Below are 64,722 nucleotides of genomic sequence, written 5' to 3' on the forward strand. Positions count from 1 at the left end.
TCACATTAAACAGATAGACATCTCATAATTTGAAATTTAAAAGTGAATTGCATTTAGATATTGGGTTTTAACCAATAAATCTGCTACCTTTTAAATAAAGAGGGTTCATATTTTAGTTCTTTTGCAGCTCACTAAGTCTTTACCTTCACTTCTATGTATGCCCAAAGAACTAAAACATAGCCTCAAATGTCAAATTCTTCTTGAAAGTGTGGCAACAGGCATGGGAGTCAGATTGTTGAACTGTATGTCCAGTTTCAGAGTAAGCACTGAAGTTTGTATAATATGAACACAAACGAAGCACTGGACTCTCTGCAGACTCCAGAAGCTTAAAAAGTACCAGGCCCAGTGGCAGTGGACAGGGAGCAAACAGATAATCTGGTAAGTGTCCAAGGGACAGACTGACCTGGTTTGTGGCAGAATGAACTCCTGTGTTGCATTGTGTCTCATTTGGTCATGACAGGTGAGCCTGCAGTTTGTTCCACATTTCTAAATCTTTATAAAGGTTATGTCTATATATGGCCTTTGAAATCCACAGTTTAGTATGTATTCACTTATGAGTTAGTTTCCACAAAGGACTCTGCTAATGTTCAACAGAATGTCTAACAGTAATTAGAGAAATCTTATAAGATTTATTTATTGTGGTAAGTAATTTATCATATTAAGATTATTACCCAGTTGGCTTTAATTATATAAAATACAGTCATGCAGGAAAAAGGGTAATTCAACAGTGTGTTTTTGTTCTCTAGAAAACTGTGCTGCAGGACAATTTTTCAAGATGTTATAGGAGAATGAAAAAAAAAACTCACAGTAATTTAAAAAAACAAAGAAAACATTTGAATAGGAAGAATATTTAAATAAGAAGCAAAATAGAAGAAGTTAAATAAGTAGAAAACAAAAAAAGATTTGAATTTGTAAAGCAAGGTGTACCTCTGGCAGAATCATATCTGTATTCATATCCAAATTTTCCTTTATACAAAGCCTGCCATCTTGTTAGTCTGTGAATAAAAACAGATTATCAATATTAAATTACTTAAAATACAGGCATTCATATACAGTCCTCCTTTCAAGAAAATTGTTCTTCCTGAGCTAATTTTAGAGCCAAACATCAGTTCTTCATAAACATCATCTCAACACTTCCAGTGTTTACATATTCACTGATGATTAAATACCATAGTTGTTTTGGCTAGGAAAAATGGTTATAGCGAGGCTTAGCTTGCCACATGTAAATATCATCTATATATCTCAACTGGCAGTTAATAGAGTGTTACCTAAATTCAGTCTACTGTACAGAGTGGCAGAAACATGAGGATTAGTTGGTTAGGTTCCAAGCCAAAAAGCTTCTATGTAGAGTTTTGATTTCAATAACTTACCTGAATAATTACACCTTGAGATAAGGCAGCTTTAAAACCTTTCTCTGTAGGAAATGGTCAGCAGAGCAGAGTGAAGAGCATGATCTTACTAGAACAAGGTGGAGTATTGACACAGGATTTTTTTTTTATGCATATTTCAACAAACTTTTTTTTTTTTTTTTTTTTTTTTTTTTTTTTTTTTTTTTTTTTTTTTTTTTTGGTTGAGTTGTCAGGGAGGAAGGTTTGAAGAATTTTGCCTTGGAAAGGTAACCTGCAATGATCAAAGGATCATGACAGGAAATACACATTTCTTGTTTATGTTACAGATTATGATTTCAATCTCCTCCAATTAACCAAAAATATAGCTCAGACAGAGATGAAAATCCTTCTAACTGAATCATTTTAATTTTGCTTAATAAGCTTTTCTTTATCCTCTAGAGCATCTTTACTGCTTTATTAAAATTCTTTTATCTAAGAATAGTATCTTCCCAGTAAATTCATTACACTTAGTTTTAACTCACATTGATTTTAGTTGCTTAGCTTGGTAAAGTTCTTACTTCATCCAGAACATGATTTCAAAGCTGGATACCTGCTGTGGGAGAGGCTCCATTTGTTCCTTAGCATTTGTGCTTAGTCCCTTTATTCTGCTTAAACTGACCTGTCCCATAAAATTAATTCATTTCTTGCTGATACTCAATTTTCACCTTGCCTAATGTGCCGGTAACCATCTCTATTCACTGCATTCTAAATATTTGTCCATACATACAGCTTTTCAATAGAGTTAGAGTGACCAGTCCCCATTGTCAGGAGACAGTATTTACCAGCAGAAGTTCTTGTTTCTGAGTCTGCTTTACATACTGGCTGCTCTGTCCCGATTTTTTTTTTTCTGTTTTGAATTGGTAGAGCTAAAAATGAATGAGGGAGCCTTTGTGGAACCTGTCATTACAGCACTCAGTGAAAATTACACTAGATGAAAGCCTAAAGCAACTATTATGGGAAACCACATGAGAACTACTCTGTGTATATTTACACAGCAGCCTATAAAATTTTATTCAGATCTGAAATATGACTTCATAATCTTCCTGTATAATTTGAAAGCATAGAAGTACAGTTTAATGTCTCTTTCTACCTCAGAGAACACATTCTTCTGAGAGAATTTTTAGGTTTCTTGGGAAATTTACCAAAGTTACAACTAAGAAGGTACGGGTTAACCTGTCAAAAGCAGAAGAGAAAAAGCAAAGATAAGCAACTTACACACCTGTCTTTAAACAATCCCTGTGTCTGTGTATATCAGGGAAGTGTGGAACCTGAACTTTGCATTAAACCAAACTATAAAACCAGTCATTTCTTTTTACAGACCCTGTGTCATGAGAGGGCTCAAACCACAAGGCTGGCTGACAAATCTTTCGTAAAGAAGAATAATTTGTTCAACATGTAGAACACAAACTTCTCACAGACTTTCCGCTGCACTTTAAACAATGCAAGCTTTTCAGGTTATTTACTCTGAAAAATGCAGTTGAGCTCCAGCAGACGGTTTTTCATGGCCTCACACTATGTAAGATTCATAGCTACAGAACAAGAAGAACAAGCATCTTGTACCAAGATGACACAGTGATGTATCTTCTGACTGAAGTAAAACATGAGATCAACAGTCTCCATTCAATGTAACTCATACCTCCAGAATCCAGCACGGATTCTTCCAGAATCCATGCTCCTCAGAGTCTATACAGTTTGGCAGATTGGGAAAATGTCCTTTACTCCCCACTTCAGCCTCACCCTTTCCATCTAAGACTATAATTTTCAGGCCACTGGCTTGAAAGGCTCTTTTGTAGACCTAACATTTATAGCAACTCGCGTGATATATCTATACAAGCCAGTCCTCTCTTCAGAATCTGTAATCTCTCACTTTGTATTTGAAGGCCTTGATTCACTGTGATTTAAAATGAAACTTTGAAGCAAGCTGCATTCTTTGGCAATGAGGAAACCCAGGCTTCGGGCCCAGTTAATCCATCTGTTTGGTGCCTAGCAAAGCAGAGGCCTTCTTTCTCCCATCTTAATAGCTATGTCCCTGAAATAGCAGACACGGTACACACTGACCTCCTATTTACATTTCAGGACATTAACCTAAGAAACCAACCATCAGGAGGCATGGTGTTCAAAGATGCAGAATAAGCTACTGCATGTCCTTGAATACCACTGCTGAAAAAGGAAGGCATTAGGCCAGGACAGCTTTCTTTTCATATTCTCTGGCTTCGGGGGAGACAGCTCCAGATCTGTGGCTAAGGCTTTGTACCAACACTGTTAACAGAGTAAGACAGACTAATATACAAGAGAGTCAGAACCTAGGAGAAAATATTGAGGCCTTTCATATTACCAGATAATGGTCAAAATTTAAACACATGATTTTTAGAAATTCTAACTTGACGTGCTTTCTTTACTAAGCAAAAGTCAAATTTCTCTGGAGTCATCACTGGGAATGTTAAGTGGCATCATTTACAGTAGGTATCACAAAGAAAAATCCAGTTCTCTATGCAAGGACCAGAAGTTCAGATTCCTTCTTGAAAATTTTGCAGTTCTTCTTTTTTAATTCCTTTCTACAGCATAAGGCAAACAATGAAATTATTGTTTCATCCTACAATAGCATGTTTATATAAGTTTGAGATATACATTGTAAGAATCTAAAGGAAAAGTTTTACATTAAAATAAAAGATATCAGGATGGCAGTTTTAGATGTCTGAGCTCTGCAGTGCTCTGTCAACACAGAAAAATTTAATTTTAAATATCTACTATGGAGTAAGATTTGTACCATATGCACTAGAGCTGATGAGAATACCCTAAGCTTCATTTTCACTTGTGCTCTTTGGAAATTCCAACAAGATTCTCCAGAATGCTGGTCAGTCAGAACACTGCACATCTTTCCTGTTTTGGTGTAGATACAGGAAAAAATATCATGTGCTAATTATAAAAATATATTTAAACACGTTAAGATAATATAAACTACTTTAAAAACATATTACTTTTTAAGAACATAGCATATGATAGTGAAGAATGATTCAGACCAAACTGATTAGTAATTGTTACAGTAAATCACAGCGACTTCTAGTAACAAAGACTAGGAAAACCAGGCATTTCAGCAATTAACTTAAGTGAGATACAGTTACAGTGAGGCTCCTCCTATTCCCTAGTTTAGATACAACCCCTGCGAATTTGCTGACCATTAAGCACACAGCCAAATGTGCTTAATGTTGTTCTTTCAGGCACCCCAGTTCTGCTCCTAATAGCACATTACTCTTTATAAAGCTTATTTTTGTAATGACAAACTTTTTAAAAAGTCTGTTCCTTTGCCTGAAATGGTGAACTAAACAGCAGAAGCTTATCTAAGTGAATGAGGCACATATTGCATGATATTACTAAAGATTAGCAAATGGAATATGGAAGAGGAGAGGAAGGAACTAAACAAACTACAACCCTATTAAGAGGACTTTAATATTATGAAAGGTTTAAAAACAAACAGCATGAAAAAGAACATTTAACATATCCACATAAGTAGAAACTTGAAACAGTGAAGGATAAAAAATAATTTTATGTCAAACAGACTAAGAGAAATCTACCTAGAGGCCTTCTACCAGATAAAAACAATTCCTTTTTTTTTCCAGTTTACCTTATTAAACCATTTATACATTAGCCCATCAACAATTAGCCCACAATGGGAATGAGAAAGGCTTCACTGTGAGAGAAAATAATAATTTAGAGGAAGGACATGAACTGAAATCAGATCAAAATTACAAAGAAAACCACAAATTCCTCAGCGTTGGACTGACTCTACTATCTTCACAAATACAAATATTGCATTGAAAGTGTATGTTTGGAGGAAAGTTACCAGCAGAATTTTCTAGGATTAGCTTGGAGACTAAAAATAGCAGATAGTATCATGGCTAATTTTGGTACAGTAAGTGTGTGCTTATGACATTTACCGATGACAAAGTCTGGAGGCAGTGTTAAACTGGAAAAGGCTTGGAATATCATACAGGTCACTGAACTTCAGTTACTGAAAGGAGAAGAGGTTAGAGTGTACAAAGTGCATGGTTGCAGACTTCGAATTAATAACAGGAATTTTCTATTACCAGATGATAGTTCATAGTTTAGAAAAGATAATTAGGTAAAAAAACTAGTACATACTTCTGTTACAGCAAAACTACATACTAAAAGGGAGGTGAAGCTACAAAACCCTCCCCTAAAAAGGATTTATCTTATTTACTTTATTACCATTTCATTTGGCTTGTTACCTTCATTTCATTAGGCTATTTAAAGAAAATCTGTGAAAATGTTTATTATTTCTCTCCAGTTATTCTGGGGATAAAGGAGGGTAAGAGAAACACTTAAAGGAAAGATACTTGAAGCAGAACTTTGCCACAGCATGATACCATCTGATAATATTGCCATGAAAATTCATCAGAGAGATTCAAAAAGTTTCCAATTGTTGGGGACATAAAGTGCTGCAACAGCTTCTCAATATAGGAGTATGGGGGAAAAATCCCAAACCTGTTTTGAGATGAAACCTTGGTAAATTTACAAATGGGGTTATATGAGCAGTTTAACTGCTGCAGGGAAGGAACTAGACTCCATGGACCATGAAATATTTTCTGATCCTGTGTTCTGTTTAGAAATAAAGCAGATGAGAAGGCCTAAGCAACAGAGGAAGCACAAGACAAAATTGGACATTTCAGCCCAAACATAAAGGAACAGAATTTGAATAAAATGTAGCTGTGATCTGATCACCTAGGCCTAGGTTAGGTGGCAAAAAGGCAAACTCTCTTACTTAGAATTTTGGAAAATATTCCTATTCTGTTTCTTTCACAGAATACTCTGCTGCTCTTCCAACTACAGTTCTGGGATGTTTCCAAAGCTGCTAAAGAAGATAAATTTTGTCTCCCGTTAGCAGTTCTACTTTTGTTTCAGTTATAGCGAATGAGGGCCTGTTTTCACTATACTGGCAGTCCAGAGCCAAAACCTCTCCCGGTAAGTCTCCTGTATTTCTTGAACTCCCCCACTTTGCTCCCCAGGGACATTCTCTATGTAGCAACAGTTTTCAAGTCCTAGACCAAGCGTGTTTAGCAGCACAGAGAGGAGATCCTCTAATTTATGTACCCATGACACCTTTCCACAGCTGCACAAGTCTGAAGGTTTTGTTTGCCCCAAAGCTTAGCTGTTTTTGCCAAGAAGTGCAGTTAGTCCAATAAAAAGCAATTCTCTTCATAAACCTTGCCTTGAGCATTGAGAAAACAACAGGGCAAAGTCAAGACCTAAAAGCAGCTCTCAAATAGCTTTTTTTTATAACAACAGAAGCCATTTTCAGGTAACTCCTGGCCAAATTTTCACCCTCGGCCTTGGGCTGTGCATTTTGATGCCCTTATTTGCCTGGGCGCTGGCTCTCGCCAGTTGCGCTGCATTCATCCCCTCGCAACATCCATGTCCTCACAGGAGTGACTTCCCCTGGAAGTCTTCCCAGTGCAAGATACACAGAACTCCTTTGGCTCGGGGCCGGGCTGGGGCAGCGGCTCAGAGGGAGCAGCTCCCTGGCCGAGCTCGGGGCGCGGCGGCCTCGCCTGGCTCCTCTGCGGGCCCCACCCCACTGCCCCCGGCCCCACCCCGCTGCTCCCGGCCCGACCTCGCTGCCCCCGGCCCCACCCCGCTGCCCCCGGCCCCATCCCACTGCTCCCGGCCCGACCCCACTGCCCCCGGCCCGACACCGCTGCCCCCGGCCCCACCCCGCTGCTCCCGGCCCGACTCCACTGCCCCCGGCCCGCCTCTGGCGGCCCGCGGCAGCTGCTGAGGCAGGGCCGGGCAGAGGGGCCGGGGCACCGCCGGGGCTGCAGCCTGCGGCCAGCCCAGCCCGGGACACGAACGGGGCCGCAGCCTGTGCCCGGCCCGGGACACGAGCGGGGCCGCAGCCTGTGCCCGGCCCGGGACACGAGCGGGGCCGCAGCCTGTGCCCGGCCCGGGACACGAGCGGGGCCGCAGCCTGTGCCCGGCCCGGGACACGAGCGGGGCCGCAGCCTGTGCCCGGCCCGGGACACGAGCGGGGCCGCAGCCTGTGCCCGGCCCGGGACACGAACGGGGCCGCAGCCTGTGCCCGGCCCGGGACACGAACGGGGCCGCAGCCTGTGCCCGGCCCGGTCCGGTGCGGCCTGCGCTGCTGAACGAGAGTGAGTGGCGATCCCAGCGCCTCTGGAATGAGAACCTCACTCCTTCCCTCTTATCGCTAGTTAAACTCTCCAACTCAAAGCCGAGTTACTCGTTCTCCCCTCGAAAAATCGTTTAGTTTATCCATGACTCCTCTCTGTGTGTTCCTGCAGTTTGTGCTTTTGCACAAAGCTATTTCACTGCACGGTCACGGCTTGTAAGCTCTTCGGGTGGTCTCCTCAGGCAGCCAAATGTGCAGGCTGCACATTTATTTTAAGGAGAAATGGGAAAAGCATTTGATTACAAAGTATGCTCAAGCTGGCCTCTTTAATTTTGATTCCTTCCCACTTGAAGCTATAAATACAGCTGAAGATTACAAAGGGTTGTAAAGTAAATAGCAAAAGACAACATTTACAATTTTCCACACAGCTACACCCTAAACCCATAATATAAGGAAATCTGTCCAAAACTTTGAAGTGCTATTATAGTTTGTTATATGACAAAACACTGGGATTTCTATGTATTTATTTAGCCACCTGCCACTCCCTCACCAAGTTTTCAAATCCATCTGTTTGCTATATAGCTGAACAGTACTAAGAGTAATTTATTTTCAAGTTATTTGGATTACAAAAACACTAACACTAAAAGCAAATGAGTATTTTTGATGTGTACTCACATGATAAAATCAAAATATGCTCTAAATTTTTTTTTTTTTTATCTGATACACCCATTCTCTTCTTTTTTCTTCACACTGAATGTTGTTCCTATGACTAGCAAAAAAACTTTTTTAAAAGTAATTTTGACCTCAGGTGCCATTAAATAAACAAATCAAAACACAAAAAAGACAGACTAGTAGTACTTCTGCTCATTTGGGAGCACACTGAAGGCAGCAGTAGATACAGATGATCTAATTTAACCAAATTATATAATAAAGTAAAACTGAGGATTAGAAAGATTTCCTTTCCGTGTTTAAATTCGCTATGACCCAGACTGTAGCATGTCATGGCTTTCAAAACCAGATTCTAATATTGCAGCTGATAGAATTATATTTGCAGACCAGATTTCTGTTGTTGCTGTGTTAGGAAATTGTCAGGTTGCCTACTTTGTATTCTAATCTGTTTTTTTCCACATTTGCAGTTCTCTGTGATGTTCCCAACCTAAGCAGAGTTGCACTCATGGTTAAGATAAACATCCTATATTGTGATTTCACTTTAGAACATTATCAGCATATTTACCTCAATATGAGGCAAATCTCAGAGCTCTTCCAGTATACTTTGGTATAGTTTATGGAAACACCGTAATTAATATGAATTATCTCAGCAAGGTGCTGGCTGAAGGATGCTTATTTCTCATACAAATGGTAAAGTTTTCCAGCAGGAAAGGACTTGATATTTACTGTGTCACACAACTTTTCTTCTTTGCTACACTTATAAGAAAGGTTTTTGGTTTAATATGGAAAGCTTGAGTAGAATCCACTGAAGTAATGTGTAGCTTGGCTGTTAAGGATTTGAGCAAAGCTAAAAGAAAACGTTTGGCTTAAACACTGAATTGCAGTGGTGTGTTCTTGGAACAAGAACAAAAATATTTTGCTAATAAATGAAAATATTTTTAAATACAGAAGAAACGACACTGAGTTTGGGATGCCTGTTTGAAGCCTTGTGTCTACAGAAATGCACTAACAAATGTTTCCAACAGAAGGTTACTATGGGTGGAAAGTAATTCTTAGTGCAAATAACTCTATTGTATAATATGAATTCTTCCTAATATTAGTAGAAGCTATGTTGCTGCATTTCAAGCAGTTCTGACAATTGCTCTCTTGTCTCTACAGGTAAAATTTGTACTATGAATATAAAAATTACTAAAATCTTGGTGCAATGTGCATAGGTACGTGGCAGCATTGGTAGATGTCTTGCAGACAGATATTCCCATGTATCATGAAATTTTTTAAAAAGGAGGTATTTATAGGCAAGCTAACCTGAAATTTAGTGTTTCTGCAATGAAAGGTTGCAGCTAGCAAAGAGCACACAAATTGTCTCTTCTACAGTTTTAAAAAAGAAGGGAGTAATACTAAACCAGTTTAAACCACTAAAGCAACTGCAATTGCTCAAATAATTTACTGAGATTATTCAGGAGCATAAGTGTAGATGCTTGTGAATGTGCCCTAGGATTTATCATACCCATCAAGAGTTCTCAGCTCTCTGTTGCCAAGGAAGAGAGTAAAATTTTCCAATAGTATAGCTCTCCCTATACCGTGCATATATGAAACTCAACACTGAATTAATGGAATTGTGGCATGCTACTAATACTGCATATCAGATCACCATCTAAAATCATTGAGAAAATTTGAACTTTAATAAATGTACCTATGAAGATGAAACAAAGATGATCCTCCATGGAGCTCAAAGAAAATTTCAGGAACAATACTGTCCTTATGTTTTTCAATGTTCCTTATTAGATGCCTGAAGAAGGTATTTTTTGGAATGTGATACTCCTCCAAATACTCATCTCGCCTAAAAATTTCTCAACTTGGTAATGGGTGCAGCCAAAACATTATTTATTTGCATGCTGAACCACTTTAAAAACAGTCAAGAGAAATGTTTCGTGTTAAAGAACACTGCTGACAGCAATTTGGATCGTAAGAGTCCCCTCTCAATACCAAAAATTGAGTGCATGCTACAGACTGTGAGGAACAAATAAAGCTGAATTCAAAATGAGAGACTGTTTGCTACTGTTCACAAATTTCAGTGCCAGATTATTTTAATTTAAAGCTGTACCTCATTGCCTCTTTCAGGACAAGGAAAATAAACTACTTTTGACATGTTCTTCAGAAAACCCAGATCTGTCTGATAGGGTAAGTTTCATCTCATTTGGCTTTGGTTGGGAATATATCAGAACTAAGCTAGTTGCCTGCTCTTCTGATATTGTTATAAGAATAAGAAAATAAATTATTTATATGAGCTGCTTTTGAATGGCATGTGTTAATTTCAGTCTTTTTACATTGGATAGAGAAAGCCTTACAGTAAATACCAATGTTTTCAAAAGCCAGGCCAGACAAGATGAATTTCATAGTCTGCAACTTGGCTGCATCTCTTTCATATGAAGAGTAACAATTTTGGAACACAGTTTTAACCCTTCAAGAGTTAGCTTCATGAATGTCTCTCTGTGTATATATATAAATATTTAAGAATAAATAACAAATATTTCATATATAAGTATTTAGGAATTTATAGTGAAGAGTATGTAGAACCAGGCAATCCAAGGGAAGTTTGCAATAGGGCATTTAAGTCAAATTATAAACCATAATAATTTGAACAAGATTGATCTATTTTTATCTTTATAAATGTGATCTGTCTAAAGGCAAGTTACATAGGATTTTATGAAGTAACTGAAAAAATAGGGTGCTTTGTTTTATATGTAGTAATTAACATAAATTTTATTGGTCTCTTCTCTCCTTGCAGGTCTTTCCAGACATGCTTCACTAAAATGGAGGGTGAGTAAAAACAGCTGAGTTTGGTACATAGTAGTGAATGGAAATCAAGCACTCTACATCCAGCATCTAATCTATTCACCAGTTCAACAGTGCAGCTTTAATGATAGTAACATGAATTGTTTTATGTTAAAGCAGTAGAGAGGGTTATGTTAGATCTGGAACAATACATAACGGGAAAGTAAAAACAAAAAACAAAAACCAAAACACCAACAAAACAGAACAGTACAGAGTATACTTGCAAATTCTAAACACTAAGAGACTCTCCGTAGCACAAATTGAAATCCTGAGATGTTAATAGTGTTAAGACATCTTGAGAAACACCTTCAAATTCAGCTGGTTTTACAACTTTTATCATGTAATTCCTTTACCATTGTCACAGAGTAATAGTGTTTTATATGTAAGATTTTGTGATATATTTAACTTAATCCTAATTCAATGTTTTACATTCTGTAGAAAGTAAACAGAAAAAAAGTGCATATTGGTAACTAAAGTCAGAAACCTTGTAGAGAGAGATCTGGAGAGATACCCGCAGAGTTTTAAAGAGAAACTCAAACTAGATTCAAATGAAGTAGCTCAGCTACTGGAAACAGTGTAGCCATGGCAGCAAGCAGTTCATGTCAGCTGTAAAAGCTGCCTGTAAAGGTAGGTAAATATTTGGACAACTTACTGGCACAGAGTTCTTGTGCTACAACAGCTACTCTACTTCAGCTATTTTATGTGCCACTCAAGATGACCTCAGCCTAAGGAGGCAGAATAGTTAGACCTGCTGGCAGCTCAATGCCTTGCACAATAGTCTTGGAAGCACTCATGAAAAGAAAAACAAATTTAAAACTCTACCAGTTCTTTATGAGTATCTGTGTAGCAATCTCTTGGTCAAGAGAGACTAACACATGCTTATTCTTAGTCTTGAGTGTCAGTGCCTTTTCCCTCCCCAGTACTCAAGTATCTGCCATTATAGAGTAAGGGATAATAATTATCAGTGTATTCAAATAATATTACCCATTATTGTATGTATATGTTTCCAAGAAACAATTAGTTTTACATATTCATCATTCAGATGAGCACTTCATAAACTTTTTGTTCCTGCTCTGTTAAACTGAGGAGCCCAAGAAGACTGTTGACTTTGGCCAGTACTGTTTCAGAGTGCCCATTGAAAACCTGATTACATTTCTTTAAAAAATTGAAAACCTGAATTATTTCATTAAGTTGTTTTATAGTGCAGCCCCTATTCAGGGGAAGAGACATGCTAAGACTCTCTTCAATGTATTTAAGAATGTTAATCTCAAGGCTCTAGGACTGGTCTTTTATTATCCATAGGGTTTTGTTTCCTGCTCTGAAAGAAAATAACAGGATAGTACCTCTGAGACAAAGGGATAGACCATTAAGGTGCCTTCTGAAGCCTGTTGCCTAAACTTAATTGGCACCACTGCTTTTATCTTCAGTGTCTGAGGGTGGTTTTTACATGGTGACTGAGATATTACTAGCAACCAAATGATTGTTAGAAGTCACTATAGCTAAGCCAGCTGACGTCACATTTCTACTGCGCTTAAAATAGATTTCGCTAAAGGTATTTTTTTAGAATCTAATTTGATTTAGACATTAATAATTTAAAGTATCCTTTTGCAAGACACCACAAAAGATCAATATAGATATAAACATGCCCACTGCTGTATATGCCAGCTACTGCAAAATGCCATAGTCTTCCTTTTGCAGAACAAATTCCAAACATATGCACCATTCAATATAGATTATTTTCTTTGAATCATATAAGCTATCCATTAATTAAATAGTTAATAGTGAATTCTTCTAATTACAAATTTAGATACAAGAAGAACAGAAAAAGTTGCTTTTCAGTAGTCTTCTTAGGGAACAATAATGGCTATTAATTTTTCAGTGTTTATTTCTATTTTAAGTCTCTGTAAATATGCTAATAGTTAAAACTTGTATTTTCCTAATGAGGCTACCAAGATGTTTGATATATACTTTGTCATATTTATGCTTTTATGTACTTACACACAAAAGAAAATGGAACATGAGGAGATGTGGTTATTTAGACAGCCTACACTTATTTGGCTCAAATTGTTTATTTGGTTACAAATAGGCAGCAAAATGCATAGAAAGGCCTTTGTCTGTGAATATTCAGGTTCTACAAAGTACATAGATTAGTCTTTATACTGTTAGGATTAGACTTCAAAGATTAATATTGATATGAAAGATGATAGATGGCTCTGTCTAGAATTATTTGGATCTGAAGTTCTACATATGAGATTTAATTTTTATAACTGAAGCAACTCACCCAAACAGAATCCAGGAGAATCTAGAAAACAGTGATGCCCGACTATTTAACCTTAAAATTTAATTGACATTAATATCTAAGTGGAATCTAACTGATTGATCTTAAAAAATGGGCAGAAACCAGTATAAGTGGTTAGTTGTTAGTAACAGCAATAACTTAAGATAGAATACATTTATCATGAACATTCATGTTTTTTACTCTGAAACCTCACAACTTTTTTCTAGAACATGTATATGCAGTTTACCACCCATTACTACAAAATAATATCATAGTAGCCTTGTTCAAAAAATAGCATGAAATATATATATTTTTTAAAATGTTTTAAAGTTCAGAGAAAATAAATATTTCACTAGGCCAGCTCTGACAATGGGTTGAATTGTATGACCTCCAGAGATGCCTTCTAACCTCTGCTACGATTTAAAGAGAACTCTGTGGCCTAAATTACCTAATGTTTCAATTACAGGGAAAGATGGAAACACCTTAGACCAGAAAATTTATAAGACAAAATGGATACTCCATATAAATTTATGTTTTTGTTTCCATGTGTACTATTTTAAAGCCTGGTTTCCAGACTGACTTGTTTAAAATATATTCTATGGTAGAGCTGCTCTGTATTAATTCTAAAAAAAGAATTTCTCATGGAAAGCTTGACCCAGAGTTAATTTTAGAGGTGCTAGCAAATGCTGCTGTTATAAAGCCTCTTTTCCTGTTTATGGTAAGAATGATCTCCTCTTTTTCTCGTACTTATTATCTTGCCAAAACCAGAGGTCATTAGCAAGGTGAATCTCTGTTTTTTTCAGTGCTGCTGTCAATGTAATTTTAGGAAATATCCACGATCCTTTACAATACAAGTTTTCAGATGGAAAGAAGCATTATATAAATCCACGTTTTTTTTCATTGCTGTTATTGATGTTTGTACTTTTTATAAGGGATGTCAAAGTGCTTTTTTAATTATTATGTATTTATTTACAAACCATACAGAAGATATTGTTGAGATATAGAGGTCCCTGCAGTTTCCCTTATAGAGTTAATTTCTGGGTTTTCTGAAATCTATAATGATTGTGACTAATACAAGTGTCTATCCATTAGGTCTTAGGATGTTATGGCCCATGCCTTTGCTGAGCTAAGATTAGCAGTACTTACAATACAAGCAATATACTTGTATATTAAAAATACAACCAACCTCTTTAGTATATACCTATGAAACAGCCTGGGAAGTAAAAAAAATATAAACTTTATCCTCCTAGTTAGAAATACAAGTACAGGCATACAGTCAGTTTTTCAGATCTTCACTTTTAGGTGAGCATCTCAAAAGTATTTTAAAAAATGGACAGATCAAAGGGAAGAAAAATTAGGGGGCAGGTCCCATCCCCCCGCCCAAAAAATACATATAAACTTATTTGAGAATTTCAACATACAGTCCATCAAAACCTTTGATAGAGGAGGCTGGTCACAGGTCCCTGGTAACTGGGCTGTCAAAAAGCTAGTGAAAATATAAAAGCAACTTGCCTAACATTGCAAAGCAGTCCTAGAAATAGAATTCCAGTCTTATATTTAAAAATTCTAAGACAAATACTCGATTTGCAGTGTTCCCTATCTTCTGTGAAATTTGGGATTTTATTTTTTTGGCAGGCTAAAAAAGTTGAGCATAACACTATGGGCTTCTGTGGCCTTCTTACTCTCTGTAATGTTCTTGTAATAATATTATAATATAGTCATGTTAAAAAGATTACTCCAGCACTTTGTGATTCTGAAGTTTCTTCTCATACTCTAAATACCAGAGGCATGATCTGTCTCACATCTCTGCAAGCACACACACAGACACTGTCCCTATCCCAATGTTTTCATTCTGAGCTTATTTCAAATTTCCAAGATTTATTTATTTTAGATGCACTAGATTTCCCACCGTTAAAAAATAGTGTGATGTTTGCTTGTGGCATATAGATGAATGAGCTGAAGTCGAAAAACCTCATCCTCTTTCTGATATGCAGCTGAACATTGGAGAATTTAATACTGTACAATCCCATTTTTATCTAGTAACTGGGAAAATCATACATACTTTCCTTTCTACAAAATCCTGGATGTCTAAAGATAAAAAACCTGAATATTTTATTGCTAATAATAAATTATTAGAAAAATCAACTTAATATCCATTACATATAAATATTTAAAGAAAGATTGAAAACATTAAATTTATGTAAAACTTAGGTTAACACTTAAAGAAGACACCCTTACAATATGTAAAAATAACTAGATCTTCATTTTCTTACTGACTTAAGTGTATAAGTTATTCAACAAAATCTTAACGTTTTGTCACTTAGAGAGTTGTATAAAGAAAAGAAGACAGGTCATTCAAACCTTGAATGAAAGCGAGAATATACACAAAGCACCTCAGCCATTCAAAAATCTTCAGAGCACAGGGAAGGAATAGCAGAGGAGGATGATGAAATAATTATGAACAGGGAAAATTGTAGTAAATTTAGGCGGAGGAGAAGCAGTCACAATGTATATCCCTCAAGACTTTGAGCTTGCACATTAATGACTGCCTTGGATTCTACCATCAGTAAGAATTAAGGTTTTTTTATAACTGAATAGTCAGTGTAAAAATTAAGTATTTGTAACTATTATTCTCATACTACAGCTTCTATTCTTGATTAAGAAAAATTAAGTAGTAATTTTAAATCCTACAGGAGAGAAATTGTTGTTCTCAACCTTTTTCACATTATCCCAAAATACAGAAATAGAGATATGGGGCTTTCTTCCATTTTATTTTGGAAACCCCCTCCTAGATCAACAAAAAGCTGGTGATTATGACCCACCACCTACTTGGTTGCTAAGGACTCAAATAAAATATGGTTTTGTATTTCTCTTTAAAATGTTGGATTTCTCCTAAAATTGGTCAGAAAAGAAGTCCTAGTGAAGGCCTAGAGCAGCCTTCCAGTGTTGCTGCAGGGAAGGTTTCCCTTAGTGACAACTTCATCGCTTGACCAGGACAGAGCATGGCTATATAATAACGATAAACAGGATGGGTACGATGGTGTATGATGGTGGGAGAAATCCTTTAATCCATCCGTGACCATGCAGTCCGAGAGGCAGCATCCAAAGCCCAGGGGGAGCTGCCAGGTTAACAATACATAGGGATACCTGAGGTATCCCTCAGGTCCAGTCTCAAACGAGATCTAGGAACATCTCTGGCCATGCCCTTACTTGTCCCCACAGGTGCCACGATTTTAGGCTCAAACCTCTGCATCGGCAGGGCAGGGGCCTGACTTCTTGTCTAAGGCCTTGCTTTTTAACAGCCTGTGTCCCAGGGTCTTAGATTTAGGCCCTCTGTATAGGGAACCTGGGCTTAGTCCTGGTCCATCTTAGCCAATTCAACCGCCACGTTCCAGCTCAGGAGAAAGTTACCAACCAAAAGTGTGATGCCAGGCTCTACAGAGGGACAAGAAAACAGAATGAGAACCATCAATCAGAAATCGAGGAAGGGAGTTCCAGCTAGATACAAAGAAAATGTATTGGAGCAGGCTTCCCAGAGAGACTATGAGGCCTCAGAGGTTTTCAGGACCCAGCTGGAAAGGCTCTGAGCAGTCTGGTCTGAACTGGGTGTTGATTCGACTTTGAGGAGGAGGTCAAAAGGACACAAAGTGAGATGTAACTCTGATAGTCTCGAGGAAAATTTAGCTAAGTAGAACAAATGTATTTCCTTTAAGCTTCATTGGGCAGTCACAGTCAGCAGTATTTGCATTCATCCCATTTGTACCCTAGCCTGCTTCGCATTTTTAAGGGACAGACAGTGGCACAAAACCTTCGCCGTCTGAGAAAGTTATTGCCACAAATCCATTATAAGACATAAAATGTAGTTGTACAAATGACTAGTAAATAATGCAAGTGTTTTAAGACGAAAATACAGGAAACAAAAATTATCCCAGGAGCTGATGTCTGCATAAAAGACTGCATGGCCATAAACCTGTTAGCATCAGCATGTGGACTGTTGTGATGTATAGGAGAAGAGTAGAATGGAAGTGATTGGCACTGGCCGCTGGTGGGCTCCAGTTTTTCTGTTCCCAGGATGCCTAGTGTAAGTTAGATCATGACCTCTTAGCCAAGAGCTCTCTGGTTCAAAGGCTGCTAATCTCCAGATGATTACAGAGATATAAGTAATATAAGACACTTCTATTCCACCTTGCATCTGAGATTTAATGTTTTTTGCTGCTGAAGGTATCCCATGCATGATCTAAAAATCTGTTTTCCCTCTCTGTCTGCAACAGGAGTCAGAATCACAAACATACACATATATATAAGGGACTGTTTCTAGTTTGTCCTTCTACTTGTCTCTATATCATAGTAAAATAACAACTCCTTAAGATGTAAAGTAAGGTATTTCAAATTAAGTAGCAATAGGTTTTAAATAGAGAATGAAAAAGAAATCTCAGTACCTTTAAGTACAATGTTTAATCAACTTGTATAATCACTTCAGCATGAAATCTTCAGCAATCATTACACAGACTCCACTTGCAACTCTTGGGTGATGTGAAAATACTTTTCCAGTGCTGCGGATTGTGCCATTCCCAGCCAACGTTTTCCAGGCCCCAGAAGAAAGGTTAAGAAAGAAGCTCTAAAATTAACTGTGGTCCCAGTGACCACAGTACTGTGTTTAGCCATGACTGCCTACTGTGGCATGGTTCTCTGTTGCAATATTTTTCTGGTATTCTCATTAGCCATTCCCTCAACATTTTTGTGAAGAAATTAACTAAGTTATAAAATAATATTTAGAAAATATAAGTATCATGCAGAGTAGAAATAAGATATTTGAGTGAGAGTGCATACTGGATATTTGCAGAGGGTTTTTTTTATTGGCTTTGGTTTGTTGGGGTTTTTTTTTGCCTTAGAAGAGACCACAGGTACTGCAGGTTTTCCAGATGGGTTAGAAAAATGCTTGCCTGGAGTTATCTGTATGAGATGATTGACAAAGACTGCTTTTGGTTCAGGCAAACATGTCAAAAAGTTTCTTCTTTTCATTAATTATGTTTGGTCATTAACCTTCTAGGTATGTTATTGTCAGGACAGTGGCTGCCACCATTTTCTCACTGTTATTTGATCAGAAGGAAATACTACTCTCCAGTCAGAGTATAATACATGCTTTGCTTTTCTTCATACTCTGAAAGGAAGCTAAAGATCCTCATATTTCTGGTTGCAGTATAGTTCCTTCTTCAAAGCCTATTACACTGTGGGTTTTTTTAATGCTTTCATACTTTTTATGCCTATCCCTGAACTGGCACAATGCTAAATCAGCTTGGTGCATAATTAATCAGTATCAATTATATTCATGCTAGATACAAGATTCCCATCAACATTGGATGGCTGTATATACTTCCATTTCCATCTTGCTTTCTATTGCCTTTCCTAGTGTGTGCAAACTTGGAGACATCTATATTTACAACTCCTTGTAATTTATTTATAAGAGCAGAACAAGAATCTAGACTCTTAACAATAAAGACATCTCAGAGGTCTGCCTCTGTATAAACTTGTAGCACCTAAAATCAAGACTGTGCTATTGTGTCTTCATTGAGATATTTCATGGAAAACTATCAGCCCCATGGGTTCTGAGATCTGCCCCTCTTCTGAAGCTAGACACTTGAGAAGATGCTTCATCCTTTTTCTTTTCAGATAGGAAGAACTCTTCTCACTGTATTATAACTTCCTCTTCCTCCATCCTCCTCCAAATCAATTTAAAAACATGGATCAAAGGAAAAGACACTTTAGAACATGTTTTTATGACAGTGAATGTACATTTGGCAGGACATAACTATACCTGGAGCCCTTGGCTTCATCCTGTCAGAGGCCATCTAATCCTATCTGTGTGATGATACATAGAAACTGGCAGAAAGACTTACGCCTTTCAGTCTAAAATATCATCCATTAAACAACATTTTCTTGACCTTTGTGCTAAATCTCTTGGCCATGACTTAATAAGTGACACCAGGGCATTTTGCTTCCAGGTAAGAATAAGCACCAAATTACTCCTGAATACATTTCAAATACAGTAGAACAAAAGTCTACATGTGTCTTTTTACCAAACTCATTTATCTTTTGGGTCCTGTGAAAAAGAAGACATGTTAAAGCCCTGCTAATACACAGTATATCAAAGAAGCATATCATATTTGAAATTCAGAATTGACTTACGAGTCAGTTCTGTCTTTTGCTTCTTTACCTTTGAGGTTCATGACTCATTCACTTACTTGAAGGATATCTGTCAGAATGTCTTAAGCCACTATTTCACAGTCAGACTTTATTCTATGGTCTTGCACAAAATAATAGCAAAATTTATTTTGAGACTATTTTGTACACCTTTGGTATTTTTCCTCCAACTTTTTTAAATCCTTAGAGAAATAGGCATGTGATTGTATTAAGGTTTTACATAATTGAGGAGCATCACAACTTATCCACAAGAAAAAATGCACCAAAAGCAGCAATCTTTTGGTGTTAAGTGCATAACTTCATTAAAATTTACTTGTTGGTTCCTGGCCTTTTTATTTAAAAGGAAAAAATGCATCTCCTGTTATGCTAGGCAGAAAGAATACAAAATGAAATGTCCTCAAGTTGCACTAGAGGAGGTTTAGCTTAGATATTAGAAAAAAAATCATGGAAAGGGTTGTAAACCGTTGGAATAGACTTCCCAGGAAAGTGGTGGAGGCACCATCCCTGGAAATGTTCCAAAAATGTGTGTATGTGGTGTTTGAGGACATGGTTTAATGGTGAACATGGTGGTGGTGCTAGGTGGACTGTTGGACTTGATGGTCTTGGAGGTCTTTTCCAACTTTAATGATTCTATTCTTCTTCTTCGGAAGCGTAAGTAGATAAGCAGCTGGGACAGAAGGATGCTTTGCCCCTTTTTGTCCTTTTCTCAGCTTTTACTGATACTGACCCCATTTCTCTCTTGAAGCTTCTTGCATTGCTTGCTATCAGAGCCAGGGCAGAAGATTAGACAGGAGGTTACCCTAGTACATTAGAGCTTTCCATGTGTTTCATACTGAATTTACATTCAGATGATAACAGCAGCCACTTTTTTTTTTAAAGTAGGCCACCTGTCCCTCATGCAATTGTGTCAGCTGCTTAGGTTTAAAAATAATTTTTGCTAAAAAAAAATCCTCATACTAATAGAATCCTCAAATGTAAGATAATGATACAAAAATTATATTGCTCCTAAGATTCAGTGGGAAGGGGGTAAGTCTTAGCAGTTTTGTATTGCTCATTCATGTTCCGGTCTTACTTCCTTTTCCCTCTATTTTTTTCTCCTTTTCCAGCTGAATCAGATACAATTCTCCATCATAGAAAAAGCACACACAGAGAGACAAATAGAGATCATCTATTGATTTGTTCAGTAACTGTTCAGTTTGTATTAAAATTTATGATTTCTGTTTTGCATTACTGGGCAAAAGCCCTATGAACTTTTTGTTGAAGAGGATGTTGTCTAGTATTTAGAGGTTTAGCCCAGCTATTCTGTTTCAGAATATGGGCCTGCTGCAAAAAAAACCCAAGGGTGAGAAATTAAAAGAAAATTACATGGGAAAGATGGGATCAGAGGAGTTGGAGAGGAAAGCTATTCAGAAGCATGAAGACAAGATACAGTAGAAAAGGCTGAATAGCAAAGAAAATGGGCTAATTCACCTGTCAGTTGACTTTGTGACAATTGTTACAGTACAGCAGTCTTGTCTTACTTTTCATGCATTTAATATCATATCTAGAAATCCTTATGATGTTACAGAAAAGCTTTAATAAGCCTTTTTATCTGCCTAGCATCATTCTTCTGATCTTCTAGTTGTTTCCAAAAGTGTTACCTCTTTTCTGAAGGAGACTAAGAATGTTTCCCATACTTCTGCTTTATGCAGCTGCATAGAATCATAGAATGGTTTGGCTCGGAAGGGGATCTTGAAGATCTGTGTGTGCAGGGACACTTTCAATTAGACCAGGTTGCTCAGAGCCCCATCCAGCCTGCCCTTGAACACCTCCAGGGATGGGGAATCCACAGCTCCCCTGGGCAACCTGTTCCAGTGCCTCACCACCCTCACCACCCTCACAGTAAAGTTTTTTTCCCTAATATCTCAACTAAACGTATTCTGTTTCAATTTAAACCCATTCACCCTCTTCCTTTCACTACATGCACTTGTGAATACTCTTGCCTCATCTTTTCTGTAAGTTTCTTTCTGGTACTGGAAGGCAACAATTAGGTCATCCTGAAGCCTTCTCTTTTCCAGGCTGAAGAATCCCAGCTCTCTCAGCCTTTCCTCATTGGATATGAGCTCCATTTGTCTGATGACTTGGTGGCCTTCTCTGGACTTGCTTCAACTTGCTTGTGCTGGGAACTCCAGAGCTGGATGCAGCCCTGCAGGTGGGGTCTCACCAGAGCAGAGCAGAGGGACAGAATCTCCTCCCTCTCCCTGCTGCCCACGCTGCTTTGGATGCAGCCCAGGACAGGTTTGGCTCTCTGGGCTAGAAGTGCCCATGGCTGGATCATGTCCAACCTCTCACCCACCAGCACCCCAAGTCCTTCTCAGCAGGGCTGCTCTCGGTCTGCTCATCTCCAGCCTGTGTTAGTACCAGGATTGCCCTTACCCAGGTGCAGCACCTTGCCCTTGGCTTTGTTAAACCTCATGAGACTCCCATGGGCCACTTCTAGAGGCTGTCTAGGTCCCTCTGGTTGGTATCCTTCCTTCTGGTGTGTCAGCAGCATCACTCAGCTTGGTGTCATCTGCGTCTAGTTTCCTAGAATTACTTTGTATGCATATAGAGATGATAAATTAGAATTTTTTTCCATTGTTCCGTGATCTTCCATTTCCTCCCTACAGCCTCTGTCAAGTAAGTACCTGCACTCTTCCTATTTCTGCCAAAGTCTTGCTTCATATAAGAAAAGCATTTCTTGAAATGCCACTGTTGTGTATAGAAAGCTCTCTGAAGCTGGAGATACTGATTTTGGATGTGCATATTTTTAGATAGAAAATCAATTTTTGGCTTCAGTTTTTAAGGAAGCTGGTTGAAAGGAACCGAACCAAGATCTCTTATTTCACAGCTTGTAAAGCATATCTGATTTCATATAGTTTGGATACTTAAAGAATTACCAAAATCAAACAAGAAAACAGACACTCCCCCCACTCTCCAACCTTTCCCTGCTCTGTTCCATTCCTAATTATAATCAGAAAAAAATTCTTCCCAGTGAGGGTGGTAAAGCACTGGAACAGGTTGCCCAGGGAAGTTGTGGATGCCCCATCCCTGGATGGGGCTTTGAGCAACCTGCTCTAGTGGAAGGTGTTCCTGCCCACAGCAGGGGTGTTGGACCTTGATATTTAAGGTCCCCTTCCAACCCAAAACATTCTATGATTTTATGACTCTGTGATCCCACAATATATCTAAGGGAAAAAAATAGGATAACTTTGAGGTATAGCCTTTTCTACTTATGAAAGTGAAATAGTGAGTGGAAAATAAAAAGTTTGTTTTAATTTACTGTTTTGTTAAAAGAACAATCTGTAGTCTAAATCCGGGTTTTTTCGTCGTGAGCTTTAACAGGGAGTATAATTCCACAAAGCTTCATTTTTTTCCCCCCTGAAACTAAACATTCTCAGTAACACATAAGCCCTTGAAAAAATAGTTTAAAAGACTTAATATCTCTGCCCAGCTGTAGGTTATGAAAACAGCTAATATAGCAATTTTTGAGGAATGTAAACTGTGTGCAGCACCAAGGTTAGGCAAAGAGGAGACAACAATCACGGATTTTAAGTCTAGAGGAGTGGAAGGAGAGTGGCCGGAGGAAGCATGTGCTGTCTCCGGGGGTGCCTGCAAGCCGCTGTGAGCGGAGCCGGAGGCGGCGCGGCCGCTCGGTCCGAGCCCGCCGGCACCTGCGGGGCGGGCGGGCTCCCGCTGCCATTGGCCTGGCGCCGCTTCCCGCCTCCTTTGAAAGCTGGGCAAGGGCGGGCGGCGCCGTGCCTCGGCAGTCGGGCAGCAGGGCGGGCCGGGCCGGCACGGGAGCGCTGGGCCAGCGCAGGAGGCCGCAGGTAACCCCGGCTTTTCCCCGTGGGGCCTGGGGCGGGCTCCGCTGACTTGAGTGAGCCCCGCTGAGGTTTCTGTGCTCGCGGCTTCTTCATGCAAGGTGGTAGCGCTAAAGCGACGTTTGTGAGCTTAGTATGGCAGTGCTGGGCTTGGCAGCTTAGTAGTAAGTGGTAGCCTACCTGTTAAGCAGCTGGACTTGTGCTTGATCCAGCTGTGATGATGTAGAAGTGTGTTTCTTAATGCCCCAGCCTCTCCAGTAGGTGTACTGTGTATGTTGGAACTGGTGCTTATGAAGGAGTGATGGAAAAGCTTGTCTTGTGATTTCTATTGTGGTTTATCTTTTCATCCACTTGCTCATTTGGCAAAAAATAGTGTCACTAATGGTGAACTTACCTTGTAAGCTTTCTCCTTGTTCTAAAAAAAGCCCTTGATGATTAAAAAGAACTAGTGAATGCATCAAAAATAATAATCTGGAGACCTAGAATTCATGTCATTGCTGAAATGCATCTAATTCAGAAACTGTGGAACTTACTTTTCTTAAGGGATGTTTAAGGATTTAGCAAGTGTGTACTGATGAAGAATCTCCTCATGGTATAATCTACTTACATTGGGCTTTAGTGTATTTTACTCTTTCATAATTGCATGGGAATAATAAGTCATTCTGGAGTTGCTCTGTCTGCTTTATGGTAGAAGTATCAACTAGCACCTTCAGATATAATAGGGCTGCCATGAATACCAGGGTACAGAATATAACGTTAGACCTGAATAGAAACAATTTGCAGGATTACCCTGATTTATATGGTACTTGAAAAAAAAAAATGTAAGGAAGAATTATAAGTGACTATCATTATGGGAGCGTATGGCACACTTCAATAGAAAATATCTAAGTTTTCATCTGCCCTTAACACAGCTGCAATAAAGGCTGCAAATATATGTGTGCTCCTTAGAACATGTATACTTATACAGTTGATTAGTTCTGAAACTACTTAGGCTGAGCACAAGTACTTAGGTTTTTTTTAGTTTTTGCCTATCAAGTTTCTGCACAGAATTCTCCTATAGCTTGGCTCCATTAAAAAAAAAAAAAAGCTTTTGGTGGGGGAAGGGTTTTTTTGTGGTTTTTTTTTTTTTTTTTTTTTTTTTTTTTTGTGTGTAGTTTTTTATTTTTGGTTGGTTGGGTTTTTTTGTTGTTGTTTTGTTTTGGGTAGTGTTTTTTTTTTCCTGGTGGTAGTAGTACAGTTTATTCTGTCTATAAACTACAAAGTTAGCTTGACCTAGAAATTTCTGTATGGTTCTTGGTTTCCTCTGCCACAAACCCAATCTTGTCGTTTCAGTTCTCCCATGGTAGAACTAAGCAGGATTCTGGTGGTGGCTGCTTCTGAAAACTGCCCAAGTGTCTCTTTGGAAATAGTCAGAATTTTAATGCACAAGCTGGCTGTGTTCGTTTATAGAATTACTGTTTCCAATAATATCCCTGCTGATCTCATGAAAGGGGAAAAAAGTAAACAGTAATGAAAAAGTTGCTGGATTTGTTCCAACTGAAAGGAACAGTAATTTTTTCCCCTCTCAAAACTCTGTTTCTGTACTCTCTCCCTCTCATCTGCCTCCCTGGGAGGTGAAGGGGAATGTGACTTATATGTGAGTCTCCCCATAGAATTCTGTCTGTGTGCACAAGGTTTCTTTTTCCTCAAAGTAAGTTATCATTTTGTAAGTCTTATCTCTTACATAATTCCTGTCTGAAAAAATCTTCTGAAGTTAATTTTGTTTAAAGATCAAGGGATGTGCTGCTATTTCCTCTGGCAAGTTTTGTGGCTTCACAAATTTGCTGCTTGCTTTCAAAAGTTTGTTATTATGCATGACTTGCAAGCAGTTCTTACCAGATTAAAGACCCTCTCCTGCAACCTGCTCCTCACAGATCACCACTGAGCTCTACACTTCAACGTCTCATCTGCGTGGATGGGCTTGTGGGGTTGAACAGAGTAAGAAAATGTACTGCTATTTTTTACTTACTCAAATGCAGTGCTTCAGAGAATATTATTTAAGAGTAATGCCAGTGTTTCTTCTTACTGATTTATCTAAACAATTTGGAAAAATGCCAGTAAAGTTTCCAGTCTTTGCTTTTAACCTTTCTTCAGTGGCTTTTTTTTTGTTAAGGAAAACTAGGGGAGACCTCTGTTTAGCCTTTGCTCTACCTATATGTGTGTTTGCCTGTAGATACTTCTTTTTTTCACTTGGATTGCTATTTCTACTCTTCATCTGTTACTCTGTCAGTTATTATCCTATCTCTATAACAGCTTGAAGTAAGATACGATTCTGCAAAGACATGCATGTGATTGTGTACGCAGTAAGGCATATGTAGATATGTCTGTAATCGGTTAAAAACAAATGCCCTGCACGTGGTACTTTTTTTTTTTTTTTTTAATCAGATTTTATTTTAAAGGAGGCATTACCCACTTAGAAGAACTGGAGGGGGTGGGGGGGAGATCACGGTGGCAGTAAAGAGCTGTGAGGTTCCAGCAGACGTCTTTAGTTCAGCACTACAGGTGTGTATGTGCATTCACCTAGCAACAGGAACAGCAGTAGCCTTGCTGAATTGTTTATCTGGTTATAAGAGACTGTTTGCATTAAGCTGGCAGGAGATAAAACTTGGCAATCCTGGCATTCTGTCTGTAGCAGTGCCCTGGCTGTCACTGTTGGACCAGGCTAGTTTCCCTGTCCCACAGAAATCTGCGAGTGCGGAAAATTTTTCCACTCTGTGCTGGATAAAGCAGATTCTCTCTTCCCTTCCCCCAGGCTTTTGTGGAAAAAAACAAAAGTGTGAGCAACCCAAGCAGAATAGGCAATAGCTGGGTGAGGGGGGCTTTGCAGCGGTGTGACGAGCAGGGGGTCAGGTGCTGCCCCGCAGCCAGGGCTGTGTGCGGCCGCCGCTCTGTCATGTGCCCGCTCGGCGCTGCAGCCGGGTGACTCAGGCGGGACAGGTGTGTATGGGGAGCGAGTTTCGGTGAGGATGAGCTGACACCTGCCCCCTCCCTTCCTCCCCCGCCATTCACGTGTTACGTACTCTGGAAAGCTCCCAACAAAATCTGCCTGCTACGTCATGATGGGGGAACGCTTTTGAAAATAAAAGGGGGGAGGGGGGAAAATACCCCTCCACCCACGGCAAAAACCAAAAATACCAAAAAACCCAAACAAAACCCCAAGGAAAGCCAAGTCAGGAGGCGGGGTGAAACACTGGAGAAGCAGGGGGTTTCAGTGACAGTCACCCGTCATGTGAGCGAAGTTGGGGAAATCAAATCCCCCGGCCGAAGCGGGAAGCCCGTGGCTGCGGAGGGCGGCGGCGCTCGGTTGTGGCCTGGCTGCGGGGGCGGCCCCGGCACCTGCCCCCGCGCTGGCTGCGGGGGCGGGCGGTGCCCTTCCCGTAGCAGGCGTTTGGGAGGCAGGGCAGATGTCGGTGCCCCCGTCTGCGGGCTGACGTGGCCCTCGCCCGGCAGCCGCGGCCTTGAGCCGTGCCCCGGGAGGGGCTTCTGGCGAGGAAAGGAGCCGCGGCCCCCGGGAGGGGGCGGCGGGCGGCGCGCGCGCAGAGGCGCGTGGCGGGGGCCGCGCGGGCGGGGCCGGCACCTTGCGCGGCGGGCGGCGCTCCGGGAGGTCCGGCCGGTCCGGCAGGCCCTGCCCCGGACAGCGGCGGCGCCGGGGTGAGTCACTGCTTGGAAATGGAGTGGGCGGGCGTGCGCGTAGCAGAATGAATGATGTCAGGGAGCACCGCGGCGAGCATGAGGCTCGCGGCAAACACGGCGGCGGCCGCAGACCCGAAGGAGCGCTGCCCCCGGCGCCCTCCGGCCCGGAGCCGCCCTCCCGCGGGAGAGCCCTTCCAGCTGCGGCACTGCTGAGGCAGGAAACCTCTGCGAGAAGTGCCGCCGCCGCCCTTAAAGCCGGTCCCTTTCGCCGGGAAGGAGAAGAGGCTGAGGCTGGGAGAGGAGCGAATTGCAGGGGAAGGTAGAGATTGTGGCAAACTTTCTAGCTGCTTCTGCGTGCTGCTACCTCACTGGTGGGAGCGTCTGCCCATAAGGAACTGCAGAGCCCAAACCTAGGAGCCCTGAGGCTCCAAAAAAGACTTCGAGCCGCCTTTGGAGGAGGAACTGCCAGCAGTGCAAGCTTTTGCATATACGGCTGAGTAGGTAAGTTGGGAACGGCATAGGTGGATTAAAAGCGTGGCATGCTTCAGGTACCCACTTGGAGAACCTCTTTCACAGAAGATCTACACGTGTCAACTGCCTGGAGACTGGGAAGAGCAATCCCACGCTTGTGGTCTCTTCCATTTCTAGAGTTTGAGGCCCCTCTAGCTAGGGAGGGCACCTGCTGTTTGGTTTTCTTTTGCCAATATGTAATTTGCGGAACATACCTAGTTGCAAGTAAAATTCTGTGGTTTTGGTGTGGGCAATGTGTACATGCCCCTTAGAGCAGTACCACATACCTAGCTGCTCAGGAGGGGACTTCAAAATGTGGGATTTCAGCTCAGGATATAACGTATTATTATAAGGCTCTTAGGGGTGTTGTAAAGGTATTTTGTTGTGATTTTTTTTCCATGTTGCTTGTCTGCTCTGTTGAAGCCGCTCTTAAACTTCCTGAGGTGCTGCTGAACAGAACTTCTTGACTTAGAGGCAGGTTGCATTTCTTTTCATGTTGTGTGGTTTCTGGCATAAATTTAGCTTCAAATAATTGTGAAAAGTAATTAATGCATAATCATCTGGCAAGGTGATAAAACTAGGATATAATGTAGAATAGCTGTTGTTTAGTTTAGTCCGTTTCTAAACATTTTGTTTCATTTGAACACCTTAGAAAATCCGACATCTGTCCTTAAACCACTTGACAGCTGTTAATTTATGCACAGTTAATTATACAAGTGAATGATTCCAAGTATTAGCATAAGCTGAGCAGGTGCATGGTACTTCATCTGAGACAACAGACCTTACAGGAGTTTTGGCAGGCTTCACTTTAAACCACATTTATTAAATGGTTTGTCCAAAATCAATTTGTTTTCTTCATTATATTTAATGTAGTTGCTTAGGTGAGTTATTTGACAAGGCAGGTTTTTTAAGCTCTCTCGCCTTAACTACTTTCTTGCTATGAAACCAGTAACTTTTATTCCTTATTTTGCCCTAACTTAAGTTATCTAGGGCTTAATTAACTAGAAAGGTCAATGTGCTTGCTTCAATCTTTCTTTCCTTAGTTCAAAATCAGACACAGATTATCACATTCTACTGAAAAACACATAGTTGCCTCTGTCCTTCAGAAAAATATTCCAGTGTACCCTGTGTAGTATGTCAGTCTTAGAAGGGTATTGGACAAATCAAGTGGTAATTGGGAGAAGCTTTTGGTGAAAATCTTAGGGGACAACAGTAGTAAGCTGATGTAGGGATTAATAAGGTAGATTTCTGTGCTGTCCTTGAAGTGAACTTATACAGTGGAGAAATGACAACTTGAAGAGAACAAAGACAAATATTTTAAGTCTTGGGTTGGTAATCTCAATGTAGAATGCCTCTACCCCTGAATTTTAAATATTGAGCCATGGATGGCATGTTGATAAGCATCTACTTTTCTGCATTGTAAAAGTGTGTTGTAGTTGTAATATTGTAAGACAGAAATTCAGAACTTAATGTTTCAAGTAGACATCAGAAGTGTTATATCAGGGATACAGTATAGTGAAAAACTGAAGATTTCCTTATCAAAGCAAAAAACCTCAGTTTTCATGCATACCTCCCTGTCTCCAGAAGAGCTGAATAAGATACTTAATCCTTAGGTATTTTAAATTCTTAAAAACTGGAGTTGTTTATTTACAGTATATGAGTATAACATATTAAAGGTATGAACACAAAAGTAGTGTATTGATTTTTAAGGATTAACAAAATAAGTATTGAAACAAGTGATGGATTTAAAAAATGAGTAGCCTTTTTTAAGGAGCAGAAAATGTAGAAAGTTTTTGAAGAAGTGGCTCATTACACTTAAGCCTCCTGGAACAGAAGTGGACTTTGAAGATACAGCTGTTTGTAATAAAATTGCATGCATCTTCTGTTTGGATTTTTTTTTTTTCTACTTTTGGTGGGCTGTTGGCCTATGATGTTATTTGATACCAATTGTGGCGAGTGGACAATACAGATGCTGTGACATATTATTTGGTATGGCTGTGGTATTGCACTAGTCCGGACAGATGCTGTGAAGATTAATGTAACACTAGGTCCACTGTCTTCAGAGATGTCTCCCTGCTGGGAGAATTGTTTGTACCATGGACACCACTGTCCCCGAAGATGCTGCGCACACTAAGAATGTCAGGCATCCAGGCACCACTGTCCCAGCAGATGCTGAAGACCTTAAGAGCTGCTAATGGGGAAGTTTAATGTAACACAGATAGCTCTGTCTTATCTTTCAAACAGAAAGCCTATTCTGGACATTTCTTAACTATCCTAAAACACCACTGTTCCTAGTGAGGCTCCAGAACGTTAATAACCACAAGCTCTATGAGGATGCTTGCTTAAATTAACACTAACAGTTATCATATCACTGTTTCTCTTCCTCAGAACAGATCTTGTGGGGATATGGGTGATACAGAGAATGTAGTACTTCTTAACAATATAATTGGTTTTGGAAGTCTATGGGACTGTTGATAGGAATTTTAATAGGACCAAAATATATAGTAAAAGTGAATCAGCTTCAGGGAAACATGACACTTACCCTCTAGCTAACATATACACAGTATCTGTAAAATAAGGGGATTTCTGTGCCTTGAAGTCATGCTTGTAGTTGCTGGGTAAAACTTCCTGCATTACTGTGTGTCAGTGAGTCCTGCTTGCAATCTGATGGCATTTAAAAATGTTGGAGTATAGGCTGTTGTACAGGTGAAGAAACAGTTTTTCAGAGTATCTGAGGCCGTTGAGGTGATCATTGCAAATAGAATGGTTCTTACTGAAACAGTGTTTGGGTCTAGATCCTCAGAGAAAATAATGAGCATCATTAATCAGGAGAGCTTCACTGCATTCATTCTAACAAGAGAATTTTATAGCAAAAGAAGCATATATTCAATATTTAGCTACTTATTTTTTTTTTCAGAAAAAATAGTTTCTCCAATATGTTACTCTAGAATGGGAGAATGTCCCATTCATTTGAAGGTACCTAAACAAAAAAATCAGGTGTCACTTTACCCTTGATAGAGGTTAACTTTCAACTGTTGTGTATAAATTTCAAGGACATCTCACTTAGTCTTGATATAATTTGTATACAAAAATGAAGTTGCTGATATTAGTAGACCTGTGAGAGTTCCAAAGTCTGAGCTTTGTAGTCACACATTGCAATGCTCCTGTTCCTGACTTTCCTCCTGGCCTTCAGAGTTCATCTCTTTCTGCTCTGCTCTGTAGTCTTCTGGGCTTTTTTCTTTATATATAGAGATTTACTCAGGCTGAACCTTACTAGGATCCTGTGCCATGCAGTAAGCTTTGCAGTGTTGTTGTGTCTGTGGTTACTGATGCAAATTAGGATTATTGTTGTACACCTGTTATTCCTTGGGGAAATGCTGAGCCTCTTGGGCACAGCACTGAATATTTTCAAAAGTTGCATCAGCTTAATTTGGTTGATTTAAGCTGAAGTGGTGCAGAGCACTTAGGAATATGTTTTATTAAGAATGACTAAATTTAAAATAAATTCCCTCTGGATTATTTTTGATTTAGCAGTAATCTGAAATCTTAAATGGAATATATAGAGTTGGATTCAGTTTTTCAGATAAGATGTAAGCATATCATGGCTGAAATTTGGGAATGAATTTAAACTACAAATAATGATTAACTGTATTTTCAATTACAGTAAAGTTACTTAGATGGTGGAAGAGATGGATATCACAAAAAAAAAAAAAAAATCAACAGAAGTGAGCAAAAAAACCCTAGGAAGCTATTTATATGTAAGGTGTTTTTTCTGATCCCCCATCTGAGAATTTATAAACTGCCTGCAGCAGTTTATGATCAGTGGTATTCACAGGTCCCCAGGCAATCGGTCATGTTCTTAGTGAAATGTTTCAGAGGCAGGCTTACCTGTTAGTTGTCATAAACCAGTATGGCCCATGTAAAGTTCTGTAACCTCCTTGCATTTGGGAAAGAAGATCTTTTTGTCTAGACTGTCTGATATCTTAGGCTTGTCAGTCTTGCTGCTTCTGTAAGCTTAAATATTCATAGAGTGAAGTTTTAAGTACTAATATGGGCTAAATCCATATAAATAAAAAAGCCAAGTATTAGTACATTTCTTATGTTTAATTAGTATATTATTTCTGTCTTTATGCAAGTTCTGATAGCAAAGTGTCACTATGAGCTATCAAAACTTACTGGAGTTGGCATTTGTGGTGGCTAACTTAGAGAAGGATGGTTTTTTTGTTTTGCTTGGTCATATGTCTGTGATAATAGTTCATGCCTCTAATGCTAGAACTTAAATTTGATTGGTTTTGTTTTTTTGATTGGTTGGTTTTGGTTGTGGTTTGGCTATTTTTTGTTGTTGTTGTTGTTTTTTTTTTGTTTTGTTTTGGTTTTTTTTTGTTTGTTTTTTTTTGTTTTTTTGTTTTTTGTTTTTTTTTTTTTTTTTTGTTTTGTTTTGTTTTGTTTTTTAATCTGAGTTAGCTGTAAAATAAATGGGAGTCTTTAATCCTGTCAGAATGCGGAAATCTATCCAGCCTCAAAGAACAGGCCTCTTGGAATCTTGTAAGACCTAGCTTAAAGCCTTAAGCTTTAATAATGTTTTTCATTTCTTGAAGTATTATTACAAGTATTTTGGCATATGTTACCTCCAGAGAAAATCTTTAATAGAACACTTGTGGCTGTAAAAATCCTTTATTAAGAAGTCATGTTCTCACTATTTGTTTTTTTCATGTTGAAATATGTTTGCATTTTCTAATTTTTTCTCTTTTTAGAGTGTGTATTCTGCTTAGCCTCCTAAGATCTTAAGCTCTTGTGTGATGAGTGCTGAATGACTTCTCACGGTTCATTTCAGCCATGTGAAATGTACATAACAGTGACAAAATGTTTACTTACACACACACCCAAGTTCCTGCTTATGTTCACTTTAGTGCTGGACAGTTGGTTAGTGGAGCAGAGCTAAATAAGGAGAGACAATCTCCAGACTTTTTATTTTCCAGTTTCAGCTGTGTTATGCTTATGTGCTATCCAAGAAACTGAATTCAACTCTATGTGCACCATTTAATATTCTAGACTACTGCTAAATCAGAAATAATGAGACAATCTCCTTTAGGTGACATAATTTGCTGAAGAGAAGCAGCAGTATAGAAGGTTGTGCCTTGTAGTCATTAATTCTGTCTTTCATCTGGAGGATATGATATAATCCCGTAGCTTGTTGATAGTTCTAGCATGCTTCTACAGTAATTACAGTTTATTTTATTATTTTTAAATTTCTTTTCTTACTTCCCCACATCAGCCTTGTAAATGGGGAGCTGCACTTGCTGTCTGTAGATGCTTTATGCCAAATGCCACTGCCCATATCTGGGTTTGAGGTTGAACACAGGCTGTATTGGAGCAAAGTGTTCCCATCACTGCAGTTCTTTAAAAAGGACATATTAAAAACTGTAATGCTCTGTTATTGTCTTAACAGTGCTAAAGCAACATTTAATGTAGAATTCTGTTTCATCTTCTGACAGTTATTCTGATTCAAATTTATGTACTACAATTTCAGTAGAAAAACAAAAGCATTTTTAAATTGAAATTCTGAAAGCCCTGTCTTGCTTTGGTGGGATTTGTGGTGTAATTATGAGAGATATTAATTCTTGTGACTCTAATTTGGATTAGTTCATAGGTGCTTTTTTTTTCTGGTAACTTAACTTTTTCTGGAGTGTATAGAAACTATATTGATATGTTGTAGCTTAAAAAGTTAACTCGTATTACTTTTAGGTCCTGTGTATTAGGAGCCTGACAAAGGTCCTAGCAAAGCTTGTGGTTTTTCCTGTTTTTGTAATACTGTACTAATCTGTAAGGATGCAAGGTAAGAGTTCCTTACAATGCCAGTCTCAGAGCCATGAGCTTGTCTTCATTTGATTTTACTCAGATTTTGTATGTTAGAGTGTCACTTGACAAGAGTTCATTCTTGTCTTCTGGCATACCATCTTGGTCTTTTGGAGGCCATAACTTGGCTCTAATTTATAAGTAAAAGTTAATACACTTGTTTAAGCTCTTACTGGAATACAGGTGCTGTTTTTCACAGAATTGTTTGCAAATTGCTTTGATAGCATGTGTATACTTTGCATGCAGTTATGGGAAACGATCTTGAAATTTTTTGGGGGGAAAAAGTCAACTCTGCTTGGTGTGGAAAAGGTGCCAGAAAGCTAAAGGTAGTCCTCCAAAGTGAAGCTGTTTATTTCCATTCTGAGAGACAGCACATTGGCTAAAATGGTTTAAATCTTGTTATTGACTATTAAAAGTACTCATGCACTAACATAGAAAAACAACACTCCAGTGTTTTTGTTTTCCTAGAAATTTTTTTACTTTCATGGTGGATTTCAGTCTTGAGAGGAAGGGCTGTGGCATCCTGTTTGGCACTGAAGCAAGAAGTATTGAAGGCATTGTTCCTTGCAAGGTGCCATAGTGAACTTAGAAGTTAATTTATAAGTTAATATTAAGGCAGCTTATTGAAGACTTTGAAGTTACGGGTTTAAACTTCTGTCCACTGCAGTGATTGTATCCTGAATTTTCAGATTATTCTGAATTCATCTTTTTAGTGATAACTATGGCTTTGAAATTGACAACTACACATGCTGCACAGCCAAATAGCAGGTGCTTTCCAATGAGAATAGTTTTCTTGTTGGCCTTTGTTTTGTGTTCTTCAGTAACCATGGTCATTAGCTTCCTCCATGCAGGTTCTTTAAAAAAATGACTCAGCTATTTCCATATGTGCAAACAGGCATAAGTGTTAAGTAACATTTCTTCCTTCTTCTGTTTGAAACAAACTATGTAAAGTAGGGTGGAATAATGTGTATCTTTCTGGTAAAGTCAGTAACTTGTACTGACTTTTAAAAGTTAAGATGGGTGAAACATGTCTCAGCTGACCAACAACATGACAAAGCAGAATACCTTAAATAGCGAAACTCAAGTAGTTGGGCTAAATTATATTTCTTGCTCTAAAAGTATTTTTCTTTGATAAGTGTTGGGATTTCTTAAAAGCATAATTTTACAAATTGCAGGCAGTTTATGCTTTCTTGTGAACATTACTTCCTAGTCACTGGGCAATATGAACAAGCTATGGTGCATGGCTTAGTTTTACTATGCAGAATGAATGTTCCTGTAAAAAGTTTGTTTGGGATTTTTTTCCTTAATTTGTAGTAAGAAACTTTAATATAAAGTCTTTAACACACTAGAGTTTGACTAAACTCTTTACCTGTCGTAAATTTGAGGAGCTCAGAACTGCATTCAGAACTGAATTTAAAATGGGGTGTTATTCCCCTTCAGAAGCCTGGAGGGCAGAGTGGCAGGAAAGCAGCTCTCTGTTCTGTTATGCTGCCATAAGGGCAAACACTAGAACCATGTTCTTTTACCTTACCTGTAACTCTTTTTGAACGTGCACGCCTATGTGCTTTCTTCCTATTCTCCCTCTGCATCCTGTGGTAATAGAATCAGGAACAAAGCTTTTAGCACTGCAAGCCTTTCTAGAACATGTGACAGAGGCAACACAGCTTAGTCAAAATTTTACTGTCATGTGCGTAACATGCAGATAAAGTTTGTTCTTATCGAAGTCTCTATTGCAGTTACAAGGACAGCTACAGGAGGAATATTGTACTTAGGCTGCCATAATTTGCTTGAAGAGCCTTTATGAACCTTTATCTTCATTAGTCTTCCATAACATTATAATGAAGATGCTTCTGATTTTAATGGTGTGTATTGCTCAGCAGGTTTTAGACTGATATTACATAGTTTGTGATTTGGTCATGCATTGATGAGAATGTAGCATGAAAAATGTCCTGACACATGCATTATAGTGATATTCTATAGTGTTTCCAATTAGAATCAGAGAAAAAGGCTTTGTTTTTATAAAAAGAGGCTTATAAACTGCAGGATGGTATTTTTAGTGTTGTGTATTTGTCATAGTGTGATTTGATGGAGTAAAAGACAATCTTATTGGACAGAAAATGTATTGTTATTTAGCATTATGATGACTGTTTTATAACATCTCCATGTTTTATAACATTTCCATCTCCTTTTTTTGAAAGTCCTGTAGGTATAGGACAGTTCAGAGGTCTGAGAGGACCTTTGTGTTTCTGTTTACATCTTAACCAGGCAGCACTCACAGTGATAGCCCATGAGATATGCTGGCAGATAACCAACCTGTACATCAAATAGATTTTCATGCTGGTACATGTCAAAGAACATGTAGCTTTTTATCTAAGAGTTACAGCTCTAAGAGTCTGTGGGTGTGTGAGCCCCTTGTCTTGTGTTTTTCTGTTTCTTACATATGTTAAGAAAGTGATTTGTGTAGTTAGACTGAATAGTACCTGTTCCAGTAGGGTTTTTTATTCAGTGTCCATTCGAAATTTTTTTTGTTTGCTGTTTTGTGTTTGTTTTTTCAATTGCCTGCTGTGAAGTCTGCACATTAGCTCAAATGTTGAGGGTTAGTGGCAATTCAAGTTCTTCCTGGAAAGTGTCTCAGTGTGTGTTTATGAATATTCTGTGTTCCGGTGTCTGAATATGCTTAAGGAATTCTACTGCAAGTTTTTATCAGGTGATTGCCCTATCTCCTTGCAAGAATAAGAGATCACATAGAAGATACTTCTGTCTGCCCCATAGAAGCAGAATTGAACAAGTGTCAGTTCTGTCAAAATCTGTTTTATAAATCTTACTGTCAGACAAGGGAAGTCAAGAACTTTCTCTGAACAATCCTTTTTAAATTAGGGTAGTTACTCATGCTGTTGGAGTTAAACTATTGAACTTCAATACTTGAGTGTATTCTGTAAAGCTGTCCCTGGAATATAGGAAAATGTAGGCTTTGGCAGATGCCTTCATTCTAAAGATGTGGCACTTTTCTGCATAAGGCCCACAGATACAGGTATTCAGTACTTAAGGCAGCTCACGATGTGCGTTATCTGAAAAGGCAATCAGATTTGTTCACAGGTTGGACTTATTTTTTGGGCTGATTTGTTTGCAGTCTTTGGACTGTAACTGTATAAAATCTGTTCCTTTTTAGTTCTTTCTCTTGCATGAGAGATGGAGCTCATCTGGAAAGTTTCAGGGAGGAATGTCATACCTGCTGTAGGGCTCAAATTCTCCTCTGAAGGTCTTAAACTGTGAAATTCTACATCACTTTGTGTCTTATGCTAGTATGGCATTTTGCATTCCTTGTGTTAAAAGACTTTTTGCAAACAGTTTGTTTTACTTTTTTCAAGTTAAAGTGTTAGGAAGGAGAGAAAATAGATCTGCTCTGGGATTTCATATAAGTTTCTTCTGTTCTTTGCCAACAAAACTTAGCAATGCATGGGTAACTTGTGATCCACTATCTTTGTTTATACAGATATACAATATGGATAACTACACTTCATGTGGTTCAATAAAATTAACTGCCATATAAGTTAAACATGCATGGCCTAGTCTGTTTGCATGAACTTAACTAATTAATGCTTCTGCACTGGGAGTGGGACAGCTTAACTTGGGCTGGAATAGGCTTGTATCCCAGCCTGACTTCTGCTTCCAGATAAATAAAATATGCCTTTATGGGTGGCAGCTTTTATGGCCAGTCTTGAACCATCCCTATATTTGTATGTTATCTTGATAAAGCAATGTTAAGGCATTCCATGAGCTGGGATTAGTATGGAATGTTTCAGGCCATTCTGGTCTGCCCCAGATGTCGTTGACATCTTAGCACACCTCATGTGTTATGGTTGTAGCGTAATGTAAAGTAGATTTTTTGATTTCTTCCTAATTGGCTTGCATGATTCTAGAAAGCTGCTGCCTCTCTCTTCTGCAGACCTATAATTGCTCCTGTAGGGGTGTTTCTTGTTATACAGTGTCTGTCATGCAAGGTGTGGCATTTTAATATTTTAAGATTAATGTTTAATATTGTCCTTGTCAGGTGAGTGTTTTGTGCTTCAGTTGTGTGCCTCTGAAATGGTGAAACTACCCACGTTTTAAAGTAGCGCTCAAGTTCAACTGATGTGGGGACCTTCTAGGATAAATCCTTGTGAGACTTCCCTTCATTCCCTTTACTGTATCTCTAGAATAGGTTTGAATTTAGGGTATTCTTGTTGCCACTGATATTTGGATGTGCCATCCTACTCCTGGCAATATGATGCTCACCCAGAGGAGAGTAGTTGAGAGCAAAGGCTCTTGGCTGCAGCTGCAAAATGGCCATGCAGGAGCAGTTCCTGCAACAGAGGCTGTGCTGTGCAAGCCCTTGTCCTACCCTGCATTTAGCTAGGTAAGTACCTTAAAAAGTGGCCTGGGTTGCTGTAGTGCTATGTTAATGAAAGCTCTTGAAATCCAAGCCACTATTGTGTCTCGATTTCAAGCTGTGTTCTGGACAATTTTCTCGGATTATACCCATTTGTCCTAAATTTAGAAGATTACTTATAAAGCCAGAATGTGATCTGCCCTTGCTGGTAGATGCAGATCTCTTGACATATTTGGTATTTTTGAGGAAAACTTATGCAGGAGCACAGCAGAAATAGCAGTGTGTAATAAGATAGTGCTCTCCTTCATGGAAAAAGACAGTTGTTAGACCAGAATAATTGTTTTTACTGTGCCCTCATTTTGCCAAGTTCTTTATTTTCTTCTTTTAAAATTGATTGGCACTATTTTCAGTTGAACACTTAGTTCTGTCCTTAGGCTTTTGTAACTGATCCCATGAAATTAGTTGATTCACCACTTTTTACTATGCACCATGGCTACTTAGCACACAGGCACAACATCACTGGTCTCAGGGAGTCTAGAGATGAGACTGACTTTGTCCTAAACAGTTTTGTCAGCTGCAGTTCTGACTAGGGAACAGTTAATAGAATCTGTTTAGCCTTCCATGTTTCAGCTAGTCTCTTTGGTCTCTCTTCTTCCCAAATCAGTGAGGATATAGATGTCTGCTGGACATTGGGATAAGGATGCTATAAAATGCTTTTTGGATAATTTTTATAAAATATTTATATTTTAAAGTAAGCTTTAGAGCTCTAGGACCTCCCATGAAAATGTGACCGAGAATTTTAATATATGTTTGCAAATCAGTTTTTCCAAGTGACACTTTTTGATCACATGTTCTTTTTCTGCCCCAAAATTTTTCATGGATAGTAAGATGAAGGTCAGAAGTAGACCTGGTTTCCAGCCTGTGAGGTTTTCTCTGTGGAAACAGTCTCTTGACCCACAATTTAAAGGGACAGTAATGTTAATTAAATGAAGAAATGGAAGATAAATGATATTCAGTGCAGCGCACTGTGGTGCTGGTATGAATGCCATTGAGCTGGCAGTTTCATTTGCCAGCTTTTATTTCCACTTGACATTCAGCCTTGATTGATTGGAGTGATTGTTTGCTTGCCATATCATCATATGTTCTAACGATAACAGATTCTGTGATGATCAGAAGCCTTCCTTGAGTACAGCACATAGCTTAAGGTGTGGAAGTTGCTACTTTGTGGTGATGGTACCGTGTAATATAAATCATTCTGTGTAGATTGGGAGTCATCTCAGTACTTTCACACCAGATTTTACCAACTGATAGGATAAAATCAATGTGACTTCAGTCATTAATTTCATGTGTACCTTTTTAGTTATGCTGTATGTGCACGGGCAGGATGTAGGTGTTACAAAACAGTTATGTGATGTTAAAATGAAAGACTCTAGTGATGGCTTTTTAGGAGCAATGCTGAAGATACTATTCAGCTGTTTTCTTGCAGAAATGGTTTTAATCTTATTTTTAGTAAGTGGGAATTTGAACATCACTAGCTTCCTTATAAATGCTTTCTGATTAAGTTGGTTCTTTAAATCCTTTTAAAAAGCTTTTTAAAAAGCAATAGCATTGTCAAACTATTAGTCAAGAAGGGGAAGAGAAATAAATGAAAGTACTGATGTGAATGGTGAAAGCCTCTATGCTGAGTCTTATGAGGGACTTGGCATAAAGGAATTTTGTTATTGCCCTGGTATTCAATGCAGGGTTGTTCTTACCAAAGGCTGCAGTTCAGCAGGGAATAATGAAGAGAGGTTGGAATTATTTTGGAGATGTTTAGTTAGGTTCTTAAATAGTAGCTCTGTGAGGGGCAGTAAAAACACATTAATAGGATTCTTGGCCTCTATTTCTGACCTCTAGGGTGAGGCTGAAATGGAGATAGCAAAATATCTGGGAAAGGTACAACAAATGTTTTAGATTATAATTATTATTTTCTACTGCTGCCCCACTGTTAACATCCTCTCAGAAAATTTATTCAACAACGATACCCTATGTTATGTGAAGATAGCTTGACAGGCAGGAGAAGTGATTATCCTAAGGAAACGAGTGTTCTGTTCTTCAGTCTGTGGCAGAAACAAAACTGAAGAAGGAAGTGTTGAAGTACGTAGTGCTTAAGTGTTTAGCATTTGAAGTTAAACAGTGCCTCTTCTGAATTAAATAATATAAAAAGGAAATGTTTTTTCTTGCCAGCATAATGTGGAAAGTATTTTCTTCTATTAATAGAAAGCTTTGAGCTAATGGAATACTTCTTCAAGTTTAAAGAAAACTATGGGACGGCACTGTAAGGTTAGATTGTGATGCCTTTTTTTAACTGTGTAGTGTTTCAAGTTGGTGCATAGAACTTCAGTGAAAAACGAGTTAGAGAAAACTTGATGTAATTTTGGTTATTGCAAAGTGGAAGCTTGAAGAGTATATTATGAAAGGGTTCTTTGCTGCCTTTTTAATCCCCTAAGTAAATATGTCTGGATTGATTGTGGTAATTGCTGAAATTGCTTAGTACTCTTTAACTTCTTGGTGCTAGAATTAGATTTACCAAATTTTAGTTCTGAAAGCATGTTAACAAAAGCTGGGGGCAGAGTGGGAAGGAAGCATGTAGTGTATGAGCTGGATGTAGATTTGGATGTCTGAGCCTGTAAACAAACAAATGGGGGATCTATATATTCCCATTTCTATTTGACTGGAGGTGCTGACTGATAGTGTGAGCCTTAGGCTGTTGGTGCTTGATGGTAGGTGTGGCAGGAAGGTGGAGGGGAAGACCAAAATAGGGACTACATCATGTTTCTTGGTGAGTTTTAGTCACTCTGTTTACTGTGAGCAGTAGATGGTGTATTATGTCAGCATCATCCCTCTAAACTAATATTCATAAAGCTTTCCAGGCAACTACATCAACAGAGTTGAGCAAGCTGAAAACTGTTCTTAGGGAGAAGAGAGAAGTGAGTCATTGATTCTCTCCTGACCGGTTTTAATAATGTGTAGTGTGCTAGACTTCTATTGTTGGCATAGAGGGTAAATATTGGTCAGAATACCATAAGACAAGGGGTTGTGTGGATTTGTAGGTATTGGTGTTTCTGAAAGGGGTTGTTTTTGCTGCAAGTGTTGCTGCTATGTACAGAGTCACAATTTGTAATGTGCCATATGAACTGTGGGATATATGAAACCATCTTATAGTATGATGCTAATTAGTTTTAAATATGTTCTGTCTGAAGAACTCATGTGGGGTAAGGATTACAGTCCTATGCTTTACAAGGACTATTGTCTGTTTCAGACCTTTTAAAAATGTGAGTTATGAGGTAGAAGCCCTGCATACACCTCAGTACTAAAATAGCTTTTCTCTGGGTTGTGCAACTTTTATATGTATTACTGCTGATATTGTAAAATGCTCTGCAGATTTAAGCAATTACTGTCCTCTCACTTTAAACTTTTAGGAGGAGGGCTCTTGCTGCTGCAGAAAATACACTAGAATGTTCTCATAAATTTGACTTCTTATTTGGATGCAGGAAAGGCTGTGGATGTTGTCTGTTTGGACTTCAGCAAGGCCTTCGACACTGTCTGCCACAGCACACTCCTGGAAAAGCTGGCAGCCCATGGCTTGGACAGGGGCACTCTGTGCTGAGTTAAGAACTGGCTGGATGGCCGGGCCCAGAGAGTGCTGGTGAATGGAGCTGCATCCAGCTGGGATCAGCCACCAGTGGTGTCCCCTGGGGTCTGTGCTGGGGCCAGTCCTGTTCAATATTTTTACTGATGACATGGATGAGGGTATTGAGACTTTCACTGGTAAATTTGTAGATGACACTAAGTTGGGAGCATGTGTTGATCTGTTGGAAGGTAGGAGGGCTCTGCAGAGAGACCTGGAACGTTGGATGGATGGGCAGGGTCCAGTGGGATGAGGTTTAGTAAGTCCAAGTGCCAAGTCCTGCATTTTGGCCACAGTAACCCCCTGCAACATTACAGGCTGTGGATGGTGTGGCTGGACAGTGCCCAGGCAGGAAGGGACCTGGGGTACTGATCGACTGCCAGCTGAACAGGAGCCAGCAGTGTGCCCTGGTGGCCAAGAAGGCCAATGGCCCCTGGCCTGGGTCAGGAACAGCGTGGCCAGCAGGAGCAGGGAGGTCATTCTTCCCCTGTACTCAGCACTGGGGAGGTCACACCTTGAGTGCTGTGTCCAGTTCTGGCCCCTCAGTTTAGGAAGGATGTTGGGACATTTGAGTGCATCCAGAGGAGGCAGCAAGGCTGGTGAGAGGCTTGGAACACAAGCCCTGGGAGGAATGACTAAGGGAGCTGGAGTTGTTTAGCCTGGAGAAAAAGGGACTCAGGGGTGACCTTGTCACTCTTTACAACTCCCTGAAAGATGTTTGTATTAAGGTGGGGGTCAGTCTCTTTCTCCAGACAGCAGCCAACAGAACCAGAGGACACAGTCTCAAGCTGCACCAAGGGAAATACAGGCTGGATATTAGGAAAAAGTTTTTTATGGAAAGAGTGATAAAGTAGTGGAATGGTCTGTCTGGGGAGGTGGTGGAGTCACTATCCCTGGATGTGTTAGAAAAGACTGGATGTGGCACTTGGTGCCATGGTTTAGTTGGGGTGTTAGGGCAGGGGTTGAACTCAATGATCTTGGAGGTCTCTGCCAGCCTGGTGATTCTGTGTGTTCTGTGATTTTTGGAGTTGGCACAGCTGCTTTTTGGAAGTAACAGGGGAAAAAATTGACAGGCATTATCATCTTAACAATTACTCAAATATTTTTAGGACATATCACTGATAAATTTACTGAGTATGTAACTTCCTCTTCTAACTGCCTGGTGACTGATAAGCTGTAGCACAGTCACTTTAAAGCACACATTAGTCACTGTGACTTCTCACCGCCCTGTACTGAAAGTGGTGACTAATCTCTGGGTCTGACTTTCCATTATGAAGTGCAACCTTTACCCTCAGTAACTAGGTGGAGGAGTTCACAAAATAGTCTAAAACATTCTTGCCTCCTGTGCTGGGTCGCCCTTACCTCTCAGCCAGTGTCTGCAACTCCTGTGTGTCAGCTAGGAAAGATTTGAGGCATCAGATATGCTGCTAGGCTCTTAACAAATCTTTAGACTTTGCTATCTCTTTGAGAAGTATTTTGCTTTGGATAGTGCTCTTCAGCAGTGTCTGTGAAGCTCTAGCAGAAAGCAAGGAATTGGCAATGAGAAGGCAGCCTGCACATAAAAGCCTGATCCAGAGGCTTATTTTGGCAATCCTTTTTGTCAATGTCTGAGACTGGGTATAATGACTTCCACACTTTGTACAGTGTTTATAATAGTTTTTTCTAACAAATAGAAGGTTATGGACTAAACTTTTTTTGCAGTGTTACAAAATACACAGTGATAGAGCTTTCTTCAAAAGCAGCTGATTCAGAGCTTAAATGTCCCTTTAGGTTAGCAGACCTTTCTGTGCTGATCTGAAATACTGAAACAGTCTCATTTTGGAGAGTATGGGTTAAGCAGGAAGACTTTAATCTTATTTTTTTGGTATAAACAAGTTGTGAGGGAGTCTTTAGGCTTTAGAATTTAATGTTGGAATAGCATTAATACTACATTTTGGCTCTGTTGAAAAGGAATTTAGCAGTCTGCATTGACAGTGAAGGCAGCCAACACTCTCCTGAGCTGTATTTAATAGAAGCATAGTCATTATTTGTAGGGACGTGATTATTCCTCTCTGCTCAGTACTGCTTAGCTGTGTCTAGAATACTATATCTGGTTTTGGTCTTTGATCCAGGCAAAACATGAACTGGCAGTGAGCCCAGCAGAGGGACCATCAGGGTGGTCAGAAGGCTGGAGCAGGGGCCTGGGAGAGGAGGGTGGGGCCACTGGGTTGCTTCAGTCTGAAGAAGAGTAGTCTCAGAGGTACCTGACTGCAGCTCCTTCATACCTGCAAGGATGCCATGAAGAACATCAGGGCCCCAGGCTCTTCACAGCAATGGGAAGATGAGATACAGAGGCTGTAACTTCTAATAAGAAGTAGATACAAAACCAGTAGATTTAACAATTAAACATCAAACAAAACACCAAAACAACAAAAATAACAATCCAGTTTTCACTGTGAGAACAGTGAAACAGGCTGCATGGAGAAGTTGTGCATCTTTGTGGACATTAAAAGTACAGCTGGATTGAAACCCTGAGTCATTGCTGATCCTGGCTGGAGGCCCAGATACCTCCTGAGATTTCTTTTAACCTGAATGATTGTTTTTTCCACTGGTTCTACAGAGACTGACCATTCTCAAAATACTTGTTTTGGACAAGACACTTAACCTGCAAATAAAACCGGCTTTCTCATATAGGTGTGGATTACTTCTGGAATGAGTTACTAAAAGATAGTTATTTGACAACTGTTATGATCTTGTTTCTTGAGAGATAAGGGTAATAATAATTACATGGAAAATCTAGCCATGTCATGATGTCACCTTTAAAGGACATCAGACTCTTAGTTACCAAATACAGTTCTTTGGAGTCTGGGGACCAAACAGTTCTTTAGCATCACAGCAGTTGTCTTTTGAAGGTTTTAGATGGTAGTGGGTTTCTTTTTGTTTCCTTCCAGCACTCTGTGTGCTATGAGATGTACATATAGCCTGGAAGAAGGGATACTATAAAAATTAACTGAGACCTGGAATGCTTTCAAAAATAAAAATTAAGGAGAAACCCCTAAAAGCAAGTTTTTGTTCTTTGCTGTCTAGAAAACAGCAGTAACCTGGCTTCCTTTTTAGTTCTGGTTCCATTGATAGTCCTAAAAATTTAACTGACTAATGCAAGCTAGCTAACAATTGTTTCCCAGTAACTGTGAGATAGATAAAATATACTAAAGTGTTCTCTCATGTTACTTCAGACTGTACTTTGTTTAGAGACCTTTTTTTCTGCAGCTACAGGAATACAGCTGTATCAAATGTTTAAGCTAGCCTTAACACAAGTGAATGATGCTTCAAAATAGTGCTATCAAAAATCTTTTCCATTTTGTTTATGAAAATATAGCTTCTCTTAATGTCAGAATAGATTGGTTTCCTGTTCTGGATACTTGTGTTCAAATAATATTGAAACAGCAGGTTAAGAACTTCTTATTTGAAAACCCTGTGCAAATTGTGACTATTCAACCCTTCATAAATTATAGAAATTAAAATATTTTGAGAAATGTTGAAGTTCCAATACTGGATGAGAAACACCACTCGGGAGCTAACTTTATGTGAAAATGACCTTTCTATGAAAATCAGATGACTAACATGCTAAATAAAACTCCATGTTATTCTTAAGTTCTAGCATAAAGAGCCAAATGCAGACATGCTTTCTGATGCTTGTCTCAAAGCTGTGCCCCCATCAACTGTTTTCTTTCAAATCACAGTCAAGTGGGGAATGCAGAAAACTAAGGAAGCTATTTGCATGAGAGCAGGTAGGAGCTCAGGATAAAACATTAGGGTCCTTCTTCTTTTAATTCTTAACATTTTCTTTGAAATATGTGGTTCCTTGAGGCAGTTATGATTTTTGCTGTAAAGCTGCTGGTTAAGAAGCTCTATGTCTTAATGAGGTAACACTTATTTTTAGAAGGTATAGAAGTGGTTCCAAAAAGAAAACTTGTTCCTAAAACTTGGGGGTATCCCTTATAGGAATTTTATTTATTCTTTTGGGTTACTTGGCTGGTTTTTTGTGAGTTTGACTTCCCTAGTAGTTGCTCCCTATTTTAGAGCACTTTGGTGTGCTTTTCAGATCTAGGTATTGGCAAGATGGCCAGATCTAAGCATTGCTGCCTGGTTGCTGAAGAATTCTAAGGTCTTCTACTAGGCAGATTGTGGGCATCTGGTTTTGATGTGAGGTTGTTTTGGATTTGACAAAAAAATCAAATGTATGTGTTATCTAAAGGATCATAAGGACAACATGAAGTTAAAAGGAACCACACCCCTTATGGGTATGTGAATGGATATTTGAACTAGGGACAGGAACTTGGCAGAAGAACCTGTGTACTTCTGGGGAGTTCCTTTTACAGCCAGTAGCAGAGGATGACTAGGCTGTTGGTGCTCTGTATCTGTCACTTCTCTGGCTAGTCAGATTGGCAGCAAGGGACTGAGAGCTTCAAGAGCAACTTATCTTTTTCATCAATAGAGTTGCTAATTTCTTTTAGAATATGGGAGAATGAGGTTGAAAAGACATTATAAAGGGAAGCACTTACCTTCTTACAGATCACTCATCAGATTATCAATGATTATCAATGTAAACAAACTTTTGGCTGCAGTATGCACTCTGCTTGAAATAATCTTGATGAGCCATCAGAAGTGGTAGATCAATATGCCTTACAAGCCATTTAAAAGTACCAGGAAGGAACACAACTGTCTCCTGCAAGCTATAGCTATAATTGTTTTGCTTAATAAGTTAATACGAAAAAATGAGCACCACTCTACTTTTTAGGTTCTTAGATTATTGTTCATCTGTACTTCAGACACTCTTTGATCTTTGAATGTCATTAAACATCTGGAAGTAAAATCTTTCACTTATGTCACCAGGTACACTAGGTTAGGTATTTGTGGGGAAGAGAAGGAAAATAACTAAGGTAGTTTGCTCTTAATAAATGCGTAATTCTAATAATGTTTCAGCTGCACAGGATGTAAAATTTACTGGGTTGTGCTGATTGCTGCCTCAGTGACTACTATATGTATCATAATGGTGAGAAAAGGGGTCTTGACTTAGTAGATGAATGTTAGGTACATACATTCCAAAACATAAGCAATTAGGTTTGGTTTTTTTTCTCTATTGTCACTAAAGTGTTTTTCATATGCTTTCATATGCTTAACTTTAGTAGACAGAAGGAGTAGAAGAGTGTGTATGTGTGTTAAGAAAGACTTGTGAAAGCTAAAGTATTATTCTGGTATAGTTTTGAGTAAGGCTGTTGCTTTTGTAGATGCTCTCAAAGGCTATTTTTAGTTGTAGGAAGCATCAGAGAAGTTGTTGCCTAGCTGATGGGTTAAACATCCCCTTTTCTTAGAGATGCAGAGATAACAGTATCATTGGTAAGAGGGAGAAAAAACATCAAAAATCACCATGTTTTCTTGGATGTTTATTGTATGTGGTGTATGTGGATAGTTATCATACACTTGTTGATCAGGAATTTAGAGAATGTCAACCAATGACAATGAATTTCAGAAACACTGCTGGGGGATAAATTTAGAAAAGCTTCTCAGCTATTTCAGTATTATTTGTGTGAATCTCATATTTGGGATCTGAACTTTTACCTCTTCTCTTCTTTCACTGGTTGGAACAGTACACATAAAATCACTGGGATTAATGTGCTAACCACGTTAAATGTCTTCTCTGCTTGGGTGGGATAAGGCTGGAGGGACCAAAACACAATCACTTGCCTTTCCAGGCTCTCTTTGATTTAGATTGTCCTCTAAGCAGGTTGCATGTTCTGAGTAATAATGACACTATTTGTTCCTGTTTAGAAACCATCTAAATAAGTGTTTTTTTTAAGTAGCTAAAGGACAAACACAGATTCCTATATCGTCTGTTCTGTGTATAGTGTACCATAACGAAGAATTGAATCCAGTGCCATATTTCTCAGCTATGAGATTTCAGAAGTTTAGTGAGTATTGTAGTGGCTATATAAATGCATTTTTGACTTGATGGAATACTCCATTTAGATCTAATGAAATTTAATGCAGCTGTCTATTGAGTAGATTTTCTAGATGAGTCTAAATTAATTTATGTCCTACAAAATCAAATTCTGTCGTGCCCTTGTGTTTTTTATCCTACCACATGAACTGACAAGATTTTTCTGATCTATATGGACAACCCGTATTAATATCTGTGACAACCCATATTAATATCTGTAACAACCCTCTGGTCAAAACCAGGATATTTTGCATGGAATATCTCTAAGAAGTAAAATTCAATCTTGCTGCAAATATGGATTAGCCTTAATTCTGGTAACTGATAAAGCAAGTGATGTCGTGTTCACTAAAATCTGTGGATCTTATTCAAAAATACCTGAGCCTAACTTGGTACATGTTCTTAAACTGATATGAGATTTATCAAGTAGGAGTTGGCTTGAATTATTTCACAATAACTTGCCTTTCAACTGTGTTTGAAAATAGACTTGGATGGAAATTAAATACTTAAAAATGCCTATTCAGAGAATATTTTGTTTACTGTCACATTACTAGTTAAGAAGGTCCTCAGTATCTGTTTTGGGTTATTTTTTTTCAGATGATTCTTCTCTAGAAAGATTCACAAATTCCTTTGAAAGCACAATGGATGCATGCTAGAGTTCTACAGAAGTACATCTAAGAACAAGAACACTGGACTTTGAGGAATAACATATTTCAGAGAGCCCAGAAATTGGTCACTAATAAAGCCTCTTTGGCCATACAGCTTGGAAATGAATACCATTGAGACAGCAAAGCTTGAAGAGCATATGGAGGGTCAGCCAAATGAGACTTCTAATGGCTACTCACGACCTACTCTCTCGGTCACTGAAGAGAACAAAAATGGAACTAGCAAACCCAAGGGCTTGTCTAATGGCTTGCGAAAAACAGCTAAGAAATATCCCGATTACATCCAGATTGCTATGCCTGCTGAATCTAGGAACAAATTTCCTCTGGAATGGTGGAAAACAGGCATTGCCTTTGTTTATGCTCTCTTCAACTTGATTTTAACAACTGTCATGATCACTGTGGTCCATGAGAGAGTACCTCCAAAGGAGCTAAGCCCTCCCTTGCCTGACAAATTTTTTGATTACATTGATCGTGTGAAGTGGGCTTTTTCTGTATCAGAAATAAATGGAATGATACTACTTGGATTATGGATATTCCAGTGGTTGTTTCTTAGATACAAGTAAGTTAGCAATATGTTTTTTTCTCTTCTTTATTTATATTGCTCATTTTGGGTAGAAGAAATCATACAGTAAAATCTGTAACAATATTGTAGAATAGAGCTGGCAGGAAAATAACAAAGGGATGGCTTGTTTACAAAATGTTCTAGAGTCCATGCCAGGGAAGTACAGGTTTTCTGATTATTGAATAATGTTTTTAAATTCTGAATTTGACACCTGTGTTGTATTTGTCAAATTTATTTGGCTTTTCAAAGTGTGCTTACTGACCTGGGGATGTTTAAACTGAGGAGATCTTGATGATATAAGAAAGTGTCATCCAAATTTGAGGAAGAGCCCACTGTCCTCTACAGCAAAATAGAACTTTCCTGCTATGTCTTTGCTTAAACTGTATATATTTAAGTTGAGAAGAAAAACTGCCTGTAACTTATGCTGTAAGGGGTTAACAAGACTAAAAGATGAAGAGTGAGATTTTAATATTTCATTCAGAGAAGTGTATGGTGAACTGGGGTGAAGCTACGCTTTCATTCTAAGGATTTAGCTATCTCATGAAGCTAGAGCTCCGTAACTGTTGAGTATCCTGCGTGTAAACTTTGCACTCACTCTGTTTCCCCCTCTTTCCTTACTTTCAGATCAATAGTGGGACGCAGGTTCTTTTTTATAATAGGAACTTTGTATCTGTACCGCTGTATTACCATGTATGTTACCACCTTACCTGTGCCTGGAATGCATTTTCAGTGTGCGCCAAAGGTAAGTCTTTGCCTCTTCTTGTTGCCTTGGTATTGGTATCAGTCTTTATGGCTCCTTAGAACAAATAGAAGATAATGTTTCCAATATTTCTAGATAACACCAGTTACTTTCAGTTGATGTCTTCAGAAACATAGGTAGTGATAAACCAAAACTTGTGTGATAGCAGAGCCTCAAGTTGTTGATGCAGTTAGGTGCTCCCTTTCAGAACATCTTAGGTTGAAGTAAGTGCTGCTACTAAACCAATCAACTTGATTTTGAGGCTCAAGGTAATCATTCTTAATACCGTAGCAATATTTTTTCTTATATGGTAGGATATGCAAAGTCAATACTGTAATTCATAGGCTGATGTGCAAGCTTGTGTTGCTGTATCCCTTTGAAAACCCACACTGTTAGAGCTTTGCCTAGTTTCTCACACTGATTGGTGTTGCAATACCTGAAGTCAGCTTCCTGTCTCTGCTTCCAGCCTGCAAAACATATAGGAATGTGACTTAAACAAGTTCAGCTGTGTAGATGAACTGATACATATAGAAACATGGATGTGCTAATAATTTTACAAAAATATTTTTTAAATTTAATGACAGTGGAATTAAGTGGTGACAAAGGAGTTGTTACTCCCATTTTAGGTTACTAATAAAAAGTTGTAGACTTAAAATTTCTTGGAACAAACTATTGCATTGGTTGTACTGAAAAAAGTGTTCGCAGTTTGGTGGGGGGATAAATTTATCACCTCTTGGGTAATAAGATTTCCAGTCTTGAGTTACAGCATCATGCCTGTTGTCCTCTGCATTGAGGCAACTTTTAGAGATATAGTGGATTAATTACTTCTCTTATGAATCAGTGCCTATTTGAAAATGCTTAGGAATGACTATGTAGTAGACTGTGTAATGAGGAGTGAGAAGAGGTAATCAAAGGAAAATGCAAATGTCTCTGCTAAAAGTGCATTTTGCTAGCATTAAGCCAGGATTCATTACTTGAACTATAGAAAAACACTTGATAATTATTCTGGGGGGTTTTTTGTCATATATGAATATTTTTCTGATTATGGAAAACAGTTTTTCTTTTTTTTCTTAGAGTTAATTTAAAGTGGCTAGATAAAACTGTCTAGTGTCTATGAGAAGTCAAAAGCTGGTCCTAATACATGCTTTGAAAATGTACATCCTCCAAAAAGGAGTGAAGTCCTGACTGAATTTGTAACTAAATCTAAAATGAAATGAGTTTGAAGTTTTTACTCAGTAGAAACACTGGTCAGCTCTGAACAGAGTAACAGAATTGGTATGCAAGATTGTACCAGTTTCTAATGGTTTTCATTCATTCTGTCAACTGCTGTCATGAGAGATATGATGTTACAGATTTTTAATGTTTACCTTTTCAGTATATTTTGCATCTCAATCTGATACAGTGCATATTTTGAAATAGCCTGGGAAAGCATAGACAGAATGCTAGGGTTTACCAAACTGATCTTTATCTCCTGTCAATTTTGAAATGCATGGTTATTTGTTTAAGAATATGTGAAAGAAACCTGAAGAAAATGAAAACAATTTGTCCTTTTACCCCTGTCTCCCTGACTCTACGTGTGTTTGAGCAAGAAGTTTACTTGAGTCACTTATGGTGTATCTTAAATTTATTTTACACTTTTTTCTGATGTTCTAGTTGAACGGAGATGCTCAGGCAAAGATTCAGAGAATCCTGAGACTGATTTCTGGTGGTGGTCTATCCATAACTGGATCACACATCCTGTGTGGAGACTTCCTGTTTAGTGGACACACTGTAGTATTAACGCTGGTCTATCTGTTCATCAAAGAGTGTAAGTGATTGTATTTCAATGCACTTCTTGCTCATATTTGTTATACTGGGAAAACAAATGACAAAAGTATGTGTAAAACTACTGCCCTCTGAAAGTTACTTGTCAGTTGTACACAGACTGTATTTATATGGGTTTGAAATACAAATTGAGTGGAAATGGAAGTGTGGCTGTAGTGAAATCATAAAATAGTTAAGGTTGGAAGGGACCATTGTAGATTATCTAGCCCAACCTTTCTGCTCAGGCAGAGTTCTGTAGAGCACATTGCACAGAGTTGTGTCCAGACAGTTACTGAATGTTTCCAGTGAGGAAGACTTCACAGCCTCTCTGGGCAGTCTGTTCCAGTGCATGGCCACCTGAACAAGTTCTTCCTGCATTTAGATAGAACTTCCTGTGCATCACTTCCTGCTTGATGCCTCTAGTCCTATTGCTTGGCACCAATGAGAGGGGGCTGGTTCTGTCTTCTTGACACCTTCCATTCAGATACTTAGACACATTGATGAGGTTTCCTCTTATACTTCTCCAATCTAAGCAGGCCTGTTTTCCTCTGTTGTTCCTCATAAGAGAGGTGCTCCAATTTCCTAATCATCCTCCTAGCCCTCCAGTGGACTTGCTCCACATCTGTCTTACACTAGGGAGTCTGGAACTCCAGATGTGCTTCACCAGGCTGAGTAGAGGGTCAGGACTGCCTCTGTCAACCTGCTGACAATGGTCTTACTAATACATCCCAGGCTACTCTGCCCTTCTTGGCCATGAGGGCACTGCTCATGGACAGCTTGGCCACCAGGACCCTCAGGTGCTTTTTAGCAGAGCTGTTTTCCAGCAGGTTGGCCCCCACCCTGTACTGGTGCACCAGGTTCTTCCTTCCCCAGTGTAGGACCCTGAGCTTGCCCTTGCTGAGTTTCAAAAGGTTCTGCTCTGCCCATCCCTTCAGTGTATGAGATCTTCTGAAGGGCAGAACAGCACCTCTCCTCTGAGCTTTGTATCCTCAGCAGACTTGCTGAGGATGAACTCTATCCTTTCATCTAAGTTGTTGATGAGTAACTTAAATAATACTGGGCCCAGTATGAACCTCTGGGTTGAGCTAGACTGTGCCACTGACCCTCCAAGCCCTGCTGTTCAGCCAGTTCTCAGTCCACCTGCACTAATTGTCCAGCCTTCCCTGTGAGGATATCATGGGAGACAGTGTCAGAAGTCTTGCTTGAAGTTCTCCTAGACAGCATGCAGTTGTCTCCCGTTACCTATCCAGCCAGTTGTCAGTGTTTTAAAAGCAATCTGGTTAAGTGTGGCTTTCCTGTGATGAATCCATGCTAACTACTCTTGGTCACCTTGTCTTCTTCATGCTTAGTGACAGCCTCAAGGGTGAGCTTTTCCATCACCTTCCTAGGGATTGTGGTAAGGCTGACTAAAAGTGTTGTGGGCTTTAAAGAAGAGCTAAATGTGGCTAAACACGTCAGCTCTATATTTGTGTTTATTGCTTGATTAAAACAAAATAGTTTTTCATCATTTGTTGATAGGTTATTTAAAATTTGAATAAAGCATGCTGTAGTAATTATGCATGCTAGCTCTGTGAAGGTTAGCTGCAGGGGGTTGTAGGAAATTTCATGGCTTGAGCACAGCATCATTGCACACTTATACTGCATCCAGAAGCAAAGTTACTTTTCTCAGGTGTGCTGTACATTAGTTACTGCAAGCAATGAAAAGTTAATTCATGCTCTTCAGATGTGTTGTGCTCGAGTCTCCTACTTAATGCTTCTGGTAGTTGATAAGAGTTTGGCAAATATGCAGAAGATGCAGTTATGGTTTCCCATTTTGCTTTATATTGAGGGAGTGAGGTGCTGCAGTGCTGCATTCTGCCTTAAACAAAAAACCACAATATAAAAGGGCCTCTTGAATGTGATAGACTCCAAATTGCAGATTTGAGATGATCTTCTTTGAACAGTGATTCAGGATGCTGATTATAGTTTGATCTTAGACCTAGGTCTTTCCAGTGATGTGATTATTAGTGGGGGAATGGCATTTGTAACTCACCAAAATTACCAGAGCAATATTAGGAAAATAGCCTAATAACAGTGTTAGTTTGCCTTGTTTTGTCTGTTACATTGTATTTTAATGCTATTATCTACTCAGTTGTACTAGGAAAGATGAAGACAACCCAGTATTTTCTGGGCTAGTTTCTCCTGTGCTTTATACTATAAGGGATCAGAGCAATTTTATCATAAAATTTGACATAGGTTTTTTTTTTTGCTCTTTTGGTAACATGTCTTTGGTGTAAGATGCATTCTGAGGTTTTTATGTTTTGCTTAGTGTGGTGTTTGCTCTGCTCTTCTCTTCCTTTCATACTCTGCCGTGTTTTTCACTTATTCTCTGCACACCACATTTTTCACCAGAATAGTTACTCATACTTTTAGTATTTTCAGCCTTTGTCTTGCTCAATGCTGTTTTCATCAGCTTCTTGAGATTTCTTGGCTTCTTATCTTAAAAAAAAAAAAAAAAAAAAAAAAACCACAAAAAAACTGTAGGTGAAGCTCTGTCTGCAGTGTTCTGGGGAGAGTTAAGAGAATTTATTGTTTTTATATTTACACCGAAAAGTGGCCCTAGAGTTACTTTGTACAGGCCTCTGAGAGCCTACTGGGTAGGCCTGTTGAGATCAGTAACTTTTATGCTGGTATTGTGTGAAAGGCTGACCATTGCCCCACAAGGCAAGAGGTGCCAAAACCTCCCACTGTGAGTGCAATGAGGCCAGTTAGCCTGTCAGAAGTTATGAATGGTCATTGTGACTGAGGGCATTTTTTCAATGGGGAGAGAAGTACAGGAGAACCTTTCCACTGAAGTGGCTGAAGTGCATTTTGGATAGCTTTGCTACCATTTGTTAAATCTTTCATTAAAGGGTATAAATTCACGTACTGTCCTTTTCTGTACTGTGTATTTTGTTTCACAGAACTGAAGCTTCATGCAAATTAATTAAAACCTAAGAATTAAAAGTACTGTCCTTTTCTCTTTAGTTTGTGATCTCTGCTCATATTATATCAATCCTAGAGACTTGAGTTTACTCGAATATTGACTGTGAAAAGAAAATATTAAATATGCCCAAGTTAAATAACCAAAGTGTATGTTTTACCTCAATTTTGTCTCTGCACCCCAAATCCTAGAAATTATTTAACTGGAAAACTTAATTTTACTAGAAAACAATGGGGAATTTTGTCAAACTAACCCATCTTGTGCTCGCCTTAAAAAGTAAGACCACCTCAGTAAGTTTGCATAATTCATTATGTAGATTCATATAAATCAAAGCAGGGTGTCTACCAGTGTGATATGAGTTATGTTTTCAAATTTAGTAGCCTTAAAATTAATTTTATCTTTTAACTTTCTTTTGTGGATCGTTAGAATAACAGAGATGGCTTTTTGCTGTGTTTTTTTTCCCTGTCACCTCCCTGTCTCACAGATTCACCACGTCATTTCTGGTGGTATCACTTAATCTGCTGGCTGATGAGTGCTGCTGGCATCATTTGTATCCTGGTTGCTCATGAACACTACACCGTAGATGTCATCATTGCCTACTACATCACCACACGGCTCTTCTGGTGGTACCACTCAATGGCTAATGAAAAGGTGAGTGGCAAATACCTTCACAATCAATGTGTAGCCTGCATTTTTTAAATGGCCTAAAGGTTAAAGTTAATTTCAGAATAAAAATAGATGCTCCATATTGAAGTTTAAACAGAGTAGGCAAGGAGATTAATTTCATTGTTATTTAAGCAAATAATTTGTCTTAAAAATATTTCTGAGTCTTTGAGGTTTTAATGCTGCAGTTGATGTATAGAATAGCCCTTCTTTGTCTCAGCTTATAAATAAACAGTGGTTGAGTAATAAAATTTCTGGCCAACTGAAATTACCTGGACAGCCCTACAATTCTAGTGACAATCCTTTTATAAATGTCATTAAAGGTACACTGTACAGAAGGTTGCTGCTGTTGTTTCAACAATGCTTTCAAGTAGAAACATAGCTCTTAAGCCCATTTAATCTAATTCTCAGCTACTACTCATCAGTGGAAACAAGACATGCCTGAAAGCATTCATATTGAAAAAGACTTAAGTGCTTTGTTGCCCCAAATTTTGCACAGCAACAAAGCATCCCTTTGTGGTAAAGATGCTCAGTTTGTAGTATGTGTTTGGTCTGTAATGTCTGTCTCAAGTCTGTGTTTTAGGGCTAAATACTCACTGTCTTTGCATCAATGCATACAAATGCATTGCATTTTTGCTGTTGTCTTGAATCAATGTAACTGATTATAAGCCTTTAAACTGACAGTTGCCTTTTCCTCTTTACATGCTTGTGCCAATACAGACTTTAAAGGTGTCTTCACAGACGAATTTTCTCTCTCGAGCATGGTGGTATCCAATATTTTATTTCTTTGAGAAGAATGTGCAAGGCTCTGTTCCTTGCAGTTTTTCCTGGCCAATATCTTGGCCTCCCAGCTGCTTCAAATCTTCATGCAAAAAGTATTCACGGGTTCAGAAGACAGGAGAGGACAATGAAAAATCTACCTGAAGAAAAGAAGGAAAGCATCTACTCTGGTTTTTTCATTTTTGATATTTTTTTTTTACCAAAACATTAATGCTGTAACCAAAGTTCTTAAGAAGACTGTAACTGAAGAAGTGGACCAAGCTTCTGTGCAATTGATGGAAAGACTGTTGTAGACATATATTGCATTTCAGATGTTTTCCTCTCATCAGGCTGTATAGACCTGTTCTACTCTTCAGTGCTAACAAAATGCACCACTGATGGGATTTTTTTATTAAAGAAAAATTGCAACGGGACTTTGCTTTATTAATGAGATAGAGGTGCCAAAGACCACAGTAACACTTCCATTACTATCACTCATCCACAGAAGCACCCAAAAGTCTCATCTTCAGAGCTCTGGAGTGCATAAGGGCAAAAACATGCTAAAATGTAAAGGCACGATATTGGCATATTGAGGTGTATAAAAAGATAACACAATTGTGGGAAGTGGTTTGTTGCATTATTCTTGCTAATGAAGGTAAGGCATTTGTGTGACTGGTACAGCTGGAAGCGAGTCTGACTTTTTTACACACTGTGGGTATGAATATCTTATGACCCTAAAATACTGCTTACCACCATTAACTCCCGTGTATTGTACTATATACCAATTTTTACATTTTTATTAGTAATTTTATATTTAAACAGTTGCTACCTGATGAATTTGCAAATTAGAAATAGCTGCTAACATCAGAGCTCAAGGAGCCTAAAATTTTATTTTTAATAAGGGACACAGTTTCAACATCTAAACCTGGAATTGCAGCTGGCCTTGTGTATATAGCTATATAGTGCCTGTCAGTGTATATGGATGCATATATACACAAAAGCACACACCTTAAACAAAATTTAGTGGGAAGAGTGATCACACAGTTCTTGATGCAGGCAAAAGTTGTACAGCTCTCACCTGTGTGAGGAATGCAAGGCCAGATCCAAAATGGGGCTACATTTAAAAAATGTTTTAATTTTAACAGCAATCTCTTGCTGAAGCTATGTAGCATGTTTGCTTGGGAGTCATAGTTCTCCATTGAATTTCTTTTGTCTTTTACCTCTTGATACATTTGTGGCTTTAAAAAAACAACCGAAAAAAAAAAGTGCTAAGGTGAAATATCTGCAACAGCAGCATTTCTTCAATTACAACCTAAAATAATTTAATACTAAGTGACACTGGTAGATCTCAAATGTATATTCCCTTTTTTAACTAGGGTTTCAGTTCAGCTAAAATGGCTATTAAAACAAGTTGGCTGAGAATGGGGGAAATTACCATGGGGTGAACATGTAACAAAACTACAGATTAACAGCTACCTGTTTCTTGTTAGTTTATGATGTTTTGTATTGTTGTGGAAGCAAAGTAGAAAATTAGCACACCATGTTTAGCCATTTGTATTCTGTATTAATTTCTGCAGTTAACTCAATATTATTTTCAGATCTTCACTAAAACCTAATGAAAAGATAAAACTGCTTTAAGTGTTGAGGTAATACTAATATAAATGAAATGCTGCATATTTTAAGAATGTCTTGAACTGAGTGAAAAGTGTGAACACAATTTAAATAATGACAACTTTTTTAAAAAGTCCAGTTAAAGTTATAAAATGCAGAGTATTCAAATATAATCCTTCTCAGTTATGGGGATCATTGCTCTGAGTTGTACATGAGAATATTTTTGATGCGCATTATCAAAATACTACAATAAAAAGTGTTCCTTTCAATATATTTTTCCAGCTTAGTTAAGAAAGAAATTCTCCTGATGTCTGCTTTTGTTATTTAAAATGAGCTTAGTAGACTCTGACAATGTGCCCCTGAAGCTGTGTGTGTATGGGCATACCTATGCTTTCATTTGCTTGCTTCTAGCAGACCTTGAACAGCTAAAAAGCCACTATCAAAAAACTTCTGAATCTTTTTCTCTATCATATAAATGAATCTGTTCAACACCAGTCAGTAATCTCCCAAGATACTTGTTATATCAGTACTACTTCACAGATAATAAATTAAGCTAAAATTTAAGCTTTGTGATACCTTAAAATACAGTCCTATTAATCTACTTATAGTGATGCTATCTTTTAGGAGTTATGAGTGGATTTCATTAGTGGTCACTGTGCCTTGAAAATAACATGATGAGAAAAGCATTATCTAAGGAGCTTAAGCAGTGGTTGGTTTTCATCTCTTGGCTGAAAAATAAACATTTTGATAGTCTAGATATCTAATTGTATGTATAACCACCACCCTGCCTCAGGGGATCTCTGTTACAGATCTGCAAAGCAGGCTTTCTTCATGCAGGATGAGATGTTTGGGGTTTTTTTACTCTTATTCCTGTTTCTGAAGGAAAAAAAAATGTGGAAGTGATGAAATAGAACCAAGTAAAGACTCTGCTTTTGTTGGACTGTGTGAGCTTTCATTCTACTGCTGAATTTGATAGAGACTTCTATTGTAATACAAAAGGAAAGTTTAAGTAGCAGCTCTACAAAATACTTAATTCCTGTTCTGGCTCAGTCCTCCCTTAAGTGCTTAATATTTATCCATTGTATGAAACCTCTCAAAGGGGTATGTGTGTGTTTGTTTAATTAGCAGAAAGCCCCAGTTCTCTACCCTCTCAGTAGCTTCTAATTGCTTTTACAAACTTGGATGGTATAGCTGTATTTGACAACTTTTTAAACCTACATGTAAGGTGATGAAATGGGGTAAGTAATGGTATATTCTAGTTTTTACTGCTATAGTAGTTTTTCCAATACAAACCACAACTGCTACATAAAAATTACTAATTTTAACATCTTGGTCATCATTGTATCCAAATACCATGAAGCTTAAAGTACACTTTCATCCTAAGAAGCAAGAGATTGCAGTAGGTAAAAAGGAAAAACTTGGACTTTCCTTAGGCCTACAATCAAGTGGTTAGTATATTATTTTGTCTGTATATGCCCAATACTTTGCAGTGTGTCACTAATTATTTTTTCTAGTTACAATAATATTTCTCAGAGATGTCACATGTCCCTTTACTGTGCCTATAACATTCTCCTCTCAGCTGAAGAGCATTTACATGTTGAACTTTACAGACACTTAATAAAAAAACCCACTGCATTTGTACACCTGACCTATCAAGTATGACTTAAATGCTGATGGGCTTTCTTGAAATGCCTGACAAGCATAAATTTAAATCTGGACTTAAAATGTTAACTTGAGCATTTAAAGATATGTGCTGCTAAGTGGTCATGCTACAGATGCTTACTTCTAATACCAGGAATTATTAATGTTTTCTTGAAAGCACTGTAAATGGACACCTTTTTCGGTACGTGCTTAGCACTCCCACGTGGACATAAACGGTACTGTTTGTCATCCTTCACTGCTGTTTTATTGGGAAGATCGCCACAGGTGGCGTAGCAGCAAAAATAACTGTGCTAGACATTGCTATGAACCCTGGTACTGGATTTGCTGCCCTCTTTAAAAAATATTTGAGAGATAAGGAAACTAAAAAAAAAAAAGAAAAAAAAAATTACTAAAGTACACTATATTCATGTAATAGAGAAATAAAGCTCAGCAACACAGATAGACCTGGGAAGTCTTAAAAGAGACGAGAAACCATTCTCTTAATTGGATTATTGCAAATCCACTTACCAGGGTCTTAAATCAGAATCTGTTCAATCTCTGGCTTTCTCCTATCAGTAATATTGGCTAGACAGTTTATCCTAAGTTGTTTGGTACTAACCCAAATTCTTTTTTCTCATGTCATTAGATGGGGTTTACTGTTCTAGAGATAGATCCATTAACTTCAGTGCAAGGTGAAATGAACTTTCCCATAGCTCTTTGTTTTTTGTTTGTGAGGATTTTTTTTTCTTTGTTAGTAGGGTTTTGGTTTGTTTTTTTTTTTTTTTTTGTCGTTTTGTTTTTTAAATACATAAACCTTGAATCTTAAAAATTGATGGGGTAATTTTGAAAATGGGTCCATGTTGCCAGATGGACTGGAACCATTTTGCCTTATTGGCAGATCTAATAGTTGTAAAGCTCCATTGTCATCTTGATATTTTTACAATAGACATGTTTTGGACTTACCTAGAGCTCTTATATAGGCACACAAAATTAGAGTGATGCTGAAAGATTAAACACTTCCGTATTGAAGTGTTCTATTCCAGACATTGTAAAATCAATCTCTTAAATTCAATTACTAGGCATAGGGATCTTAAAAGTAAATACTTCTATTAAGTATCATTCAAATGAGTGATGCTGCTTATGTGTGCATGAGAAAAATACCCTAGCATGCCATTAAGATAACTTTGCTTGCGAGTAAGCCTTCATGTGCCACTTTATGATGCTGCTTGGAATCCAGAGAGAAGTGCTATGAAACAGAATAGAGACAAAGGCATTTGTTGTAGTATTCATAAGGAAAATGAAGGAAGATGAAAACACTGAAGTAGATGGTGATCATATATTGCTTTTTGCATGAAATTGAGCTAAAACTACACCTAACTTCTCAGAAGTGTAGATTTGTTATGTAATAGTTCTGCAATAACAAAACCCCTTTTAAACTCCAGACCTATAAGGAAGCAGCAGTATTAAACATATTATTCTACGATACAGCTGTGTATTCTGTGCTGGCTCTCATCTCATAAGTTAAAATATAATAACAAAACCCAACTCAAAGGTGCTTGGAGATTAAAGTACTTAAATATTATTAGCAGTTTTTTATAAATTGTTCCTACAAGCTGTCACTAATAGTTTCCAAAATAAGAACAAAGTGCTGCAGTGCTAAAAACATACTGAAACTTTTTTTCTAGTTTGCTTCAGTTACCATGGATTTAATCGTATGATTAAATCTTATTAGCCTAGAAATCAGCACATTACAGTGTCAGTCTAGATACAGGTAGCTCATGTACTGCAGGGAAACTTTCCAGTTCTGAGCTCATCTTTCCTAACTAAGCCTCAATACCTGAATGGTGTTTAAAGATGGAGTAACAATACTGTGCAGTCTCTAATGTGTATATAAAATACTGGTGTTGAAGATTCCCTCTTTCTATTATAAATGAGTGATTAAAAACCCACAAAAGTTTGAGTTGTTTTCAGTAAAAACTTTTTAATTGCAAAGGGCTTGGAGTTTAGCAAATGGCTAGATGTTTGTTTTCTGTGGCTCTTGGCTGTGTACTAATCTTTAAGATGCAAACTAGGTTTCAATCCGAGGAGGAGAGGGCAGACCACTTCTTACTGGGAGGAGCAGCGTGTGACTTTTTGGAATTGGAATTATATTGGCTGCCTGTTACATGCAGTCTTATGTGTTGCTATTGAAAAAATATGCTGATAGTATTTGCATTTTTTAAATGATTCTGTAGTGGTTAACCTAGTCCTTCTGCTGGATGAGAAGTGTTTTTGTCCTTTACTTGCTTTCTGTATGGTTAAACATAACTGGTTTTAGTTCTAGTAGATGTCAGTGGAAAAATTGCAGATCCCTTGGATGCAGTACCCAAGGTGTTTTAAGGTATCTGTGCTTGGGTTTCTTCTAGGAGAAATACTCCTCTTTCAAGCTGTGCCTAAATAGTAGTAATGTCAGCTTTTGAATTTTCTTGCAGCGTAATCTGGTTTTTAGGAGGTTAGCATTTGTGACACTGCAAAGAATTACACAGAATAATCTCTTGTGCCAACTGAGATCAATTTTCACAAAGTATCTTTGCTGAAATATGTTTGAAGATGACTTTTGGGAGTGTTTTTTATTTGTTAATTAAGAGAAAAAGTGGTCAGAGATGAGTCTGAAATAAGAGCATCTTGAGCACTTGGGGCCAGGCACCATGTAGGCACATGGGTGTGGAAAGTGGTTTCTCTGGCATAAACAATATTTGTGCGTGAACCTTAATATTACAGAACTCCAACCCCTCTTACATTTTGAGTAACTTAGCAGTGCTTTGTTACTTCTATAAAAACTGGGTTTGCATTCCACTTTTTTCAGTTTATTGCCACTCAGAATGCTGCTTATGCTGAAGCCTGTGCTGTTCTAGATCCTAACTACATCTGTTTCTACTAAAAATTTTTTCTAAATGGCTCAATATAGAAGAGTAGGATTTACATTTGAGAATGTAAATTAACCCTAAAGCCAAATGCATTCTTGTCAGACACATCTTTGCACAATTAGTACTTGAAAATAATTTCAAGTTTCAAAACCTAACATGCTAGGACATACTTCTTTTCTCTCAGGAACCAATTCTTGCTTTTTAAATGTTAAGCACATTTGTTTGTGTTTATTTTTGTGATTCAGGAGAGCATGTGTGAGATGTAAGAAAGGTTCCTCTAGCTTTTGAGGTCAGGATTATAACAAGGAACTTGAAAGTAAAAAGCAGAAATAATGGTTTGATGGCTATGGTTCTCATGCTTTCCATGTGATTTTGAAAACTCTCAAGACTTCCTAAAGTGCAGGACCTCACTTTGGCTGTAACACAGTTTCATCCTTGTCAACTGACAGCTTTTCTTGCATGACTTCTCCTATGTATCCATAGCTCTGTATGTCAATTTGAGCTGTATATCCAACTGTAGGAAAACTAGGCAAGAAAAGATGTTGACTGCTGAGGAACCCTACGTGGTAATACAGGAATGCTGTAATGCATGCATGATAAGAAGCTGATAAGATGATATTGTTTTGTAGCTTTAGGGTCCAGTTCTGCAAACACCGTGCAGCAGACTACTTCAGTAACAAATTGAGAAACCTTTGGTGCTGTAGTTTCTACTGATCTTTGCAAACCGGGTGTCATTTTCATGTAAATTCTTGGCTTTTACATTTTAAAACTTTCAGGATGACACTTCATAGATGATACTTTGTTAGGTAACTGAGTCTTATGGTTTGCTGTATATATGCAAGAGGTACAAGAGCTAGAGTTGTGATTTGTGCTGCAATCTGTTCACTGTGTTAAAAACCCAAACCAAAACCAACTATTGCACTAGCTGTACTTTAGAAAAAGCAATAACGAGAACATCTTGTAGCTTTTCTCTCCAAAGGTGCTGTCTGTCATCATCACTTCATTGTCAACTGTGAATTTGGTAAAAGCATGTTAAAGAAATTGTCCTGTGTGGTTTACTTGGCACATACAAGTTGAAATTTTTTTATGGTCAGCCTGTGTACTAATGAATACAGCTGGATTATTTACATAACCACCCACATCTTCAAAAATCAAAACCCTTATATCCATTTATGGTGCTAATACTTTCAAATATTATAAAGAGCTGGTATTCTTCTATTACACATGAGCACTAAGGAAAGCTGTTCTAACACCTTTTCAATAAAACAAAATTTGTCTACATTTTAAGCCTGTTCCAAATGCTTTTTATATAAATACAACATTTTTCTATTTGTTTTATAAAAAAACTGCAAAAAAATAGTATTTTAATGCAGGAAAACATTAGGAGTGTATATTGTTCTAAATTAAATGTCCAATTCTAAATTTTCATACATTTTAGGATAGCTAATCTTTGGGAACTCAGTCTAAAATGTAAGAATTGTACTAGGTAGGATTAAGTGACAGGCTTGTAGTTTAAAGAAAATAATTTTCTGGCTTCATCATAACTGCTGAAGCCTGGAAGCCAGAGGGAGAGGATGTGAAGTGGACAAAGCTGTGTTAGGAGGACACTCATTATACAGTAGATGTACATTTTGCTGAAACTTAAAAAGCACCCGAACAACTTGTGATAGATGTGACCATGTAACTGTCTAAAGAACAGAAGTGAAACAACGTAATTGCCAAGGAAATTCACAGTTGCAGATTATAAAAACATCTGAAAGAACCTTGAACTAGATTGCTTAGATTGTGAAATAACAAAGTAATTTTCCAACTTTGTTTGAAAGCTTCACAAGCAACTTTTTCTTAAAATGAAAAACTATCTTGTGCCTTTTCTTGCAGAAGCTATTGTTGCCTTTCCCTCTGCCTTTGGTTGTGATTTTATTGTATGTAATGGGCAGGGCACTTCCAGATCTTTCTAAGAGGCATTTTTGGGCAGCAGTACCTACACTTTCTATCCACAGAGAATACTGTGACTTTAGTTCTTGTTAAAGGCCTCTTACTTGTGAGCTTGCAGTTGTGAAAGTAGGTGCCTGTGACAGGTATGGCAGTCCTGCTGCAGTCAGCTCTTCAGTGAGCATGCTGCCCTTACTTCTTCAGTCAGACACGGGAACGTGCAGAGCAGATGCCATGTCCAGGTGCACTGGTGGCACTGCAGCACACTCCTCTGCTCTGAAGTGGTTGTACCCTAAGTTGCTGTTCTTCATATACTAGAATAAATTCTCTTAAATCACTTCCACCTAGTGCTTCAAGAAGTACAACGGCTTCTCTAAGATCTATTTGATGGAACTTCTGTGTCAGTGCAAAGAATATTCCATGTTTAGAGTAACTTAATTCAAAGCAGAAACAAGTGTACCATCTAGGATAAGACCAGCACTGGGTGGGGTTTTTGTTGTGTGAAGGTGGATAGTCTAGTAACAATAGTCTGGATTGTCTTCCTACTTCTGTCAGTGCCTGCTTTAATAGTAGGACACTTGGAAAAGCCAAAGATTGAACAAAGTCACCCATCTTAGTTCTAAGCCACATTGGGATATAACCCTCCTACATAAATTACTAGATGCTTCAGAGAAAATGGACTGTGTTTTTTTATTTACAAAGAAGTGCAATATTTGTGAAAATATTGATAAGCAAATGGCTGCATGTTTCAATGCCCTGCAAAAACATTACCTTTGTAAGCATGTGACATGCACTTGACCAAAAGTGGGTTTTTTTAGCTTTAGTTGCTGTGTTACAGAAACATGTTCAGTGCACTAGTGTAACTCAGAACTTTCAAATATTTTCAATGTGCTTTTGACAAGGAGTGTGGGGTTTTTTTATGAATAAAGTGCCTGTGAAAGTAAAAATCCAAAAGTTGCCTGCAAGCTCAAATAAAGCATATAAAACCACAGCCCATACTTGAAGAGAATGGGTGCTAAGTGAGCAGCTGCAGAGAACAGCTGGTCAACAGTCCTAAGCATTGATAG

General features: G+C 38.5%; 1 protein-coding gene across 1 annotated transcript; it reads left to right on the top strand.

The window, feature by feature from the left end:
* The first annotated feature begins 26,915 nt into the window (after nt 1–26,915).
* SGMS2 (sphingomyelin synthase 2) lies at nt 26,916–57,740 on the top strand. Its single transcript, XM_056489398.1, has 6 exons — nt 26,916–27,531; nt 48,010–48,636; nt 49,264–49,381; nt 51,032–51,185; nt 54,628–54,794; nt 55,527–57,740. The coding sequence occupies exons 2-6, from the start codon at nt 48,182–48,184 to the stop codon at nt 55,728–55,730; spliced, it is 1,098 nt and encodes a 365-aa protein (XP_056345373.1). The 5' UTR covers nt 26,916–27,531; nt 48,010–48,181; the 3' UTR covers nt 55,731–57,740.
* Nucleotides 57,741–64,722: the final 6,982 nt, after the last annotated feature.

Source organism: Oenanthe melanoleuca, chromosome 4 (assembly GCF_029582105.1).
Source record: "Oenanthe melanoleuca isolate GR-GAL-2019-014 chromosome 4, OMel1.0, whole genome shotgun sequence".
Classification (NCBI taxonomy): Eukaryota; Metazoa; Chordata; class Aves; order Passeriformes; family Muscicapidae; genus Oenanthe; species Oenanthe melanoleuca.

Coding starts and splice junctions, on each gene's coding strand:
- SGMS2 (XM_056489398.1), top strand. CDS start 48,182: ATGAATACCATTGAGACAGCAAAGCTTGAAGAGCATATGGAGGGTCAG. Junction 51,186..54,627: donor CTATCTGTTCATCAAAGAGT/GTAAGTGATTGT, acceptor CCTGTCTCACAG/ATTCACCACGTCATTTCTGG. Junction 54,795..55,526: donor ACTCAATGGCTAATGAAAAG/GTGAGTGGCAAA, acceptor GTGCCAATACAG/ACTTTAAAGGTGTCTTCACA.